The following is a 60,948-nucleotide window of genomic DNA, read 5'->3' as shown; positions in this document are numbered from 1 at the left end:
TTCTTATCAACCTAGCACAAAATGCCCTCTTACTTTCCCCTTTAGAATGTACTTTAGAGACCACTGCATATATATCTGCTTTGTTTATATCAATGTTTTTTATCAACATGTGCTATCAATAACAGCACATTCTCTCTTCTTTTTTTTTTTTATTTTATGACCACATCCAGGGCATTGGAAAGTTCCTGGATTAGTCCAACATTGTCTGGTTGGACATTTAATTTGAATGTATTTAATTGTGTATTAAATTAGCATATTTCTATATGCTTGATTATATGTAATAAGACAGTTTTGGAAAATCTATTATTTTGCCTATTACTTATTTTACTATATTTTTTTAAGATTGACAAGAGAAATCTGATTACACTTGAAAGTTATGCTTTTCACTGGTATATGACTTGTAAATATACTTTATCAATTTGTCTCATAATTTCTTATTGACTTTGCTGCTACTTGGAGAATATAAGGGCACATAAAACAATTTGACCAGTTTTTGGCATACAGATAGATATGAACAAATAATTATTTTTTTATTTCTATCTTCTCTTACTTGAAGTGAGAGTAGAGAATACTTAAGATTTATATCACAAAAATTCTATGTATTCTAAATTTCAGGTATGACTTGGAGCTTCCTGTGTTCATTTTCTAAATCCCTGGTTCTAATCTTTAAATCTGAAATGTAAAAGAATGTTCTTATTTCTGGAAAATATACTCCTTCTATATTTCCTTCATGTTAGATTCAGTGAGTCCATGAGTCTTAAGAAAACATATTGAAAGATTTAGAAAAAACAATGACAAGCAGGGTCAATTTAACTTTGGACAACACAGTATACTTTAAAGGTTATAAATTTTAATAATAGAAGATGAATTTACTTAAGAACAACTAGAAAATTTTGCAAAATAAAAATAAATAATCTTAGTCAAGGCAAAAGATTAAAATAAATCTCATGATGGCTTAAGGACAGTTGCTAAAAGGCATCCAAGTACAGCATTTACCAAATCATTCAGGTCTTTTTTTGAATCCTAGTTGAGTGCAGTCTTCATCAAAGTAGAAATAGATTTTGCTCAGCTTCTTAGAAGTTACATTAGAGCTGCAACCTTCCCCTTTGGGTGATGGACTCAGGCTATGAGCCATCTGAGTAGCTAACACAAGGCACAGACTTACATCATTCTAGTTGAGCCCTTGAGGCTGACTCTCCACTGACAGAGGTGTCACTCCCTAATGTAGTGAATTTCCATCCACCTACTTTAATATTAGTGTGTTCCCAGGGGTAAGACCATAACTGGGCCAGATCAACACGCAGAAATATAGATCACAGTATTAACCACTTACAATGTTTCCTGCACTATGATCTATACCTCAATTACAGAATGGCCACAAGTTATATCACCCAATAAAGTCATATGCTACTTAACATGCAGTGCTTTGTCTCCTTCCTGCTGGAAAATTTATCTTTAAAGTTTAAGTAGTTTAGGAGATGGGATTAAGATGGTGGAATAGAAGCACTGGGCTCAAATTCTCTCATAAAAACAACAAAATTTACAAACAGATGCTGAGCAATCTTCAACCAAATGGACAGGAAACTTTCAAAAATGTATCCTACTCTGGAAGACAAAGAGGAGGACACATCAAGAGGTAGGAGGGGCAATTATGCAATATGAGCAACCTCATACCTCCTAGGTTGGAAGCCCTAGAGACTGAAAAGTAACTGTTTCATGGAGACTCACCTACACAAGTGAGAATTCTGAGCCCCACATCAAACTCCCAAGTGTGGGGATCTGGCACTGGGAGAAAGAGCCCCCAGGGCATCTGGCTTTGAAGGCCAGAGGGGCTTGTGGGCAGGAGCTCCATGGGACTGGGGGAAATGAAGATGCAATTCTTAAAAGGTGCATACAGACATTCACATGCACTGGGTCCCAGGCAAAGCAAAGTCTCCATAGGAATCTGTGTCAAATCTGACTGCAATTCTTGGAGGTCCTACTGGGAAAGCAGGGGTGAATGTGGCTTGTTGTAGGGGAAGGTAACTGGAAGCAAAGCTCTTAGGAATATTCAGCAGCATGCCTTTCTCTGGAAGTGACCATTTTTGGAAAATCTGACCCCACCCATCAGTGCTGAGAAGCCCCAGGCCAAACAACAATCCAGGTGGGATCACAGGCCCACCCATCAGTAAACTAGCTGCTTAAAGACCCTCTAGGCACATGACCACCTCTAATCTCACCAAAGACAGGGCCCCACCCACCATAGGATAGGAATAACTAACACCTACCAGTGGGCAGGCATCATTCCCTCCCATCAGGAAGCCTACAGCAAGCCCCCATACCAACTTCAGCTGCAAGGGGCACAGATACCAGAAGTAAGAAAGCCTATGACTCTATTATCTGTAAATAGGTCACCACACAAAAAACCATAAAAATGAAAAGACATACAACTATAACTCAGATTAGGGAGAAAGAAAAAAAAAAACCCACAAAATCAGCTAGGTGATCAGGAGAGTCTCAGCATCCAGGAGAAAGACTTTAGACTGTTGATGCTGAAGATGATACAAGACATTGGAAGTAAACTGAAGGCAAAGATGGATAACTTACAGGAAACACTGAGCAAAGAGGCACAAGATGTAAAACTTAAACAAGAAGAGATGCAAAATACAATAACTGAAATAAAAAATTCACTAGAAGCAGCTAACAGTAGAATACAGGAGGCAGAAGAATGAATAAGCGAGGAGGAGGACAGATTAGTGGAAATTATGGATGTAAAAAAAGATTGAAAACAAATGAAGAGAGTCTCAGAGAACTCTGGGACAATGTTAAATTCACCAACATCTGTATTATAGGGGTGCCAGAAGGAGAAGAGAGAGAAAAGTAGACAGAAAAAATATTCAAAGATATAATAGACAAAAACTTCCCCAACATGGGAAAGGAACCCCTCACTCAAATCCAGGAAGCACAATGAGTACCATATAAAATAAACCCAAGGAGGGATAACTTGAGATGCATATGAATCAAACTGACCAAAATTAAAGACAAAGAGAAAATACTGAAAGAAGCTAGGGAAAAGAAACAAATAACATACAATGGCATCCCAATAAGGTTATCAGCAGATTTTTCAGCAGAAAATGCTGCAGGCCGGAAGGAAGTGGCAAGATATGCTTAACATGATGAAAGGAAAAAACCTCCAACCAAGATTACTTTACCCAGCAAGGCTCTCATTCAGATATGAAGGATAAATCAAGTTTTACAGATGAGCAAAAGCTAAGAGAATTCAGCACCACTAAACCAGCCTTACTACAAATACTAAAGGAACTTCTCTAGGAAGAAAATAAAAGGCAGCAACAGGAAACAAAAATGCCACAAATGACAAGGCTCACTATATATACAGTAAAGGTATATATACAGTAAAGGTACAAAATCATCCATGCACAACTATGCCACCAAAATCAGAAATTGTGAGAAAAGGAGGGTACAAATTCAGGACACTGGAGATGCATTTGCAATTAAAAGACCAACAACTTAAAACAATCTCATATATATAGACTGTTATATCAAAACTTCAGAATAACTGCAAACCAAAAATCTAAATCTGATACACAAACAAATAAGAAAAATCAACTCAAATACAACACTAAAGAGAGTCATCAAACCAAAAGAGGAGAGAACAAGAGAAGAAGGGATGAAAAAAGAGCAACAAAAACTAATCCAAAGCAATTAATAAAATGACAATAAGAACATACATATCAATAATTACCTTAAATGTTAATGGACTAAATGCTACAACCAAGAGACACTGACTGGCTGAATGGATTCAAAAACAAGATCCATATATATGCTGTCTTCAAGAGACCCACTTCATTTCTAGGGAGACATACCAATTGAAAGGAAGAGGATGGAGGAAAATATTCCACACAAACAGGAATCAAAAGAAAGCTGGAGTAGCAATACTCAAAACAGACAGGATAGACTTTAAAATGAATAATATTTTAAGGGACAAGGAAGGTCACTACCCAATGATCAAAGGATCCATCCAAGAAGAAGATATAACAATTTTAAATATCTACACAGCCAACCTAGGTTCAGCACAATATATAAGGCAACTGCTACAACATTAAAAGGAGAAATTGACAATAACACAATCATAGTGGAGGACTTTAACACCCCACTGACAGCAATGGACAGATCATCCAGACAGAAAATCAATAAGGAAACACAGCCCCTGAATGAAGCATCAGACCAGATGTACTTAATAGATATTTATAGGACATTCCATCCAAAATCAACAGAATACATAATCCTCAAGTGCATATGGAACATTCTCTAAGATTGATCACATCCTGGGCTACAAATCAAACCTTGGTAACTTTAAGAAATTTGAGGTGGGGCAGAGCAAGATGGTGAAGGAGTAAGAGGTCACACACACATTCTCTCACAAACACATAAAAAAACACATCTACATGTAAAACTACTCACACAAAACATCAACTGAATGCTGGCAGAACTTACACCTCCGAAAAGGGCAAGAAACTTTTGACATAACTGAGTAGAACAAAAGAAAAAAGAGAAAAGGAATAAGGACAGGACAAGCATTCCCAAGAGGGAGCTGCGAAGGAGAAAAGGAACCCACTTCCTGGGTAGCCACCTAACTGAGGAAAGATTGGCTGAGTCAGCAGAACCTCTAAGTTGCCGAGAAAAGGGTAGCACCAGGACTGAGAACAGCAAAGCAGAGTGAGAGCCACACAGATCATCTGAACCACTGGCCCAGACACCACAGCCTGAAATGCTGGTGCTGAGACTCAGGCTGCAGAGGATCTAGCAGTGGGATCTCCATTTACAATACCTCATATGTGGGCTAATTGAGAGGGGTTGATTCATCCATGGTCTATAGGTGGCAGGAATAAACCACTGAAGTTATCACTGACTCTAGAGGTGGTCATAGCCTGCTGCCAACAGGGGTCCCTGAACAGGCACCACCTGTGGGTCTAATCACCTCAGAGGAGGGCAGTGCAATCAAACACAAGCTGTTGTTGCTCTCACTCCACTGGGAATTCAGGCACACTGCTGTTGCTACTGACAAATGTTCTGGTCACTTTCAAGATCTGCCTAGAGCTTATTACCACTTCCCAGTGCCCTGCAACTAGGAGTAGCCTGTGCCACCTTCCTGCAGGTCCTTGCTGCTATTGAGAGCCCAATGACCAGGCACTGACTACTGGCCCTACCCATTGCCTCCTTCTCCCTGAAATCACACTGAGAACCCTGGAAACGACAGCCTGCTCACACTGAAGAAAGAGACAGAAAATATTCAAATTCTCACACCAAAAATAAATAGTAACCCCCCCAAAAAAATACAAAGGGGTATTCTTGTATAGAAGTAGCCTTAGAAGACTACAGTTTGGCTTCCAAGCTCACAGAAAAAGAAAAACACAAGCAAGATAAAGAAGCACAGAAACCATTTCCAGTTAAAGGAACAGGAGAATTTTCCTAAAGCAGAAACAATGAAACAGACCTCTGCAGTCTGACAGACACTGAGTTCAAAAGCAAGGTATTGAAAATACTGAAGATTAAGAAAGGATATTAACAGTAATATATATTCCTGTAGAATGGAGCTAGAAAATATAAGGAGGAGCCAAGAAAAACAAGAAAATTCATTTGCAGAGATACAAACTGAGCTTAAGGCAATAAAGAGAAGAATGAAAAATGCAGAGGAATGAATCAGTAATGTGAAAGATAAAATAATGGAAATCACCCAGTCAGGACAGCAGACAGAAAACCAAATGAAAAAACATAAAAGTAATATAAGAGACCTATGGGATAATATAAAGCAGGCCAATCTACACATAATAGGACATGAAGAAGGAAAACAAGAAGAAAAGAGGATTGAAAATATATTTGAAGAAATTATGGCTGAAAACTTCCCAAATCTAAAGCACACTGATATCAAGATACCAGAAGTACAGAGGGCCCCTGACAAACTGAACCCAAACAGGCCCACACCAAGACATATTATTAAAAAAGTGGTAAAAGTTAAAGATAAAGAGAGGATTCTAAAAGCAGCAAAAGAAAAGCAAAGTGTTAATTATAAGGGAACCCCAATAAGTCTATCACCTGATTTCTCTACAGAAACACTACAGGCCAGAAGGGAGTGGCAAGATATATTTAAAGAGATGAAAGGAAAAAATTTGCAACCTAGAATACTCTATGCAGCAAGAATATCATTTAAAATAGAAGGGGAAATAAAGAATTTCTCCAACAAACAAAAGCTAAAAGAGTACAGCAATATGAAACCCATTATAAAAGAAATACTGAAAGAGCGTCTCTAAATTAAAAAAAAAAGAGAGAGGAAAAAAGAGAAGAAAAAGAATTAGGATGGAGGAAATGACAATTGGAAATCAATCACTTAAATAAGCCAGCATGCAGATGTATATATGAAGATGTTACAAAAAAAGACATCAAAATCATACAAACTGAGGAAGCAAAGTAAGAAAATATAAATTCTTTTTTTTTATTTTAATGATGTGTCTGAGCCTATATGACTATCAGGCAAAAGTAAGCAGATATAGGAAGGGCTTAACATGGTTCAAAAACAGTGCAAACACAAATCAAAACCAAACATTACATTCACAAAAACTGAAAAGAAAGGTACTCAAGCATAAAATAAATGGAAACCATCCAACCCAAAAAAGAAAAGAAGAAAAGAGAAACATAGAATCAACTGGAAAACGAGGTTTAAAATGGCAATAAATACATATCTATCAATAATCACCTTAAATGTCAATGGAATGAATGCTCCAATCAAAAGGCACAGAGTGGAAGATTGGGTAAAAAAGCAAAAACCTTCCATCTGCTGCCTTCAAGAGACTCACCTTAGAGCAAAGGACACGTGGGGATGGGAAAAGATATTTCATGCCAATGGACAAAACAGGAAAGCAGGAGTTGCAATACTCATATCAGACAAAATAGACTTTAAAATGAAGGCCATAAAAAAAGAAAAAAGACACAATTTAATGGTTAAAGGATCCATTCAAGAAGAGGATATTACAATTCTCAATATATATGCCCCTAATATAGGAGCACTCAGATACCTAAAACATAGATATAAAAAGAGAAATTGATGGGAATATAATCATAGTAGGAAATTTTTTAACACCTCACTCTCATCAACGAAGAGAACCTCTAGAAAGAAATTCAATAAGGTAACATAGATCCTAAAGGACACATTAGAAAAGTAAGACTTAATTGACATTTTCAGGACATTACATCCAAAAAAAATCAGCACAGACATTCTTTTCAAGTGTACACGGAACATTCTCAAGAATTGATCACATACTGGGGCACAAAGCTAACCTCAACAAATTTAAGTGTATAGAAATTATTTCAAGTATCTTCTCTGACCACAATGGCATGAAAGTAGAAATCAACCACAGGAAAAGAAGTGAGAAAATACTTACTACATGGAGACTAAACAAAATGCTACTAAAAAATCAATCGTCCAATGAGGAAATCAAGAGGGAAATTAAAAAAATACATTGAGACAAATGATAATGAAGACACATCCACTCAAAATCTATGGGATGTTTCAAAAGCAGTGCTCAAAGGGAAATTAATAGCAATACAGGCCTTCCTCAAAAAAAAAAAAAGAAATCCTAAATCAACAACTTAACCCACCAACTAAATGAATTAGAAAAAAAGAGCAAACAAAACCTAAAATCGGCAGAAGGAAGGAAATCAAAAAGATCAAAGGGTCAATCAGTAAAATAGAGGTTTAAAAAACAATTAAAAATCAATCAAACCAAGAGATGGTTCTTTGAAAAGGTAGTTCAAATTGACAAACCTCTGGCTAGACTCACCAAGAAGAGGAGAGAAAAAACCCAAATAAACAAAATAAGAAATGAAAAAGGAGAAGTCACAATTGATAGTACAGAAATACAAAAAAAATGAGAGAATACTATGAACAATTTTATGCTAACAAATTTGACAACCAGCAAGAAAGGGACAACTTTCTAGAGACTTAGAGCCTGCCAAAACTGAATCAAGAATAAATAGATCAACTGAACAGACTGATCACTAGAAATGAAATTGAATATGTCATAAAAACACTCCCTACAAATAAAAGTCCAGTACCAGATGGCTTCACAGGTGAATTCTATCAAACATACAATGAGAAAATTATACCCAACCTCCTTAAAATTTTTCAAAACGCTGAAGAAGAGAGTCACTCACAAAGACATTCTAGGATGCAACTATCACCGTAATTCCAAAACCAGACAAAGATACCACCAAAAAAGAAAACTATAGGCCAATATCCTTGATGAATATAGATGCAAAAATTCTCAACAAAATTTTAGAAATCCAATCCAACAACATATAAAAAAGATCACACACCACGACCTGGTGGGATTCATCCCAGGTGCACAAGGATGGTTCAACATATGCAAATCAATCAATATCATAAACCGCATGAACAAAAGAAAAGTCAAAAACCACATGATCATCTCAGTAGATGCAGAGAAAGCATTTGACAAAGTCTAACATTCATTCACAATAAAAACTCTTACCAAAGTAGGTATAGAGGTAAGATATTTTAACATAGCAAAAGCCACTGATGACAAACCCACAGCAAATATAATATTCAATGGAGAAAAGCTGAAAGGCCTTCCCACTAAAATCTGGAACAAGACAAGGATGCCCATTCTCACCACTATTATTCACCATAGTACTAAAAGTCCTACCACAGCAATCAGACAAATGAAAGAAATGAAAGGAATCCAAGTAGGAAGAGAAGAGGTAAAAATCTCACTGTATGCAGATGATGTAATACTATAAAGAAAACCCGAAGGACTCAACCCAAAAAATACTGGAACTGATCAACGAATTCAGCAAAGTAGCAGGATTTAAGATTAACATTCAGAAATCAGACACATTTCTGTATACTAACAATGAAAAATTTAAAAAGGAATATAATAACTTTTAAAATTGTACACCAAAAAATCAAATACCGGGGAATACACCTGACCAAGGAGGTAAAGGACTTATATGCAAAGAACTATAAAACAATAATTGAGGAAATTAAAGAAGATGTAAAGAAATGGAAAGATATTCCATGCTCCTGGGTTGGAAAATTAATATTGCAAAAATGGCCATTCTGAAATAGAGTTTTAACTAAAGAGCAACCCCCCCTTAGCTAAGAAGGCAGCTGCAAGCCTTTCCAGCTATGCTCATCACTATACCACCCTTCTTGTAATAATGTAACAACTGTGTGCCCTATGTCCAAGCCAGCAGCCCTGCTAACCATGTACCCAACATTGCTTATCAGTTCTTCTTCTGTAACCTTGCTTGCTCAGTTTCTTAGGGAGGAACAATGTCTTCTTGGGGAAGGGGAGAGACCCAGGATGCTTACATGGGAAAATCAAGACCTTGTAGTATATAAAAGTTACTGAGAACAACGATCTGGTGCTCAGACTCTGGAGGTGACTCCTCTGAGCCTGCACCAGTGCTGAATAAACCTTGCTTTTCCAAATCTCCGAGTGCTGTTTGTCTCCTTCCACTGCCACGGTTTTTGCAGTTTCTGCAACAATTCTACCCAAAGAAATCTATAGATTCATTGCAATCCCTATTGAAATACAAATGACACATTTCAGAGAACTAGAACAAACAATACAAAAATTTATATGGACCCACAAAAGACCCATAATTGCCAAAGCAATTCTGAAGAGCAAAAACCAAGCAGGAAGCATAACTCTCCTTGACTTCAGGCAATATTACAAAGCCCAGGTTATGAAGGCAGTGTGGTACTGGTACCAAAACAGACATACAGAAAAATAGAACAGAATAGAGAACAAAGAAATAAACCCAGACACCTATGGTCAATTAATCTTTGACAAAGGAGGCAAGAACATAAAATGGGAAGAAGACAGTCTTTTCAGCAAGCATTGCTGGGAAACCTGGACAGCTACATGCAGGTCAATGAAACTAGGACACACCCTTACACCATGCACAAAAATAAACTCAAAATAGCTGAAATATAAGACAAGACACCATCAAACTCCTGGAGGAGAACATAGGCAAAACATTTTCCGACATTAACTTTATGAATATTTTCTCAGGTCAATCTCCCAAAGCAACAGAAATTAGAGCAAAAATAAACTAAAGAGGCCTAATCAAACTGACAATCTTTTGCACAGCAAAGGAAACCAAAAAAAAAAAAAAACAAACAAAAAAACAAAAACAAAACCAAAACCCCCCCCCCCAAAAAAAGGCAACTTAAAAATGGGAGAAAATAGTTTCAAATGATGAAACTAAGGGCTTAATCTCTAAAATATACAAACAACTCATACAACTCAACAACAAAAAAGGCAACAACCTAACTGAAAAATGGGCAAAAGACCTGAATAGACATTTTTCCAAGGAACATGTACGGATGGCCAACAAGCACATTTTAAAAATGCTCAACATTCCTGATTATTAGAGAAATACAAATTAAAACTACCATGAGATACCACCTCACACCAGTCAGAATGGCCATCATTAATAAGTCTACAAATACCAAATGCTGGAGGGGGTGTGGAGAAAATCTTGGTGGGAATGTAAACTGGTACAACTACTAAGGAGAACAGTATGGAGATACCTTAGAAATCTATACATAGAAATACCATATGACCCAGCAATCCAAATCTTGGGCATATATCCAGACAAAACCTTCCTTGAAAAATACACATGCACCCGCATGTTCATTGCAGCACTATTCACAATAGCCAGGACATGGAAACAACCCAAACGTCCATTGAAAGATGATTGGATTATGAGGATGTGGTATATATACACAATGTAATACTACTGAGCCATAAAAAAGAACAAAATAATGCCATTTTCAGTAACCTGGATGGAATTAGAGACTCTCACACTGAATGAAGTAAGTCAGAAAGAAAAAGACAAATACCATATAATATCACTTATATCTGAAATCTAATAAACAGCAAAAATGAAGCTTTCCACAGAAAAGAAAATCATGGACTTGCAGAATAGACTTGTGGTTGCCAAGGGAGAGGTGGTGGGAGTGGGGTGGTTGGGGAGCTTGGGATTAAAAGATGCAGACTATTGACTTAGGAATGGATTAGCAATGAGAATCATCAGTGTAGCACTGGGAACTATGTCTAGTCACTCAGTGAGGGAGCATGATAATGTGGCAAAATAGAATGTGTACATGTGTATGTAACTGGGTCACCAGGCTGTACAGTAGAAAAAATTGTATTAGGGAAATAACTATTAAAAATAATAATAATAATAAAAGAAAATTGATCCCAGCAAGCATCTTTTCCAACCACAATGCTATACAACTGGAAATAAATGAAAAAAACAAAACAAAACCTCAAAAACCACAAACACATGGAGACAAACAACATGCTACTAAACAACTAATGGATCACTGAAGAAATCAAAGAGGAAATTAAAAAAATACCTAGAAGCAAATGACAAAAAAGATATGACACTCCAAAACCTATGGGATGCAGCCAAAGCCAATCTAAGAGGAAAGTTTATAGCAATACAAGCCTATCTCAGGAAACAAACAAATGAACAAACAAAAAACCCTCAAATAAACAAGATAATTTCACATTTAAAGCAGGTTGAGAGAGAACAGACAAGACCTAAAGTTAGCAGAAGGAAAGAAATAAAAATCAGAGCCAAAATCAATGAAATAGAAAGAAAATGATAGAAAGTATCAATGAAATGAAAAGCTGGTTCTTTGAAAAGATGAACAATATTGATAAACTCTTAGCCAGATTTATCAAGAACAAAGATAGGACTCAAATCAATAAAATTAGAAAAGAAAAAGGAGAAGTAACAACAGACATCACAGAAATATAAAGGATCATAAGAGACTACTATATGCAACTATACACCAATGAAACAGAAAACCTAGAAGAAATGGACAAATTCTTAGAAAAGTACCATCTTCCAAGACTAAACCAAGATGAAATAGAAAGGATGAATGGACCCATCACAAGAACTGAAATTGAAACTGTGATTAAAAAACTTCCAACAAACAAAAGTCCAGGACCAGATGGCTTCACAGGTGAATTCTATCTAACATTTAGAGAAGAGCTAACACCTATCCTTCTGAAACTATTCCAAAAAATTTCAGAGGAAGGGATACTCCCAGACTCATTCTACAAGGCCACCATCACCCTGATACCAAAACCAGAGACACCACAAAAAAAAAGAAAACTACAGGCCAATTTCACTGATGAACATTGATGCAAAAATCCTCAACAAAATACTAGCAAACCAAATCCAACAATACATTAAAAGGATTGTACATCATGATCAAGTGGAATTTATCCCAGGGATGCAAGGGTGCTTTGGTATCCACAAATCCATCAGTGTGATACACCACATTTACAAACTGAAGAATAAAAACCATATGATCGTCTCAACAGACATGGAAAAAGCCTTTGAGAAAATCCAACACACATTTCTGATAAAAACCCTTCAGAAAATGGGCATGATGGGAACCTACCTCAACATGATAAAGGCCATATACAACAAACTCACAGCGAACATCATTCTCAATGGTGAAAAGCTCAAAGAATTCCCACTGAGATCAGGAACAAGACAAGGATGTCCACTCTTGCCACTACTCTTCAACATAGTTTTGGAAGTCTTAGCCGCAGCAATCAGAGAAGTAAAAGAGAACAAAGAAATCCCAATTGGAAAGGAAGAAATAAAACTATCCCTATTTGCAGGTGACATGATACTGTACCTAGAGAACCCTAAAGACTCTAGCAGAAAACTGTTGGATCTCATCCATGAATTTGGCAAAGTCGCAGGATACAAATTAATACACAGAAATCGACAGCATTGCTACACACTAACAATGAATGAGCAGAAAGAGAAATTAGAGAAGCAATCCTGTTTATCATCACATTCAAAAGAATAAAATACCTAGGAGTAAACCTACTTAAAGATACAAAAGACCTGTACTCTGAAAACCATAAGACGCTGAGGAAAGAAATCAAAGATGAAACAAATAGATGGAAAGACATATCATGCTCTTGGATTGGAAGAGTTAATATTATCAAAATGACTATGCTAACTAAGGCAATATACAGCTTCAATGTAATCCCTATCAAATTACCAAGGACATTTTTCACAGAACTTGAACAAAATAGTTCAAAGTTTGTTTGGAAGCACAAAAGACCCAGAATAGCCAAAGATATCCTGAAAAAGCAAAATGGAGCTGGAGGAATCAGGCTCCAGGACCTCAGACTATACTACAAAGCAACGATCCTGAAAACCATATATGGTACTGGCACAAAGACCGAAATATAGATCAGTGGAACAGGATACAAAGCCCTGAATTAAACCCACGCACCTACAGCCAACTAATCTAGGACAAAGGAGGACAGCTTGTTCAATAAGTGGTGCTGGGAAAACTGGACAGCCACATGGAAAAGAATGAAATTAGAACACTCCCTAACACCATACACAAAAATAAATTCCAAATGGATTAAAGACCTAGATATAAGACCAGACACTCTAAAACTCTTAGAGGAAAACATAGGCCAAACACTCTCTGACATAAATGACAGCAACATCTTCTCAGATCCACCTCTTAGAGAGTAATGACAGTAAAAAGAAAAATAAACAAATGGGACCTAATCAAACTTCAAAGTTTCTGCACAGCAAAGGAAGCCCTAAACAACATGAAAAGACAACGCACAGAATGGGAGAAAATATTTGCGAGTGAATCAACTGACAAGGTATTAATCTCAAAATTTACAAACCCTTTCTGCAGCTCCATTCCAAAAAAACAAACAACCCCATCAAAAATTGGGCAGAAGATCTAAACAGACAGTTCTCTGAAGAAGACATATGGATGGCCACAAAACGCATGAAAAGTTGTTCAACATCACTCAATATTAGAGAAATGCAAATCAAAACCACTATGAGGTACCACCTTACACCAGCCAGAATGGCCATCATCAAGAAGTCTACAAATAAGAAGTGCTGGACAGGGTGTGGAGAAAAAGGAACCCTACTGCACTGTTGGTGGGATTGTAAATTGGTGCAACCACTGTGGAAAACAGTATGGAGACTCCTCAGAAAACTAAAACTAGAACTGTCATTTGATCCAGCAATCCCACTCCTGGGCATCTATCCAGAGAAAACCATGACTCGCAGAGACACATGCACTCCGATGTTCAGTGCAGCACTATTTGCAATAGCCAAGACATGGAAACAACCTAAATATCCATCGACAGAAGAGTGGATCAAGAATATGTGGTACATATTCACAATGGAATATGACTCATCCATTAAAAGGAACAAAATATCAGCATTTTTAGCAACATGGATGGACCTTGACATTATCATGCTAAGGGATGTCAGCCATACAATGAGACACCAAAATCAAATGCTCTCACTAACCTGTAGAATCTGAAAAAAGAACATACTGAACTTCTTTGCAGAACAGATGCTGATGCACAGACGCTGAAATATGTATGTTCTCCAGAGGAGACAGTTTGTGGGTTGGGGGATGTGCTTGGGTTACGGGATGGAAATCCTGTGAAATTGGAGTGTTATGATCATTATACAACTTCAGGTGTGATAAATTCATTTGAGTTATAAAAAAAGATAAATATAAATGTAAAATAAAAAAGAAATTAAAAGGTTAAGAATCTCAGAGGAGGTAGAAATTACTTCTAGTAAATGTAGTAATTTTTTTTCTTACTGAGTAGTATTTTTACACTTTGAATCTGATTTATAGGCTTAATATTCAAAAGACTAAATTGTGACCCAAATCCAAAGAGTGTTTCTCAAAAGCACACCACTATTCTTCTCCCATATTAATTGCTTGTTTGGAAGAATTTATCTACTCATACATTATGATTAAAGGCATTGGCTTTGGAGCTTCCTCATGGTATATCAAGTTGTCACTGCTGTGGCTCTGGTTTGATCCCTAACCTAGGAATTTCTGCATGGTGCAATTGCAGCCAAAATACAGAAATAAAATAAAAATAAAAGCAAAAAAAATTGACTGTCTACTTCCATAACCTCCTCAGTCCCAAAGCTCTTTATATCTGAGCATCAGAGTATCTTGAGCAGATACTTGCACAGCTAGAGCATGGACCTACTTTGTTGGATATATTTTTGGATATATTTCTCCCTTCATTTCTGCTGAAATATGATTTCCATAACAAGAGATTCATAAATTACTATTCATTTTATTTTTTTCCTTTTCAAATTACAGATTTTTCATATATTTGTCTCTTTATTACTATTATTTCCCCAAAGATCCTAATCTTTTTTCTCTAGAAATTTTTCTAGGGAAGAAAACTGTCCAGAAGTTTTCTTTCCTTGAATTTGTTCCAAGTATTCTGATAAACTAATCTATAATGAGCTTACATTCTATTTCATTTAAAACAGTTATGATAAAAAGTCATAAGTTGTATCTCCACATATAAATGGAATAATTATTATTTTTCTGATAGAATGGCCCATGAGATTTCTCAAAACTCACATTATTGCCCAGATTGTGATTTACTCTCAATTGGTATCTAGTTTTCCAGATTTTTTTGTTGTTGTTGTGATATTTTCTTTGCAAATATTTCATTCATTACTTCCGGAACTTTGTGGAAGTTTCCTAATTTTCTGAGATAAAGCTGGGGAGGGGCAGAGACATGCCTTTAATTAAGAAAGAATACGTCTTAGGAATAAGCTATTTAAATGACTAAAAGCCTGAAGAATTCTACTGATACCTGTGAGAACACTCAGTTTTGGTTCTTCCAGGCAATTAAAATCCCAGTATTTCTCTTGTTATACACCATTTCTCCTGTTAGGTATATATAGAGATTAACAGCCATAAATATGAATGTTATCCTAAATCCTCAACCAGGGAAAGACAATTTTTAATTGCCTTACTGTAAATGATTGAGAATACTAAATTCAAGTAACTAATTTCAGTGTTAATTTTTTTTACCACTGAATAGTGGGCTTGGTCAAGTTAGTTTCCACTATTTAGGCCAGTTTTTACAGTCATACAAACAGCAGCTTTGTTTTTCTTTGAAGAAATTTTTGCAGCAGGTGAAAATGTCCAACTATATTTGCATAGTAAATGTTTATGCTCTATATGTTTTATATTCTAGGTATTCATGTCAGAATGTTCTGTAGAAATCCAAATGATTCAGGTGATTGGGAACCTGCATGGTAATATAGAAATTGTGGCCACTTGAAATTATTTGTAGATCTACTGCTTAGCCATCCATTACTGTGTGTTCTATGGTCACACATAGACGCAAGGTATCTGCAGTTACCTTCAGTAAAAGAAGCATTTGGGCCAAGGAAAAACACAAGAAGTGAGTTCTTAAAACAATTGACAAAGGATAATCACTGAAAACGCATATGATATATTTAAACACAGCTAATGTCTTCAATATCCTATATTTTCATTGAATGAAGTCTGAATTGAGGAATTTAGGCTAGGAAAACACGGAAACTAACCAGGATGTACAAAATGTATTTGGTTTTATTATTAAAAGATTACAGATTTTGGGAGGTCCCATATTGGTGTAGTGGAAATAAATCCAACTAGGACCCATGGAGTTGCAGGTTCAATCCCTTGCCTTGCTCAGTGGGTTAAGGATCTGGCATTGCTGTGAGCTGTGGTATATGTTGCAGATGTGGCCCAGATCTGGCATTGCTGTGTCTGTGGCGTCAGCCAGCAGCTACAGCTCTGATTAGATCCCTAGCCTGGGAACCTCCATATGCTGCAGGTAAAGCCCTAAATAGACAAAAGCAAAAAACAAAAACAAAAACTTACAGATATTTATCAATAAATTTGCCAAATAACAGAAAAAATGTAATATATAACATAAAAGATACTGGATTTATAATCTTGGTTCATGGGCTATTATACTTTGTGTGATATGTTAATATGTAGTAAGTAATTTGGTATATAATAGTAAAAGTAAGCAATAATAATTATTTTAGACATTTAAATTAGAGATTTTTAAATTGTGTATCATAATAAGTTTGTTAGAATATAAAGTATTATATGCCTATTCTATTTTGGCAACTTGATATGGGCTTTTATGTGAATATTTTAAAATTATGAGAGCAACAATGTTTGTACACATTGATAAAGAAATTCTTGTTCAATGCAGTACCTTGCTTACTCTAACTTAAAGAGACATAAAACTGCAATTGTAAAGAACAATATTATTTTTATATTTTAATGTATCTTTTTAAAAAGCCATATTCTTAAGAAACTATGTTAAAATATATTTTTAAAAATAGGGATATGTTAACTTAGTGGTTTAAGTTGAAAGCCTAGCAATACTAACAGATTTTATAGTATTATATTTTTGATGATGTAAATGATGGGAAATAATAAAATAGCTAATTTCTACATACAAATATATAACTGTCTAATAGAAGACTTATCCTGGTAAAAGTCAACATTGATGGATATTATGGGTAAGGATGCAAGAGGCTGCAGAAAGTAAGGAGTGAAAAAAAAGATATAGACTATATTATGCTCTGCTGTTCTCTAAGAGGTGTGCCTTATCAATATATAGCTTCACCAATGATAAAACTCCCAAATCAAATAGGAGCAGTTATGTGAATGAGTCATATTTAATGTTTATCACAGCTGGCTTTTAAAGAAAGCATGAATTTTTTTTTCCTGCACATTTCTCACTCTACCAAATACATTTGGACAGAATTGACTTGTCTACATTTGAGGTTTGGTGATTTTGTAATTTTCCTGAGCAGTGACTAACCCAAAAATTTGGGTTTGTTTTTATAGGTGTATGGTTCTATTTTGAGTAATTTTGTCCTTACCATTAGATGTAGGATCTCTTAGGAATCAAAGCATTTATTTTTTCTTTTTGAATTTTTTTTCTTTACTAAGATGTGCTCTGTGCTTATTTGTTATGACTTCCTAAGAAGCCTCTTGAGTAACCCCTGGAAGCCTAAGGGGATTGAGCTTCCAGTACATCCTCACTAAAAAAAATTCTGAAGATTTTTTTTAAAAAAGAATGTAACATGAATTACCACATTAATGTTCTTATGAGTTGTGAGTATCCATTTCTTAAATATAATTTTTCCTTCCTGATTTGAGTCTTCTTTTATTTCATATCCTAATTTTTTTCTCTATTATTCTACCTTATTCTAGTCAAGGTATATTATATTACAAGGAAATAATATACTAGTATACAATAGTAAAGTTAATTCCTAAGGCTTACAATCTTATCCTATGCCCAAATATGGGTTTGTGAGTTATAAGCATAATGTTTTCTTAATCTAGGGCTTTGTCTATAATTCTTATCAAATTGACAAAATCCATATGATTTGTTCTAATGCAATGCTCACAAAGAAGCACTCAAAGACATTAATAATCCTTATCATTTATTAAGCCTTTACAGGTGCTAGGGATAGGTCTAGGTACTTTACTTGCAATAAAGGAACAACCCTAAAAGGAAGGTGTGATTGGTACCCTATTCTAAAAATGAGGACACTGAGGCACAAAGTGGTTTATTAAGTTGCTTGAGGTCACCTAGGTAGTGTGTGATGAGGATGGAATTTCCAACACAGGCAGTGCAGCTCCAGAGCCTGCATGATTCATCACTGCATTCTACTCTATGTTTGGGATGTTTGGGATTTTAAATTGGAATACCCTAAATGAGAGCCTTGTAGCTGTTATTTGGTTTCTGTTGTCAAATCCCTTTATTGCTTGCTAGCTTTTTTCTGGTACTGATGAAAAATCTGAAAAGTTTTTTTAAATTAGAAAAATATGAATAAAGAAAAAGTATTATCAGAGTAGAATAAGCTGGGGCTGCATTAAAAAGTATAGTTAGATGGGAAGGTATTCTAACATCACCTACATCAATCTCTTTATTTTCTAATGAGTAAACTAAGATAGCCTAGTGATTACACATAAAAAAGAACTCAGGTCCATGATTTCTTACACTGACTTTGGGTTTTTCCCCTTGAGTATGCTACTTTCTGAATCTGGGCACTGAAATCCTATTTTTTTGAGCACTCTCAGTATCTAAGAATTTTAAATAAAACCATGTTCCACTATCATCTGCCTCTTTTTTTAGTGTCCATTTTCTCCTCCCTCACTACCTAATTCACCCCAAGTGTTTTGAAAATAAATACTAGCTGCTAATCGGTTAATGCAATAGTTGGTGATAATCATGAGTCAGTTCAATTCAAAAATATATCCTGACACGTGCTATGTACTTACTGTATCTGTGTTAAGTGTTGTCAGACAGGTAAAAATTAAATGAAGAGAACTACAACTCTTTAAAAATCTGATTGTCAAAGAGTCAGAACAAGTAATTGATATAGGGAACAGTGTGCTAAATAATTTTGTTGTTATTTGATACAGCTAATATTCCAGTGTCTTGAACTTTAATGAGGGATTCATTAAGATGAAATAGCCTTTGAGACATGAAAGATTGAGTATATAATAGTGGTTTATCATAGTTTTAATGGCATTATTCCAGAAAAGATGTTATTTCAGGTGCTACCTCAGTTCATATTGTAAAGGTACTCACTGCAAATGCTACCAACTTGGAAGACTGACTATGCAAATTTTGAGTTTATTGTCACCATCAGAGTGTGTTTCTGGAGGGTCATTGCTGTCTTCTGTGCCAAGAACTGACACAGTTTCAGGAAGTTTCCAGTAAATGTATGACTGCCTATTGGCCCTTTGATTATGCTTCGCTATAGAAGATCCACTAAGACATAGAGATATAGCATCTTGCTTGCAGCCCCAATGAAACCATATAAGGAGAAACAGAGCAGAAAATTCAATTTTTTAAGGCCGCATCTGTGGAATATGGAAGTTCCTAGCCTAGGCAAGCTAGGGGTCAAATTGGAGCTGCTGCTGCTGGCCCATGCCATAGCCACAACAACGCAGGATTTGAGTTGAGTCTGTGACACACACCAGAGAGCACAGCAATGCTAGATCCTTAATCCACTGAACAGGGCCATGGACTGAAGTTGCATCCTCCTGGATACTAGTCAGGTCCACTGAGCCACAATGGGAACTCCCAAATGAAGTTTTAATGGGCTCATTGGGAGAAGAACTCAATAGATATTTATTAGGTGTTAATTGTGTGAAAACCACTGTAGAAGAAGGAAGATGTGCTCCATGATATAACAGCTATATTCATAGTCATGTTCACAATCTCATTACAGGTCTGGGTATCCTGAGCTTTCATTTTTGAAATAACATTTATACAAGTTTAAATGGGACATAGTAACAATTTAACAGAATTTTTTCTCCTGGGCCTCACTCAGGAGCCTGAGGAACAGAAAGTATTATTTGTCTTGTTTTCACTCATCTACCTTGTGATGATGTTGGGAAACCTGCTCATTATGGTGACTTTTTTTGCCAGTCCCTCCCTGGGCTTTCCCATGTACTTCTTCCTTGCCTATCTGTCACTCATGGATGTGGTTTATTCCATGATTATTTCCCCAAAACTGATTACAGACTCTCTGCAGTAAAAAGACAATTTCCCTCCCAGTTTGCATGGGAATCTCTTTCTAGAGCACTTGTTTGGTGGTTCTGAGGTCTTCATTCTGGTGGTGATGGCCTATGTTGGCTATGTGGCCATCTTTAAGCCACTGTACTACTTGACTATCATGAATTGACAGGTGTGCATCCTGCTACTGGTGGTGGCTTGGGCTTCATGTTGTATGCACTTGGTGATTTAACTTCTCTTTGTGCACAGCCTCCCCTTTTGTGGCACCAATATCATTGACCACTTCATTTGTGACATGTACCCACTGCTGGTACTTGCCTGTACTGAAACTTCCATTGCAGGTTTCACTGGTATTGGCAATGGTGGAGCAATTTGTGTGGCCATCTTTCTCCTTCTACTAATGTCCTATGGAGTCATCCTGAATTCCTTTAAAGCTCATAGTCAGGAAGGGAGGCACAAAGCCCTGTCTACCTGCAATTCTCATACCATGGTGCTGGTCCTCTTCTTTGTTCCCTGTATTTTCATGTATGTGAGACCTGTTTCTAGATTTCCCATTGATAAATCTGTAACTGTGGTTTATAATGTCATCACTCCTATGTTGAACCCTTTAATACGCACCTTGAGAAACTTGGAGAAGAAAAATTCCATGGAAAAGCTTTGGCATCAAGATTTATCTGTAGGTAGAATAAGAGTATTTCTCCCACACTGAATACAGTTGTTACTAATCCTGAGACAACAAATAGGCAGTAAATTCTATTAATGGATGACTTATTCAAATCAATGGATGCTGTAGAGATGCATTGCTTTAATTTTAAAAAAGCATCAAAGAGTAGAATAAATTGTACATTGAGGATAGAATCAATCTAGTAGAGAAATTCTTCAAGTTCAACAGAGGGCAGAGTTATTCATCCTATTACAAGGAAAATAAACTAAGTTTATCTTATGACTTTATATTTTTTAGTTTATATTAAAATCAGACTTTAGAAGAAAGTAAATTATCTTTTAAAAAGTGGAAAACAAGCTATCTTTGAAATTTTACTTTCCACCCAAATAAATGATATCCACTCTTTAGGTCAATGTTCATGTATTTACAGTTCAGGGTATTTAGAAGGGAGAAGATACTGTGGTTAAAGACACTATCAATAAGCAGTTTTGTTATATGAGATGTAGTTGATGAGGAAAATGGAATATAGATCTTGATTATTAGGATAGAAAACCACACTAATCCAAGTTATAAACATATTTTCAGGCTTTTCTTCACTGGTTGTTATGTGTATTTTTGCCATTCTTCACAAAGTAGACAGAGTCTCTGATTTTGTCTTAATGATTCTTTAGAAATCCTCTTTCCTGATTCTGTTTTTTGTTTTTTTGGGTTTTTTTTTTAACCTAGGCATTGCAAAGGTCTTTTCTCAGTTTGTGGTTCTTCCTTTCTACATTTCTATCATATCACTTGATGAATAGGAACTTCTAAATGTAGTCAAATTTTTTTATGTGGATTGTTAGTTCTTCTATATCTTTCTTAACATTTAATTTTCTACTGTATGATCAGAAAAAATATAAATCTATATTGTGTTCTAAAGATTTCAACATTTCATATGTTCTAATTTCCAATTTTAATTCATCAAACATTAATTTTTGCATACACTTTAAAGTAAATGTGCTATTTTTTTTTCCTAATAGAGGTAGGTGATTGTCTAAGATTCACTTACCAAATTGTCCATCCTTTCACATGTTGAGCTTTCATTTATGTCTGAAATTAGTACTGGCTTATCCATTACTGTCAACTAATCAATTTTCTAAACTTGTAATCACTCATATAATAAATTAGCTTATTAAAAATAAGTGAACAAGTCTGACAGGACAAATCTCTCATTAGTGTTTTTTATGGGGTGATTTGCTTAACTTAAGGCATTTTTTCCATATACATTTTAATTCAGTTTGTGATGTTAAAAAAAAAGCTATTGGAATTTTTATATTGAAATTGCAAAGAGGCAATTGACAATGAATCTTTCTACTCTCTGTACTCAGTTATGTCTTTAGCGCTCTTAAAATTTCAAAATTTTCACAAACATTATTTCATATATTTTAATAACTGTCTTTATATATATTTTGTCCTTTCCCACAGTCTTACTGAACATCAATCTTCAAAAATATTTGTAATTTTATATTATAATCAAATTTATATTTCATTTTAAAACAACAATTTGATTTATTTAGTTTATAGTGAATTATTTTGCCATTGCTATTTTTTTATGAATTGCTTTTCCATATATTTTGTCTAAGGTAATTGACATGTTCAAAATGTTTTACTGATTTAAGAAAGGTTTTATATATTATAGTATAGTATAAAACAAAAAAAATTTCCTATGTAGTGCTTTTAGAGTAAGTGTTATACTTTTTATTTTAATGTTGTCAATCACTATCATTATAGTTCATACCTTTTTACCTAAATTTTACATAAAAAGTAATAAACATTTTCTTCTACTTTACTTATATCTTTGAATTTAAAGCTTTATTTTTTATTACTCATTGAATTTTATACAATGATAATCACAACCAAATTTTATAGCATTTCCATCCCAAACTCCCAGCTCATCCTCCCACCCCACAACCTGTCTCATTTGGAAGCAATAAGTTTTTTGAAGTCTGTGAGTTGGTATCTGTTCTGCAAAAATTCACTGTGTCCTTTTTTTTAGATTATTCATGTAAGTGATAGCATTCAATATTGGTGTGTCACTGTATGACTACCTTCACTTAGCATGAAAATTTCTAGGTCCATCAGTGTTGCTGCAAATGCCATTATTCCTTTCCTTTTAATGGCTGAGTAATATTTCACTGTGTATATGTACCACACTTTTTTTTATCCAATCTTCTATCGATGGACATTTAGGTTATTTCTATGCCTTGGCCATTGTATATATTTCTGAAATGAACATTGGAGTAAATGTGTCTTTTTGAGTCATGGTTTTTCCCTGGATAGATGCCCAGGAGTGGGATTGCTAAATCAAATGATAATTTGATTATTAGTTTTCTGAGGAATCTCTGTACTGTTTTCCACAGTGGTTGCACCAATTTTAATTCCCACCAACAGGGTAATAGGGTTCCTTTTTCTCCACACCCTCTCCTGTACTTATTGCTTGTAGACTTTTTGATAATGGCAATTCTGGCTGGTGTAAAGTGGTACCTCATCATGGATTTGATTTGCATTTCTCTAATAATGAGTGATGTTGAATATCTTTTTATGTGTTTTTTGGCCATCTGTATGTCTTCTTTGGAGAATTGTCTGTTTAGATTTATTTATTTATTTATTTTTTTTTTTGGTATTGAGCTGCAGAAGCTGTTTATAAACTTTGGAGATTAATCCTTCGTCAGTCACTTCATTTGCAAGTATTTTCTCCCATTTTTTTGGTTGTCTTCATTTCATTTCATGTTTCCTTTGCTGTGCAGAAACTTTTAAGTTTAATTAATCACATTTTTTTGTGATTAATTAAACTTTGTTTTGAAGCACAAAAGATCCAAACTAGCCAAAGCCATTCTGAGAAAGAAAAATGGAGCTAGAGCAATCAGGCTCCCTGACTTCTGACTATACTAGAAAGCTTCAGTCATCAGAACCATATGGTACTGGCACAGAGACAAAAATGTAGATCAGTGGATCAGGAAAGAAAGCCCAGAATTAAACCCACACAACTACAGTCAAATATTCTATGACAAAGAATATACAATGGAGAAAATACAGCCCCTTCAGTAAGTGGTGCTGGGAAAACTAGACAGCCACATGTAAAATGATGAAATCAGAACACTCCCTAACACCCTACACAAAAATAAACTCAAAATGAATTAAAGACCTAAATATAAGACCAAATACTATAAAACTCTCAGAGGAAAACCTAGGCCCAACACTCTCCAACATAAACAATGGCAATATCTTCTCAGATCCACCTCCTAGAGTAATGAGAATTTAAAGCTTTAAATACATGTATACATTTATGTACATGGGACATTTTAGAAAAAAAAAAGTGTGTGTGCTTGTGTAAAGAATTTATATCTACATTATAAATGGTTTTGTTACCTTAAAATCAGTATTTTTAACAAATTTACCAAAAACCTAACCTACTACTCTAATTTAATGTGCCATATTTACTATACATAATGTCCAAATACTTGTATATTTATTTCCAGAATATTTTACTTTGATCAATTGACTATTCCTAAGACATTACTCCATTATTTTAGTTCTTGTATGTAGATTTTAAGATCTGATAAGAGGCCTATCACTCAACAGTTTTGTTAAAAGCAACATTTTCTCTTTTGAAAAGATATTTCACACATTAGTGTGAGAATAATTACTAAAGTCATAGAAACTCCTAAGGTTTTGACTGACAACATATTAAATGTCTAAATAATTAGGAAAATAATTGATGTCTTGACCACATTGAATCTTTCTGTATGGGAACTAGAACATAGTATTTTTTTATGTCTTTGATATTCTTCAGTAATTCCTTTGTTTTGATCATATAGTTCTTTCACATTTTCCTTTATTTTCTTATATTTAGTAATTTGGTTTGAGTTTATGAAAATATTATTTCTGCATTCTATTTTATAAATAATTATGACTAGTATTCAAGAAATACACTGACAAATATATATATGTTTAATTTTTAAAATTTAATTTTATTGGAATATTCAGTGTAATTTTGAATTCAATCACTTGACAACTTTATATTTTAATATGATAGATTTTCAGTTAACTCTTGAATTTGCTAGATAAACAATGATTATCATATTAATGACTTTTCCTTCAAATCTCTTTCTTCAAATACTTTATATCATATTTCTCATTATTATACTATTGCATTACTTCATATAGGAAAACATGGGTAACAACTGTGAGAAGGGAAATCTGAATTCATTTTTAGCTTCAATGGGGATAACTGTGGTATTTTCCCATAAAAATTTCATTAAAAATGATCATCCATGGAGTTCACTGGTGGCTCGATGGGTTAATTATCTGGTGTGGTCACTGCTGTGGTGAAGGTTTGCTCCTTGGCCCCAGAACTTCTGCATTCATAGGCATGTCTGTAAAAAGAAAAATCTTGGCTTGAAAAAAATTATCCCCATCTGAATGTCAGGATCCTGATAGGAATGGATATCATTCTTCAAAGTAAAAATTTAATATTATTTACAAAGAATTTTTAAGATTAAAGAGTTTTTCTAATTTTAGCCATCCTAGTGTGTGTGAAGTGGTATAACATTGTGGTTTTGATTTGCATTTTCCTAATGTCTGATGGTGTTGAACTATTTTTCATATGATTTTTGGATATTTCTATGTTTTCCTCAGAGAATGTTGGTTCAAATCCTTTGATAAAGTAAAAGAAATTGAGTTTTCCTTTATCAGATATATGGTTTTTAACTATATTTTCTCATTTTCTGTGTTATCTTCACTTTCTTAACTGTGTCTTTGAAGCACAGCGGTTTTTTTTAACTCAGTGAATTTTATTACATTTATAATTGTAAAAGGATCATCAAAACAAGATTTTATAGCATTTCCATCTGAAACCATCAGCCCATCCCCCCACAAACAGTCTCATTTGGAATCCATAATTTTTTCAAGCCTGTGAGTCAGTATCTGTTTTGCAAAGAGGATGATTGTATCCTTTTTTTTAGATTCCACATATAAGTGATAGCATATGATGTTGGTGTCAAACTGTCTAATTAACTTCACTTAGCATAATATTATCTAGGTCTATCTAAAGTTGCTGCTAATGCCATTGTTTCTCTCCTTTTAATAACTAAGTAATATTCTGTTGTGTATTCATAGCATATTTTCTTTAGCAGTTTTATTTTTAATGGCATTCAATTTGTCTACTTTTCCCTTTGTTGTTTATGTTTTTGGTGTCATTTTTTAAAAAAAATTGCCTAATCTGAGATTATTAATGTTTACTCCTGTATTTTATACCAAGAAGCAATGGTTTTTGCTCTTATATTTTGACTTTTGATACATCTCGAGTTAATTTTATATATGATGTAAGATAGTTTTCTTAGTCTTTTCAGGCTTCTATAACAAAATACCACAGACTGAGTAGTTTATAAACAACAGAAATCTATTTCTTACAGTTTGGGAGGCTGGGACTCTGAGATCCAGGTATAAACAGTGTTTAGTGAGGGATGTCTTCCACATTCAGACTTTGCTTCTACCCTCAGTTGGCAGAAGGTATTTGGGAGCCCTGTGGGATTTCTCTCATAAAAGCAATCACCCCATCTATGATGGCTCCATCTTCATGACCTCCTCATCTTTCACAGGCCCCATTTACTAATACCATCACCTATGTGGATTAAGATTTCAACATATGCATTCTGAGGACACCAAACATTTACATCATAGTAGTGGGAATCTAGTTTTATTCTTTATCTGTGGTTATCTAATTATTCTATCACCATTCATTAAAAAAAATATTCTTTCCCCCATTGACTTTTCTTGGCACCATTGTCAAAAATGAATTGATCAGGAAGTTCCTGTGGTAGCTCAGTGGATTTTGAACCTGACTAGTATCCATAAGGATGCAAGTTCGATCCCTGGTCTCCCTCTGTGAGTTAAGGATTCATCATTGCTGGTAGCTGTGGTGTAGGTTACAGATGTGGCTCAGATCTGGCATTTCTGTGGCTGTGGTGTAGGCCAGCAGCAGCAGCTCTGATTTGACCTCTAGCTTAGGAACTTATATGTGCACAGGTGTGGCCCTAAAAGCAAACCAAAAAAAAATCATAAATATAAAGTTTATCTGGACATGGAAACTGATCCATGTTTCTGACCTGTGCCAATAACTGTATCTTGGTTACTGTGTTTAGCAGGAATAAGGAAATTAGAAAGTTATTTTTCAAGATCATTTTGGCTATTCTCCATCTCTTCAATTAGACATCATAACTCTTTACTCCTAAATACATCAACATGTATATACTATAAGAACAAAGGCATTTTCTTTCATAGATACAAAGAAATATCAAATTTGGTAACAACCATATTATATTATTACCAAATTTATGCTCATATTCAAATGACACCAACTATTCTAATGATGCACTCTACAGGAATTTTTTTCTCATCTAGGATTAGATCCAAGATTATGCACTGAATTTTGTTGCTATATCTCTTTATTTTAACTTGCTCTTCAGTACTTCTGTGGCTGTTTGTTGTATTATTAATATTTGAGGATTATCTCAATTTGCTTCATAGGATATCTTTCAATCTGTCTTTCAATCCAAATTTGATAAATTTCCTTATGATTAAAGTTTTGCATATTTGATAGAGATGGTACATCATACTTCATATTTTCCTCCATCTAATTATTGATTGAGGTAATGGTAAAAATTTCTAGCAACTAGCCTTGATTTGCAACATCTTGGTGACCATTCTTAGTTTGTCACTTCTTATATTGACTGAGGGTTTTTTTGCCACTGTATTTCCTATTAGTTTCTTCCTCTGTACAATGCTGCTTGCATGATTTTGTTATAGGTGTCACTCTCTAGGCCGTACACCAATAAATCTTCATACAAGTATCTGAATCAGAAAATATTTTCTTCAAAATCCAACACAATTTTATTTAGTTAGTTTCTGGTTGTTTGGGAATGATCATGGGTTGAATTGCTATTAGTCTCACTTTCTGGTTTCCTTTTACCATAGCTTTGTATGGAATTTCACTAATTGTTGTTTTATATTCATTTTGAAATCATGCAGTAAGTTTTCTATAAGCAAAGGATTGAATTGGGTGTATTACAAGATTTATAGTTATGTGGATATTTTTAAGCATTGTATTTTTAAATAAGAAAAGAAGGATTGGTGTATCTTTAGTTTTTGCCATTGTTTTGTTGTGACCTTCATCTGCTCTTTTTACCTTCTTTCACTTTACTGTCAAGTCTACAAAGAGCATCTTCCATTTCTATTCATTCTCGACTTTCCCAGAAATTATGCCTTCTTGAAAACATCATTTGAGCTCTTACACAATTTTAAGTTCTTTCTAGGTACATTCTGATTTGCCAGATCACAGACCTTTTTCCTTAATGACTTAAAAGTAGTATGATTTACATTTTTATGTGTGATTATGTAAATGGTCTTTCTTCTTTAGGTTTCTTACCCACCTCTTCCCTACAATCTTTTAGAATTTGTGTGTGTGTGTGTGTGTGCATGTGTCTTTTTGGCATTTCTTGGGCCACTCTTGCAGCATATGGAGGTTTCCAGGCTTGGGGTCTAATCAGAGCTGTAGCCACCGGCCTATGCCAGTGCCACAACAATGCAGGATCTGAGCTGTGTCTGCAACCTGTGCCACAGCTCATAGCAATGCTGGATCCTTAACCCACTGAGCAAGGCCAGGGATCGAACCCACAACCTCATGGTTCCTAGTCGGATTCGTTAACCATGGCACCACAAAGGGAACTCCCTAGAATTTTTTTCACATTCCGCTCAGACCTGGACCTTAAGCTCAAGAGATCTCTCTGCTGGAATTTGATGTTTGCCTCTTTAGACTTAATTTTAAATTTATATATTCTTATTGTCTTGGTTATGTTGCCTGTGTTATTTATGTGTGAACTTATGTGTCAATTCTATTGTATTGTATGTTTTGTTAGAACATCTGTAAGGAGATTCAGATTTAAGGACCTGCAATACCAACATAAAAGACATCTGGATTAAGTTAATATGTTTTCCTTCTTGAGTTAATTTAACAACTAATTATTGAGTCTCTTTCAAATTATAAGTACGTTACCTATTTCTGTCGTTCTTTTTATCATCTATTTATTAAATTATTTTTGGTATATTTTTATAAAAGTATAGTTGATTTAGAGCGTTGTGTCACTTTCCGCTGTATAACACAGTGAAAAAAAGAATATATATATATATTCTTTTTTTTTCTCATACTATCTCCCATCATGTTCTATCCTAAGAGATTGAATATAGCTCCATGTGCTGTACAGTAGGTAATGGATTTGGGGGTTTGTAGGTATAAACTATGAAATTTAGAATGGATAAGTTATATAGTCCTTCTGCAGTTCTTTTTTAAAAAACACTCTTTTGTTTTGGACAAAGTTCTAAGTTGGCATTTTGTATGCACATTTATTTAAGTGGAAACTTTTAGTAAACTTTTGTAAACTTTTAGTAAATTGATTAGCAATAATTTCATTAAGAGTGTCTGCCAAACACAAAGACTTAATCTTGTACTTCATTCAGTGCCATCTTGGATTTGAGAATATCAAATATATACTGATTAATTGAAAATGAATATTCTTATTCACACAAACATGTCTTTGCTATTAATAAATGACATTCTCTTTGTGGTTAGAATATTTTTCCATTTAATTCCACTGTACCAATTGTCCAGGAGAAGCCTCTGAATATATACAATTTGTAAACAATGCAAATAACATATGGAAGGGCTCAGTTCTCTAGAGCATGATTTCTCAGTGAATTTAATCTTGAAAAAGCAGCCTTAGGGACAAACTGTTTTAACATCTCCATGCAGAGATTTTTTGCTCATTGTCAATTAAGTGCCCAGATAAATTTTCTCTTACCTGGAAGATGATTTCTTCTTGGGTATTAATGTTACCATTATGAAGTAAAATAATTGCTGTTAGCTTATCAGGCATGAACCACATTAAAATACTCATATAAATATTTTAAAGTATCAAAGTAAAGACTTTTTTGTTAATTATCCAGGTCTATATTTTATTGACTAAAATATTATTAAAGTTTGGTTAATTAATTTGGTCAGTTAAACATAATAATGCAGTTTAAATTTTTTTCTTGATATATATTTTCAATGGCAGATTTAAAATTTGATGACATCACATCAAATACATACTATTGAAGCCAACTATGGATAAGTCTATAACCCAAACTGAAAAAAAGTTTATAAAACTTTGAGAAGATGGTCATGCTTACTACTGGTAGAGAGATGTATCCTTATGTGACAAAGCCCTCCCAGCTGCAGTGACAAAAGGTGTCCTGATTTTTTTCTGTATGTAGTCACAGCAGTGTTGATATGCTGGTGAGCCTGCCTGATAGTCATCAAACTAAAACTTCATCTTTGAGGACCAAAGATAGAAATGGAGAAGATTGGATTTGGAACAAGGAGGAAATAGAAACCCAGGCATCATATTCACAGAAACTCTTCACTGTTATGGAAGTAGGGCAAAATAGTTACTTAAAATGAATTATGTATCTTTCTTAAGAAGCAGCTCTTGTAATTTGAACTCAAATATTTTATGCCAGAAATTCCAGGAATAATATAGTGCATATACTTTCTCTATTTTTATAAAATACTATTGGAATAAATACAAAGACAATAAGTTTTTCAAATATTTTGTGTTAGAATTGTTTAAATGCAAACTGAAATGGAGACTAAATATAGCATAACATAATATAACATGACATATATATGGTCCTCAAAAATTAGTTTTTAGATTATTTTTTCATAGTTTATGGACTCCACCAATTATTTACTTTGTATTTTAATATCTAGAAGATAATATTAAGCCTTATTATGATAAAGCTTTACAAATTGTAATCTTGTGCATGATATCTTTGTTCTTATTCTGTGTAGATATTTTATTTCTTTTGGAATTTTTTTTTTTTTTTTAGTTTTGGTAAAACATGTGAAACAAATTATTGTGTATCTATAACCATTCTCCATCTCCAGAACTTTTTTCTTTTAAAAAAAAAATTATAGTTGATTAACAATGTTTGGTCAATTACTGCTGTACAGCAAAGTAACCAAGTTATGCATATATACACGTTCTTTTTTTTCAACTTATCCTCCATCATGTTCCATCACAATTGATCAGATATATTTCCTTGGTCTATATAGAAGAATCTCATGCCTTATCTATTCCAAATGCAAGAGCTTGCATCTGCTAACTCCAAACTCCCAGTACATCCCACTCCCTTCCCCTCCCTCTTAGCAACCACTAGTCTCTTCTCAATATGCATGAGTTCATTTCTTTTCTGTAGATAAGTACATCTGTGCCATATATTAGATTCCACATATAAGTAATTCCACACAGTATTTGTCTTTCTTCTCCTGAATTACTTCACTTAGCATGAGAGTCTCTAGTCCCATCCATGTTGCTACAAATGGTATTATTTTGCTCTTTTTTATGGATTAGTAGTATTCCATTGTCTATATGCACCATGTCTTCTTAATCCATTCATCTGTCACTGGACATTTAGGTTGTTTCCATGTCTTGACTATTGTGAGTAATGCTGCTATGAACATAGGACCACATGTATCTGTTTCACTGAATGTTTGTCCAGACATATGCCTAGGAATGGGGTTGCTGGTAGTTCTATATTTAGTTTTCTGAGGTACCTCCATACTGTATTCAATAGTGGTTGTACTGATGTACATTCCTACCAACAGTATAGGTGGAAGGTTCCCTTTTCTCCACATCCTCTCCAGCATTAGTTATGTGTAGACTTACTAATGATGGCCATTCTGACTGGCATGAGGTGGTGTCTCATGGTAGTTTTGCATTTCTGTGGTTACCAAGGTGAAGGGGGAGGGAGTGAGATGGATTGGGAGCTTGGGGTTAATAGATGCAGACTATTGCCTTTGGAATGGATTAGCAATGAGATCCTACTGTGTAGCACTGGGAACTATGTCTAGTCACTTATGATGGAGAATGATAGTTTGAGAAAAAAGAATGTATAAATGTATGTGTAACTGGGTCACCATGCTGTGCAATAGGAAAAAAAATAATGTTTTGGGGTAATAAAAAATAAAAAATTGTAACTAATATTTTGAATTTATTTAGTGCACATTATTTGTCACATAGTTTCTGGAGATCTTTATTTGCATTATCCTATTTAATGCCTAAACCATCCCCTGTGTTAGATAGCATTATATCTCATTATGGAACAATGTTGAGCTAACTTACACAGGTCACACAGTTGGTAAGCTAAGGATCAAATTCCCAACCAGATTTTAGAACACAAGCTCTCAAAAAGTACACTGAAAGAAATTAGGGCCACTCTTATAATATTTTTTTTTTAAAGTACAAGAAAGAGAACCAACAGAAATTATATCTAATATAGTCAATGCACCATCCCTGATGGGTGTTTTTGTATATTTTTCCCTAAAGTCTATTCAACTATGTTTACTTTACAGATAGCATTTTTCCTTTATTACAAATAAATTGACTTGAAAATGCAGTATTTCTTAAAGTTTATCTTTTTAAAATCAAATGAGCTGATTGAGTGTTTATTAAAATTAAAACCTCAAAATTTTTGCTGCATCATTTTAATGGTCACTGCTCAATAATTAAAATCAAAGCTATTGGTTACATGGGAAACAGGTTTTACTGTATAGACAATTAAAAAGAAACATAATTAGGCATGAACTGTGATCAGAGGTTTCAAAATGATCTGGCCTGAAACTCAAAATTTCAGTGTAATATCCTATGCATTGCAGATTGAGTTTCCTGGTATTTCACTCCTTGCGTAACATATAGATTGTTTTTCCGCCTTATGTTGTTGAATTTGGCATAGTATAGATCTACTTATTTTATTTTATTATTTGTCAATGTGGAATAGTTATCAGTATGAGTTTTGAATTCCATTTCAAATAAAATTTAAGAAGCATTTAATGAGCATGCATGATGTGCCCAGTTTTTTCACTGCTGTGGGTGACTTACTCCTCAAGTTTTAGAGCTCATAATGCCTCAGAAAGGCTGCTAGCTAAATATCAGCCTATAAGTTGCCTCCATGCTTAGGCATTACTTACATAGATATATAAATATTTCCTTGGGGATGAGATTGTTTTTGTGGTAGACTTCAGAATGTCAAAATGCACTCAAAAAAAGAAAAAGATATGATACATAAAGTTTAAAAATCCTATTTTTGCGAGAGATATTCTGGAGGAATCAGCTTGTCATTTGGTAGATCATCTCACAGATGTGCCCATTCACATGTACCACCCAGTTGGAATACTGAGGTCTCATCATTCTAGTTGAAGCAAGAAACTTGAGAAAATGACTGCCATACTTGTGAAAGTAGATACCAATGCCCCATTTTTTTAAGAGCTACTCTGTGTGAGGTCCTGTGGAGCAAACATTGTTGAGTAAGTCATCACATTGTTGACAAAAATCTTGCAATCTTCTCAAATTCTTTATTGACCCTTTTGTTTGTAGCCTTTGACACCTTATCAACACCTTCAGGCAAACACCTGGAAAATAGGAACAATGTGACAGAGTTTGTCCTCCTGGGGCTCACACAAAACTTGAGGTGCAAAAAATTCTATTTGTCACATTCTTACTCATCTACATTGTGACCATAGTAGGCAATCTCCTTATTGTCATGACCATAGCAGCCAGCTGGTCACTAGGCTCCCCCATGTACTTTATCTGGCCTATTTATCATTTATAGATACTATCTATTCAATTACCATTGTTCCCAAAATGTTCATTGACTTATTTCACGAGAAAAAGACTATTTCCTCCCATGCTTGTCTGACTCAAGTCTTTATAGATCATTTATTTTCTGGTGCTAAAGTCATTCTCCTGGTGGTGATGACCTAGGACAGATATATAGCTGTCTGTAAACCTCTCCATTAATTGATCATCATGAATTGGTGGGTATGTGTTCTCATGCTGTTGGTGGCATGGACTGGAGGCTTTCTACATTCTTTGGTTCAATTTTTCTTTATTTATTGGCTCCCTTTTTGTGGCCCCAATGTCATTGACAACTTCATCTGTGATATGTACCTATTATTGAAACTTGCTTGCAACAATACCCACCTCATTAGACTTTCTATGATAGCCAATGGGGGGGAATTTGCACTGTCATCTTCTTCATTCTCCTGATTTCTTATGGGGTCATATTACATTCTGTTAGAACTTATGGTTTGAAAGTGAATCACAAAGACTTCTATTCATGTGAATCCCATATAACTGTGGTAATTTTATTCTTTGTTCCCTATATATTCCTGTATGCCAGGCCTACTTCTACGCTTCCTGTTGATAAATTCATGACTGTGGTTTTAACTTTCATCACTCCCATGTTGAACCCTTTAATTTACACCATGAGACATGCAGAAATGAAAAATTCCCTGAGAAAACCTTGGAACAGAATCATGACCTTAGGTGGAAGAGTGGTGCATCTTTCATACAAAACGTGATACTCATTCTTTCACAGAATCAATGAATAATTTTCCTATCAGTTTTGACATTTAGAAAACTATTTCTGTTGCTTTAATTATACTTCATATTCCTGAAACAGCTACATAAATGAATCTTTACCTAAATGAAATATTTTTTAGTTTTTAGAGAAAAGGAGAATCGTGTGGGTTTAATCTCTTATATGTGTAATCATACTGTTCTAAGATTCTTTAGTGGACAGTGATTTTTGGTTTTATTTCAAGTTCTATTTGTGGGATATGCCAACTTCCAAGCACAGAAAAGCATGACCTCATGGAATGTGTTTCATTTTAGTCACAGTGAGATTTTAAAATTCAAAACTCTGATGATTATAAAATATTAATCTAATGTTAAAAATAAATCTCCTAGTCAAATTAATTATTTTAAAATTTTACAGCATATGATCACCACTGAGTGTAAAACCATGAGGAATGAATTTTGTTAAATTTTTCAAGTGATGGTAGCATATGATTGATTTTGTGTATTCTGATAATGTTTTATATTGAAAAATTGAATAAGTCAATCCCATTCTGTTCAACTAGATCAATCAATCAATTCCTCTAATAGTTGAAATACATGTTTAAGTCATTTTGTCATATATAGTCCCAGAGTCTGCCTACTTTAAACTATCTAGGTAGAGTTTTTTTTTTTAAATGCAGTGAATGTTTAAAATTTTTGGTACAGAAGATTTCATGTGCACTTATCTGATTCTCTGTAAACTGTATAACCTTGATAACTGATGAATCAAAAGTGTCTTTCTGTTTCCAATTGCTCTGTGCAGTTTGGGAATAAAATATGATATAAAGTTTACTTTTTAAGGTTTCTGTGTGTTCAATCCACAACATAGAGAAACTAAGGCATTAAATATGCTTTCATACATTTGTCAATTTGTAATTGGAATCACTTAGTGTGCTTAGTGATACTAATACCTCTAACTATTTGACAAATGTTGAATAAATGCCAGACACATATTGAATAAAGTTTCATTTATTCTTAAGCAAAGGTAATAAAAAGTACTCTAGATTTTTTTAACTCAGAAAAGAATCTGATACGGTGAATTAAATCTTCAAAATTATCAGAATTGAAGAAGCTGACATCTGCATACTGGAGTGAATGTGGTTGGGAACAAGGATTCACCACCTATGCTGTGATGCAGAGGAGAGGAAGCTTGATTCAGGGTGAAAGATGTTTGCATGTCCTTATCAGATTCCCTCCCTGCCCTGAATTTCTAATTTTCTTTAAAGTTCTAAAATGTTTCTTCTCACGTTTCCATATTTAACACACTTGGGATAAAAATTTTCAGGTATAGTGTGAGATGGAAGTATTATTTCCTTTATCATAAGAATAAATATTGAATAATCATTGTTTCCCAGCACCCTACAATATCATTATGTTCACATTTAAAAATTCTGTAGATCTGAAAAAAACAAAACAAAACAAAACAAAACACAATTCCCATTGTGGTGCAGTGGAAATGAATCTGACTAGGAACCATGAGGAGGATGCTGGTTCAATCCCTGGCCTCCCTCAGTGGGTTAAAGATCTGGCATTACCATGAGCTCTGGTATAGACCACAGATGCAGCTTGGATCTAGCATTGCTATGGTTGTGGCATAGGCTGGCAGCTGTAGCTTCAATTGGACCTCTAGCCTGGGAACTTCCATATGCCATGGTGTGGCCCTAAAAAAAACCAATAAAATAAAATGAAATAATTAAAATTAAAAACCAAAAATTCCATAAATCTATTATTCTCTCTCTTAACTTTCTATTTTGTTCACTTAATGCACCACTGAGATGATACTCTGATGTTTAAATTGCTGCAGATTGAGATACTAGGGCACTCCCTCTGCCTGAATATCCTTCATCAAAGGCCCGAAGGCCAATTGTCAAAGGGTGTTGGTGAAAGATTTAAGCATCCTTGTAATAAACTGAAATAAACAGTTTTCAAAGTTATTCCTTTTATAAAGCAGAAAAAGTAGCATGTTTCTTCTCTTGCACACCATGAAAGAAAATAACTTACAGGATTAAAATGCTTTGGACTTATCTGAAAAGCCAAAATATTAATTTATCACCTTGCCATTGATATTGTCTTTACCTCTTAATTCCCCACTTCTAAATTCATCGGCAGCATGGAAATGAAGGAAGACAGGATGAATATGATTATATTCATCCTAATGAGATTTACACAGAACCTAAGATACAGATAACTCTATTTTTGGCATTACTTTTTATTTATATTGTTACTGTCACTGGTAACATGGTCATTGTGCTTATTAAGATCTGCAGCAAGATTTTGGACTCCCTGATGTATTTCCTCCTGCCCTTCTCACTTTGATAGATGCTGCCATTCCACTTGCATAATCCCAATACGCTAGCTAATTTGTTCTATTATTCAAATACTGTCTCCTTCAGTGGCTGCATGACACAGCTCATTACTGAACATTTCTTGGGAGCTTCAGAGATTTTCCTGCTTGTGACCAAGGCCTGTGACCACTATGTGGCCATCTGTTGACCTCTGCACTATGTGACCCTCTTGAACCACCACATGCTGCTTCCCATTGGGGGTGTGTTGGGCAGTGAGTTTTCTGCACTGAAATGGACCTATCCTGGTCACTTTCTGCCTTCCATTCTGTGGTTCCAACATCATGGATCACTTCACATGTGACATTCTCCCCCTGATACAATTGCCTACACTGACTCTTTCCTTGTTCATCTCTTGGTTGCCGCCAATAGGGGAGTGACACCTGTGATAAATTTTGTAATGTTATTTGTATTCTATGTGGTCTTGCTGTGCTTCTTGAGGACTCACAACTCTGCAGGAAGGAAAAAGCCTTGATTACCTATAGTTCTCACATCACAGTTGTCTTGTTCCTTGTGCCTGTATTTTAATGTATCTGTGACTTGTAACAACTTATTCCATGAATAAAGTCATAGAGCTATTCTAGACTCTTGTGACTCCTATATTAGACTCTGTCTTCTACATAGTAATGTGTACAGAGGTTAAAAAATGCCACTAGAATGTTATTAAATAAGAATATATTTCCAGATAATTACTGGTCTAATACACAGATTTCATTTCTATTATGGCCTTTATATTTTCATATTTTATTATTATAAAGTCCTTCAATATTGTAAAGTCCTTCTCATATGACACTTAAATACCAGTGCATGGTAAGTATTATCATGGTTATTCCTATTTCACAGATGAAGAAATATGAAGTTTCAAAAAGTTAAATAATCCACCTGATATCAGAGACAGAAAGAGTATTAAGAACTTCATTCCTCTGAATTCCAATTTCATAGTATTTCAACTGTTTACAAAATATCAGAAAAAAGATATTTCATCAGAACCACTTCTCTTTTGTAATAAATTGAAATTTCTTCCTTTCCAATTACATAGTTATGTAATATCTCAGCATGTATAAGCATTTTGTACTGAGAAAGATGTATGGCCTACTGGTATCTAGGATAGTGTGCGATACAATACAGAAGAAGATAATTGTCAGTACACCCTTGACACACCCATGATATACCTAATATTTAAAATTATATTGTATTTATTCTTCTGTTGAGTACAAGTTGTCAGTGATTATAAAAATTAGTTTTAGGCATTCCCATAATGGCTCAGAGGTAATGAACCTGAGTATTATCCATGAGGATGCAAGTTTGGTCCCTGGCCTCACTCAGTGGGTTAAGGATCCAGCGTTGCTGTGAGCTGTGGTGTAAGTCTCAGACATGGTTCAGATCTGGTATTGCTGTGGCTGTAGTTCTTATTCAACCTTTAGCCTCTGTACTTCCATATTTCGTAGGTGTGGCCCTAAAACAACAACACAAAATAGTTTTACTGTGTTTAACCTAATGTGAAAATTTTAAGTGTTCTAACATCATCACAAGAATATTATAAAATTAACATCTAGTATTCTTATTTTACAGAAAAAATGAAGGATCAAAAAGTTTAAATAATTAGATCATATAACATGTAAGACAGCTTTGAGCCCAAATGTTCTTACTCAAGATCCTATGACCTCTTTATCACAGAGAATTCTTTGGCACTGGTATTCAATTGTGGTTTGGAATATAAAAATATTTTGATTATATACTATATAACAAGTTCTACTTTATTATATTAAAAATGAATAGCAATTAAATGCACACATAAAATATGTCCATAAAACAATGTCACTATTAGAAAGTTGACCTTACACTTAGTTCCTTGAATCTGAACCCATTTTTTGAATATTGCTTTAGGAGATCATTTATAAGACATATTTACATATTAAAAATAGGAATCATTACTTCATTGGTGACAAAAGAAAGCATTTCTCAGCTAAACACCTTACCAGCTTATGAATTTATTGTGAATTAATTTTAACTCTTTTGAAAAATTAAATCTGTTACCAAAATACAAAAGTGTATGTATGTCACAGATGCATTTGTAGTAAAGATCCAGCTTCCCAGCATTATATGTTTCATTGAATAAATCAATGGACTCCATGTTATAACATTTAGCCAGCATACACTGGTTATGAAAACATGATTGAGAGTAAGAATACTATGGATCAGGAGACATGGATTTTATTTCTCAATATACCATCATCTTATTCCAACCTTAAATGGATTTCCCTGTTTCTATGAATAGTTTAATTTAGGTAATTTGGAAAGGGTTTCCAAGTTCTGTGATTCTTCCCATGCCAATATTTTGTTGTCATAAATATTGTTATATCTTATTCTATTTCAGTTAGAAGTAAAATTGGAAGAGTTGTGAGACCATCACTCACCTCCCCAAACTTTTCCATCCCTAGTAATCAACTTAGGGGGTGTCCTTATGGGATAATATGTCTTTGGATCAGATGAGTACAATACAAAATCTGCTATTCAGTGCTTTGTTATTCCAAGATGATGTTCCTCTACCTATTAAAATGCATGAAGCTGCCCATAAGAATATTTTGGCAGGTATCTGGTTTTTTGAAATTAGTCCCTGAACCTATCAGATGTCAAAATGTACCTCCAATTGTTTCTGATCAACTGTGAGATAATCCATACATAATTTCTAATTCAATTCTGGTTTACCGTTCAAGTTTGAAAATCTGTGTTTTTGTCTCTCCAGCATTTTAGACTACTTTGTATTTTGGAAACAGACTTTTCTGGTAGAGCTCTAGTAACTCTCACATTGAAAAATGATTTTCATGGACAATCTTCATGTATTTAGACCTAACTCTGTGCTCTTTCCATTTCGTGCTATTCTAGGGCTTGGGGAGCAGAACAAGACAGACAGAGTGGTTTTAGAGCAGTCTCTCTACCAAGCACTGTAGCTATTTAAGTAAAGCTTGAAACAGCACTCAGTGGGCCATTGTGAATGGATTGCAATCTTTTATGAGGTTGGGAATGATGACTTGTCAATTCTCTGATCTGACTCTGGCTTTCATTCCAGAGTTGAGAGACAAGTTCAAGACATTTTCACTTTAGTAAAATATAGATAGATAGTTTCAAATCCTCGTTCACACTGTTTTTGGCCTCTGCCATCACCAATATTATTACAGCACTATAATATTGAAGTGTCTAGTCAAACTAGGTTCAGTTATGTGGTTTCAGTTTTCTTAAACTATTTTTCCTTCATGACATATGTTGCTCATTGTGACTGCATTCTCTAGATCTAATCCAGAGTTATGTAAAATTTATTTTCTTCTTATACAAGCAAGCATATTTTAACATGGTGAGTGAATGTGGTTCTATATGGGGATGCTAACAAATTAGATTGAATTAAATTTATTAAACATAATTTCAAATATTGATATTTATTTCTTTTAGTAAATAATTATAATATGCCACATATTTCGTGGGAACATAAATGTGTAATGCTATTTTTGTTGTAAAACAATAACTTAAAGATATGTTTCCTATCCAGGATTTAGTGCATGGCATTCTTATTTTACCTTGGCAAATGGTATTCTAAGACTGTCTTATATTTCCTTTTTATAAGCTGTGGATATTGATACTTATTTTTTTTTTCTATTCCATAGGGATATTATGAGATTAGATTTAAATGGCTGAAATAAAGGCCTTTTACCATCTCTTAATATAAATGAAGAATGCAATTATTTTCATCATTTTCATGTTAATCTAATTCCAGAGTTGGCACAGAAAAACTACATTGAGGAAGTACTATAAATTTATCTGGTGTGAAGTGCCATTATTATAATAAGTTTCATAATTATCACTTAATGTACATCTGAAAACAATATTTAAAAATTATGATGACCATGAGTGGTAGATCAATTAAAAATATAGCATAATAACAATTTAATATTCAGTGAGTTATCCACCCAAGTGTTTAATTTATACAATGCCAAATATTCAGACTCCCTATTTAAACTCACTATCAAATATCCAAGTTTATATGTGGTCATTTTTTTTTCTCCTCTCATGGTGTTTTGTTTTCATGTAGACTTAAGAATGAGGTTCAAAATTACAAAGGAAGGGTATAAAAATTCTCCTCTGATGTTCAGTTACCTTGAGATAATGGGGTTGTTGGCAAGATCTCTACTAATTTTGGTGAAATACCTCTGAGGTCCAAAAGCCAAGGCTGAGTAAATTCATAGACTTTGCAGACAACCAGGATACATGGTAGCATTGTTAATTTTCCAGAGAAAAGACTTATCAAAAGTACTATTTTAGATCTCAACGAAGACAATTATTGTAGCTGAGCTAGAAGACATTTTTAATCTTACAACTTTACTTTTCTCTTGGTGAACTAGTAACTGACTGAGGCCCTGGCCATAGAGCTATATCAGGCAAGTTCATAGGTGAGATTTTTTTCTAGGAAATCATAAATCATAGTCTATTAGGTTTACATGGATCTTACACATCACATAATCACACTTCACTCTCACAAATCTAAAATTTAAATCTCTGTTCAGCATGTCAAGCATCAAGAAGGATAGAGTCAACTTCAATAATTTAGGGAAAAATATTTTGAAGTATTTTTTCTTAGTGATATGTATTTAATAACTCTATTTAAAACTGATGTTATTCAAAGAGATGAATTATGTCTTAATCATCCATTTCTCCAATGAACATTCTGTGCATATTCTAAATTTACCATAGCTCTTAATAATTGTGCTGAACATATTTGAACATGTATTTTTTCTCTTAGATTTTTTTTCCAAATGCAATAGTTTGCATCTATTAACCCCAAGCTCCTATAACCCAAGCTCCTATAACTCCTCATCTGTAACCCCCTCTCCCTTGGCAACCACAAGTCTGTTCTCCAAGTCCACGATTTTCTTTTCTGTGGAAAGCTTCATTTGTGTGATATATTAGATTCCAGATGTTAAGTGATATCATATGGTAATTGTCTTTCTCTTTCTGTTACTTCACTGGGTCACATGCTGTACAGTAGGAAAAAATGTATTTGGGAAATAACAATTTAGAAAATGAAAAAGTTTTCATTTAGGATTTATTCCTTGAAAGAGTATTGTGAACTCAAAAGAAAAAGGACAAAGTAATTTCTACGTTAATAGTTACTTCGAAGTCACTTTTATTAATTATGTCTGATTCTTACTTTACATATATGGTATTCTTTTCTGATATGTTGAGGAAATCCACCTCAGCATAACGGAATGCAAGGAAGTGATTGTATTTTGTTTTCACATATGTATAGGATTTTCATCTTGGATTATTAAAAAATAAAGCTCTTATTTTTTAAATGGATAATTTTTGTAGAATGCATTTTATTATATTTATGTTTTCTCATCTTTGGGAGAAATGTATGCCCCCAAATTTCCTCATTCAATTAGAAATGCACTAGCCTTTAACCAGAAATTATGAATGATGGATGCTGTGGGAAGATGGGAGAAGAAGGCATGACAATGCATGTAGCAGAAATATAAAGGAGTGGATGATCATTTATATCATTGATAGAGGTGTTGCTGCTATTTGGCAATAAAATATAAAAGGAGGAATACTAAAGACATTTGATAGGGACACTTTTTTAGGAATTTATGTGAACAAACATACATTGCTTAATATATACAGTCAGTTTCCAATAAATATTTGTTGAAATAATGAACTTGCAATAGTACTTAAAGTAAATAATAAATTTTATATGTGTTTGTGTATATATGTATAATGCTTTGCTTATCTTACCTAGGATACTATTTCTGCTCTCCACATTAAATTTCTATTTTTACAACTTTGAAAATAAGGACATCCTTTGCTTGATAGACTCTATTGTATTGAACACCTATTGAAGAGTTTCTTTGTCCAAGTATATGGACATTGTAAATTTATGAAATATGACTACATTAAATTATATGTGGGAGATAATTTTGAAGTATAAAAACACTAAATAACAAATACTGTGATTAACTTGTAAGTAAAAGGACTCAGTAATACTCTTTCCTAGAGGCAATTAATATTTGCATATGTATCCTAAAAGATGTGTCAGAAATTATTAAACTGGTGGTCAGCTTCCTTTCAAATGTTTATTTATGTTTTCTACAAAGCAGAGAATAATAATAAGCAGAGCAGTAGGAGGAGAGTATTTGAATTCCTCCTTTGTTTATGGTCTAGGAAGCAATCTTAGTCTTACCCATGAAGAAGAGCAATTCACTAAGCATTTACTCATGACCTAATAGATTTCAGGCACTGCAGAAATGGTGAATGAGGAAACTCACTTAAATAGCCTATGTGTTCTAGTGGGTAGCAGGGAGAGGGAGTTCCCAATGACATATACATTTCCCTAAAATGCTTGTCTATGATATTTATTGATGGTGTCTTTATTTCTGCAGTAAAAACTGAGAGTTCAAATGTAAATTTTCCTGGAAGAGTAACTCTTACCTGTGTATGGCAACTCTCAGCTGAAAAGATTCATCTGATAATTACAATGTATAAGCTCACAGACACAGAGGAGGACTCAGAAACATGGGACTCTGAGATGCCTTAACAAAGTCACTTGGAGTTGGAACCAAGAGGAAAATCCAGATCTCACTTAAATAACCCAATATTTTCCCAATAAATTACACACAGAATTTCACCCTGTAGTTGTTTTACAGGTGACAGATACTAAGTGTCTGGAGAGATGTAAATGATTATGGAGAAAATAGGAAGGGATTGAAATAAGTACTGAAGTAAAAATGCAAAAGACATGCTTTACTGTTATAGTGACTACTCTATTTTTATGCTAAGACATTCAGAAAATGATACTTTCCTGATTAATAGGTATCATTCTTTACTCCTTTGTAGATAATTCAGGGCCCAGGAAGGTGTTTCTTACTGAGTAGAGCTCAGACTCCCAACAATGTGACTGAATTTGTTCTCTTGGGACTCACAAAGAATACACACTTGCAGAAAATACTTTTCATCATCTTTTTGTTCATTTTCCTATTTTCCTTGCTGGCAAGTCTGTTCATTGTCATTACCATCTTCCTCAGTCCTGCAATCTGGGCTCCCATGTACTTTGTCTTACTTACTTGTCCTTCATGGATGCCTCTTACACATTTGTCACCACCCCCAAAATAATCATTGACCTGCCATACCAGATGAGAACCTTGGGTGGCTTCTTAACTCAGGTTTTGTGGAACATTCCCTGGGAGAATCAGAAATCATCATCCTTATTGTCATGGCCTATGACCACTATATGGCCACCTGCAAGCCTCTGCACTACACACCATAATGTGACATGAACTCTGCCAGCTCCTGGTCATGGTGGCCTGGATTGGGGGGATCCAGCACTATCACTGTGCAGATTCTTTTCTTGCTCAACTTGCCCTTCTGTGGTCCTAAAGTCATTGACCACTTCATGTGTCATCTCTTTCCACTGTTGAAACTTGCCTGCAGCAACACCTACAGGATTAGAATTGTGGTGGCAGCCAACATTGGGGTCATATGTTTACTTATTTTCTTCATGCTCCTCATCTCTGACATAGTCATCCTGAGCGTCTTGAAATCCCACAGCTCTGAAGGATGATGCAAATCCTCTCTATGTGTGGCTCCCAGTTTATAGTATTTGTACTATTTTTTGTGCCTTGTATATTCACCTACATGCATCCTGTGGCCACCTACACTGTGGACAAGTTGGTGACTGTGTTCTTTGCAATCCTCACTCCCAGGTTAAATCCTGTCATTTATACAGTGAGACACATGGAGCTGAAAAATGCCATGAAGATATTATTGAAGAGGAGAGTAAATCAGGTTGTTTACAAAGCCTAGAAAGTGATGATTTATATACACAGGGAGGATACTATACATCATGAAAATATCAAAGGAAATTAATAAATTTGGCAGACTACTGAAAGAATAAAAGTCTTGGAAAATAGCATTTGTTGATTAGTCAATGCTGAGGCTGATAAATTCTAATATACTTTACCAAGGATTCAACATTTTTGTGCATAGATTCAGGATATACAATGTAAAGAACACCTGTAAATCCCTAGTTTGATGATTGGAGAGTACATTTTTCTCTAGTCTCACTGCTGCTTTACTAAGTTCTTCATACATATGCTGCTTGAATGAAATTGGCTTTTCCATTGGACCTTGATTTTCCAAATTCCTTTATTTCTGCTTAGCCTGTGGTAAAGAAAGGAATATGATAGAAATACTTATACATGGGGAAAAAACATATGGGTAGTGAAAGAATTACTGCTGAATTTTTATGGTCAAGATGAATTTACCAGAGTCAAAAAGAGAGACACACATAAAAGGAGGAAAGAAGAATTCAAAGCCTATCTGTAATTCTTTATGGGGCACAAAATCATAAGCCAGAAACTTAAAAATTATTCTTAACTTGGTCATATTTTCTTAAACACCCTATGGCTTGCTGTTTTTTCTTGAATAAAAATGATTTCTCCTCTTTTTTTATTATCAAACTTGAGGAAACATTTGAAGAAAGAAATGTAAATATTCTGTTATCAAATTTCAATATAAAGACATAATTAAGAGTTTTAGCCACAAAATTTGAATCCAGGTTTTACAAATTTCAGTCCTACTTTATTTCAAATATAACATTGTTGTCTTTGGTATGTTTATGTCTTTATATAAGACATGTATCAATAGTCTTAATGATTCACTTTGTCCTTAAAGAACAAGGTGTCATAGATGTTGTATCCTTGTCTCCTCTGTAGTAATGTATTTCAGAAATAGAAGATTCTTCTGTTTTCCAAAAGTTCCTCCACTTTGCTTTCTGAAAGATTTTACCAACCCAGGAGTATGGAACATCTTTCCATTTCATTACATCTTCTTTAATTTCCTTGATTAGTGTTTTATGGTTCTCAGCATATAAGTCTTTCACATCCTTGGTCAGCTGTATTCCAAAGTATTGATTATTTGGTGGTGGAATTTTAAATGGTGTTGTATTATTGCATTCCTTTTCTACTACTTCATTGTTAGTATAAAGAAATGTGACTGATTTCTGAATGTTAATCTTATATCCTGCTACTTTGTTGAATTTGTTGATCATACAGTGACAGTTTTACCTATTCTCTTCCTATTTAGATGCCTTTTATTTATTTCATTTGTGGCTAGGACTTGCAATACTATGTTGAATAGCAGCAGTGAGTGTGCGCATGCCTGTCTTATTCCAGATTTTAGTGGGAAGGCTTCCAGCTTTTCTCCATGGCCATACTACCCAAAGCCATTGACAGATTTAATCAAATTGCTATCAATGTAACCACGACATTTTTCACAGAACTAGGGAAAAATACAGAAATTTATATGGAACCACAAAAGACCCAGAATCCCAAAGCAATCCTGAGAAACAAAAACCAAGCAGGAGGCAAAACTCTCCCAGACCTCAAACAATATTACAAAGCCACAGTCATTAAGACAGTGTGGTCCTGGTACCAAAACAGACATACAGAAGAATACAACAGAATAGGGAATGCAGAAATAAACACATATTCCTATGGTCAATTAATCTTTGACAAAGGAGTCAAGAACATAAAATGGGAAAAAGACAGTCTATTTAGCAAGAATGCTGGGAAAACTTGACAGATACATGCAAGTCAATAAAACTAGAACACACCCTCACACCATGCATAAAAATAAATACAAAATGGCTGAAAGACCTAAATATAAGACAAGACACCATCAAACTCCTGGAAGAGAATATTGTCAAAACATTCTCTTGCATCAGCTTTACAAATGTTTTCTCAGATCAGTCTCCCAATGCAACAGATATAAAAGCAAAAATAAACCAATGTGACCTAATCAAAATGACAAGCTTTTGCACAGCAAAGGAAATCAAAAAGAAAACAAAAAGACAACTTACAGAATGGGAGAAAATAGTTTCAAATTATGCACCTGACAAGGGCTTTATCTCTAGTATACAAAACTTATGCAACTCCACAGTAAAAAAAAAAAAAAAAAACAAAACAAAAAACCCAACCCAATGGAAAAATGGGAAAAAACCTGAATAGACATTTTTTCCAAGTAAGATGGCCAACAAGCATATGAAAAAATGCTCAACATCCCTGATGATTAGAGAAATGCAAATCCAAACTACCATGAGATACCACCTCACACCAGTCAGAATGGCCATCATTAACAAGCCCACAAATACCAAGTGCTGGAGGGGGTGTGGAGAAACAGGAACCCTCCTGCACTTTGGTGGGAATGTAAACTGATACAGCCACTGTGGAGAAGAGTATGGAGGTACCTTAGAAATCTACACATGGAATTACCATATGACCCAGCAATCCCACTCTTGGGCATACGTCCAGACAAAACTTTCCTTTAAAAAGACACATGCACCTGCATGTTCATTGCAACTCTATTCACAATAGCCAAGACATGGAAAAAACCCAAATGTCCATCAACAGATGATTGGATTAGGAAGAAGTGGTATATATACACAATAGAAAACTACTCAGCCATAAAAAAGAATGACATAATGTCATTTGAAGCAACATGGATGGAACTAGAGACTCTTATGCTAAGTGAAATAAGTCAGAAAGAGAAAGACAAATACCATATGATATCACTTATATCTGGAATCTAATATAGAGCACAAATGAAACATTCCACAGAAAAGAAAATCATGGACTTATAGAACAAACTTGTGGTTGCCAGAATGGAGAGGGAGGAAGTGGGATGAATTGGGAGCTTGGGGTTAATGGATGCAAACTATTGCTTTTTGAATGGATTAGCAATGAGATCCTGCTATGTATCACCGAGAACTATGTCTATTTACTTATGATGTAGCATGATAATGGGAGAAAAAAGAATGTATACATGTATGTGTAACTGGGTCACCATGCTGTACAGTAGAAAAAAATTTTATTGGTGAAATAACAATAAAAAAAGAAGGAAAGATTTATATCTGGGCCTGTTTTCACTAACTAAAAGAATACTGGAAAGGATTTTTGCTTTTGTGAAAAAGTCATTATTGTACTAATGTTGGCTTTTTTGTAAAAGTAAACTTCTACAAAAGTTTGCATAATGCAGACTTTAGGAAAGCAGGTGATGACTGTGATGCTCCTCTATGCATGTGGAGAATACTAGGTCCATATATATTATTAAATCACTCTTTGTAAGTCAAAGCTTCTCTGACTATGACACTCCAACTCGTGTTACTACACATAAATATTCAAACTCACTGGTCATCCAGAGCCATTTCTTCCATAATTTGACCATATAATTATGCTAGAGCACTGTACATCTGTCCTTTGGGGTGAGTGTTTATTAAGCTTACACAAAGAGTATCAATTCGTCAGAAATAGAAACATTCCCCAACACTGTCCAGGTTTGGAAGGTAATATAATGATCACTTAATCTATTAAAGATAATCAAGATTGTAGTTGATGGTGTGAGTTCAACCTTGCAACAGCATCTAGACTAAATGACATATAGTTCATTTTTCCTTATGTCTTTTTGATAGGAGTTGAAGTAATCAAGCGATATGAATAGGAAATATATTGAATAAATGCCATTTGTATTCTAACATAAAAGGAGGATTTGAAGCGGGAAACTAAAGGCAACAGTTGAGATTTAGTGACTATAACAAGAGCTCAGTAGAGCAGTGAGATTAATGAGGTACAAACTGTAAATTGTGAACAGGAAACATGGAGGGTATGAGAACTGAAGAATGAAATGGAAGGCAGTTTGGCATTCTCAGAGGATGGACTTTGTTGCCTTGTCAATAATTTGAAGTAATGTTAAGATATCCCTTTGCACCCTTAATCAGGAATTTCCTGAGGACCAGTTGCCACCTAATTATTTTTGATTCTTAAAAAAAAAGGAAATATGTTTCATAAAAATTAATTAGATAAATAATGTTTGTATCTGTTGTATAAGGATATTTTGGTTTAATAGAGACGTTTAATTCAGTGAAAATATTAGTCATTAAATGGGGGGAATGAGCTAGCTATTGTTGAAGGCCAACTGTGAGGCATAGATTTTGATACATTATTTTCATACTTTAACTTATTTTAATGTAGCAGCAATTATTGAGATATATATTTTAATCCATTATACAGGAAGAAAATGAGACTCAAGTTAAGCAATAATATCAAGTCTTTTAAACGCTTGTACCCTCTCCTTTACCCATTTCACAATACTCCTTGATATCATGATGTGAAAAATACCAAAACTCAGATATAATCATTGGCACAGTGTGGACATTGTCATTGAAGGGTTCTTCCCTTATTATTATTTTTTTGATGGGAGTGGGGGTTTCTTCTTCAACTGTCCATTGACCTCCAGGCTACTTGCAGTCTCTTGATTCCTCTTGTTTCATGGAAAGTCATCTAATTATCTCATTTCTGCAGATGTAGTAGCCTTCATGAGCATCATGAAAACTGAAATGTAATGGGATCAAGAAACTCAAATGATTAAATTTTAAAGAAAGTGACACTCAGACATAAGAGGTATTTGGAAAAAAATTAAGTAACTCAATCTCAGGAGACTGATACTCTGTTTTTGCACAAGGACAGTATACTGAAGAGTAAATTAGGCCCTATTTCCATAGGAAATTGCCTTTTATTATCCCATAGTGTTAACATTTACTACTGGAAGAATGACTTCATGGTCAGTTCAGTCTAGGAATTTTTGACTTATTTAATTTATCCAAAAGATATTTTGCAGGGCCTAAAGTGATCCAAAGAGTTATGGGAATGAGATGAACAATTTTGAATGACACTGATGCAAATTTAATTCCAGTGGAATTAAGTAGAACTTAATTAAAAACTAGTAGGTTATAGGTGGATAATAAAAAGTAATCAAATAAAAATATAATTTTGTTAGCAATGGGTTTGATGAAAAACATCTTATAAGAGGGTGGTGCAGGAGATAATTGTGTACAGATTTGTGTAGTTTGAAGCACAGGTTGACTTTCATTTAGGGACAAGTTTAAATAAGTACATTATTCCACCTTACATTTTTAAAAAATAAATATGTTACTCTATCACATGCCTTTGGAATGGGGACAATATCTCCCCAAGTAGTAAAGTTGGTTTCTTAGAATATGCAAAAAATCTTTGTTTTTATATATAAATCACAGATACATACACGTCACATAAACGGGTAGTGTATTTCTGGAATCAATATTTTAAAGGGTAAGATTAAGGGGACCGAATGTCTAAAAAATCATCAGAGGTGGGAAATAGTGAAAAGAAGATTGAGGAATGCCCTATCTCATGTCTGAATGGATAAGAAAGAGCATGGAGTGACCAGACTGTTTGTAAAGGTAATCTAAGAACAGAGGTTGGGCCCATCACCTGGGAATATCACAGTCAATAAAACTGAGAGACACTGCCTTCTAAGGAGACTTCCTGGAGTGTATGTTCAACTCTGTTTATGAACCAGTTGTAACCCATGATGCGTGTGATAAATGTATAACATTGGTATTTTTAACTATTGAAAGTTGAAAAAGATTGGAATTTATAACTTCCAATATTTCTAAATCAAAAACATATTATTTGAGAATACTGTTATGCAGTGAGAAAAATTTAGTCCTTATTTTTTCTGGCTAATGAACATTTTAAAATCCTTTCTAATGACAATTCTCCTATAGTTAGAGGTGTTACTATTTTAACAATAGTTTTAAAATAGGTATAGAATACCAGATTAAATAATAGAAAAATTCAGGCTGGTACTGGGTGGGTGGCAAGAACAAGTCCTCTTGACTTTTCTTCATCTATATATTCAGAAAGATGAGTCATTGTGTGACAATTCTATTGAAGAAGAAAGATTAATTTTTGAACAACAATGAAATAGCTGGGGATTTCCTGTGCATCTAGCATTGTCATGTGTTTGATCCTTGGTTAGAGAAATTCCACATGTGCTGGGTGCCACAGGAAAAGAAGGAGAAGGAGAAAAGAAGAAGGAGAAAAAGAAGGAGAAGAAGAAGGAGAGGAAGGAGAGGAAGGAGAGGAAGGAGAAGGAGAGGAAGAAGAGGAAGAATAAATGAATGGTTAATATCATGATCTGGTTTTGTGTTTGTGGAGCATCAGCTTGTCCTGGCTCCAGTGAAGCTCTGCTTCTGGGAAAATTGCAGGGGTGGATGTGGATTCAGTGGTATGGTGATTAGTGCCTCTGTCAGTAGAGACACAGCCTCAAAGGGATGCAGTTGATACGATGCAAGTCTACACATTTTGAAGTTCTGTGTTTTTGAAAAGGGCACTCTGCCTTTTTTGAGTCCAGGTCTGTTTCTCAAAGGAATACCTTTCTGTAATGATGATTCTTCTAAGATGTGGATTCAAACTACTTACAAATCAAACTCAAATACAGCTAAAAGACAGTAACAGTTTCCCAAATGATTTTATAAGCAGCTTATCTGGCTGCCATTTTTTCTTTTACTTATTTTTTCTTTTTTGGCAAGCTTTCCTATTTAGATGAACTTGGAATCCCTCCACCATCTGCAAGTGTTGTTTTCTATATATGTCCCTGGACACTTAAGAAATATGTTTAAAATTTTTTTTAATCATTTCAAACTCTGGTATATCAAAACAGCTCCCCATTAAGTGATTGGATGATTTGATCCAAGTACAGGTCCTGATATTATTGCCTCCATGCTTGGATTTGCCAAGTTGAAACTCTAATATGTCATGGTTCTTGGATCTTTTGCAGATAAATGTTTCTATATGTACATCCTGGGTGGAGCCAGAACTTTGCTTACCCTGACAGGATCCTAGAGAATTTATTTACACAATCTCTGCCTTACATTTACAGGAACCATCAGGTAACTTGCTTTTAGAGGTCACAGAGGTGACATGAGACTGAGTTTTGGAGATGATTTTCACAACAGTTTTGAGTATTATGGTCTTATTAATTTGAACTACTATTTTGAAATAATTGAAATAACTTAATCACATTCATGCACAATTATATTTGCAATGTGTCAGTAGTTCATATTATTGGTCTCTTTAAACAATTTGTAAACTTAGGATGGAGAACATTGAGCTATGTACTACTTTTAGCTTAATTTACTTTGATCTCTTTTGGCAAATTATCAATATTTTATGTCTACCTTTTGTTTCTATCCAGATCATGAGATTAATAAGTAAAGGAGTATGTTTATGTTTCAGAGGTGTGTCTTAGAAATGTAGGAAAAGGAGTAGCTGATGTATAGGATAGTTTTAAACAGTTTTTTTTTTTGACTTTTTAGGGGAACACCTGTGGCATATAGAAGTTTCCAGGCTAGAGGGAAAATTCAAGCTGCAGCTGTAGGCCTATGCCACAGCCTAAGCAATGCCATGTCTGAGCTGTATCTGTGACCTACGCCACAGCTCATGGAAATGCTTGATCCTTAACCCACTGAATTATGCTAGGGATCAAACCCACATCTTCATGGATCCTAGCTGGTTCATAACCCATTGAGCCACAATGAGAAATCTGTAGTTTTAGACAATCTTAAATTTCCCTTCTTTTATGCCATTATCTGTGTGTATGTGTGATTGTGTGTATTATAAATATATTTCTGCTTTCCTCTTATTCCAGAGGAAATTCCTTAAATTTTATTTCTGTTTAAATCACCTTTGGGAAAGACTCAACTTTACATATTGATTTTCTTTCTATTTTAATCAGCTAGTGATTCTAAATTTTCAAATATGATAAAAAAAATTGGCTTTAAAAAGACATCTTGCTATCTATGAAAAACCACAATTTATTTGTGATTAGTTCTGCTCACAGTTGTTGCTGTTGGTGCTGAAATGATGCTGATTATTTGCTCAAGGAAGTGGTGGTGAAACCAAGAAAGCTGTTCAGAGATTAAGCCCCTCTCTGGAAACATTCCAAGAAAGCATAGATTTTTGTATCTACTATTGCATAATAATTTCCATGCTAAAAATGCACTACTGTAGATAATTCCATTCCCACTAATTTTCAAGGAAAGCACAGTGAGTTAAGAAGACTAATGAACAGAAATAACCCTTTAAAAGCCCTTAATTAGAGACATAGTCTGTTGATGATGCATGGGCTCTGGGCATAGGTTTTCTGAAGAACACAAGGCATTGTTGCTCCTTAAAAATGACAAGCCAGAGGCTCTCTATGAGTACATGGCTCTCACTGTACTGTTATCCAGGATTTTATTGACTAAATAATTTAGCACCATCAGAAATTCAGAATTAATAAACACATGTCAGCTGTAAAGTTATCTTCTTATATTCATATCTGGGCTTTATTAATTAGTAACTGTATAGTCTTAAGCAAAGCAATTATTAGAAAAATAAAGCAATTATCTCAATCATAAAATATGTTTTATCACAACTAGGTATGAGGATTGTGTGAAAACATGTATAAAGTATGAGAAAAATATATGGCACATAGTACAAACTGAATGATGTATTATTAGGTTGATTTGTATGTGTGCATAATTTATATATTTCTGTATAGACATTACATTGAATTTAATTTAACTTTATCTTGAAACTTATAGTGCATTTATTATGTCATCAGTGAAATTCTATGAATGAATAATTGAATTACTTCAAATTAACATGACATGATTGTTCACATTACTGTTTGGTTAACATATTCAAGAATGATAATATTTAAGGTAAGGCTATGGAGAAAATTACTCTTTAATACACTATGGCAATGAAAGGTGCTTCAGAATTTCAAGATAATAATGTTATAGAATTTATCAAATTTAAACATATGCATATTTTTTACTTCATGACGACATAGATTTCCTCATCTTATGTGTCAGTAGGTGACTTGACTACAGTGAAAAGCAAGTTTGCACACCTTTGAACCCCTGGTTTTTCCCACTGTACAAAGCAAACTGAGGAGTGCTCTGGCAGTAAGTGGTGGGCTTGACTACAGTGGGAGGGAGTCATAAAAAATATAAGGATGACACTTATGTGAGACTGTCTTGACTCTCAGACAGAATACTTGAGATGTGAACCAGCAGTCAAGAGAGATTTGCGATGAACTCATAGATTTTAAGACAAAAAGGGCATTGTTATCTATTCTGGTGTATTTTGTTTTAAAATAGTTTAAGTCATGAAAGGGCACAAAGGAAATCTTGCTTAGAAACATGAACATTTAATGAATATCAAAGCTGAGCTGCTGTATTTTAAAAGGACAGGGTTCCTAACATGGATCTTTTGAAGCCCTAGTTTTTCTACACATCAACCACAACTCCCTTTTCTACAGATGAAGGAACTGTGACCAGAGTGGTGAGCAATGTAAAAACACATTCCAGGAGTTAGCCAGACAACCTGGAATGGGACCCAGCTTTCCTGAATTCCAGGAATGTTGTCCTTTCTACTTCATTTAGAGTGTCCAAGATATTTTTTTTAATTTCCTGGGATGGAGATGGGAGAGGTTGCAGTTAATCCATATTGTAAATTAGCAAAAAGTGTTCAGGAAGCTGGATGCTTTGTTTAATAAGAGCGGTAATTCAAAGAATGAATTTGTGGGTATTTATGGAGGGCTTAGAGAATGTGTAGTTTATCTCCCTATTTAAAGCAATGGTCTCTACTATATTCCCATCAAGGGACAAACAGTCTCTACTTAACTATTCCTGGAAGAGGAGAGTTTGCTGTCAAAGTGATTATTTTACCACATCATTTGACTATATTTAGCTGATTGAGGCCATTGATCACTTCTTCAGTGGTATAGTCCAACAGTTAAGAACTTGTGTTTCTTTCTCTTTTTCTTTCTTTCTTTTTTTTTTTTTTTGTTAGAACAACTTGGCAAAATCAAACTCCAGTTTATTATTGGACAACATTGTTTCACACATACATCAAACAGGCAAAAAAATAAATAAAGATCAATTTCATAGACAAAAAGAAGGAAAAAGAAGAAAACTTTCATCTTTGGCTTTTTTAACCATCTCACATGAACCAACAACTTACAGTATAGCTAAATACATACACAAGAAAAGTTACTGAAATGCTTGGAATAAGATTGTTTTGTTGTTTTTGCTTTTTTTTGTAACAGGTTTTTTTTTTTTCCTTTATCCTTTGAGAATATAATGACCATGATCACATCACAAGTAAAGTCAGAAGTAGGACAGAGAATGCTCTGAAATCTGGCTTGGTCATATGAAACCATTAAAAATGTCTGACCCCTAATGATGTGTACATAAATATAAAATGTAAAAAAATGCAAACAAATTTTCCTTTCTAAAGTACTTTAAGAAAAAAAAAATCAGGGCCTTGGAAGTTTGAGTACATTTTTTCCTCCCCTGTTGCAAATAGATGTGGTTTTGGTTGGGTGGTGGAGAGAGCGCTTGTCATCTGTGGGTGGCACAGCCCACTGTCGGCAGGCAGGAGGGACTCTCTACTCCCAAAGGTGACCATGTTTAGGATTCTTCTGAGAAGGGAGGTGGAGTGTGAATAGGTCAGTGTCACCTTTTTTTTAAGTTTAACTTTTCCTTTTTTGCTCTCTCGTCATCCTCATAGGTCTTTAGCTTCTTGCTGTCAACATCGTCATCCTCATCATTGTCAGCTGCCTATTTGCCTGTAGCTGCCTCAGCCTCCTCATCTTCATTTCATCCACTTCCTCACTGTCACCTTCCTCCTCCTCCTCTTGCTTCCCACCTTCTTCCTCTTCCTCTACCTCATTGTCAGCCTCCAACTCCATAATTTTCTCATTAGCTTTCCCAATAGCAGATGCCTTGATCCATTCTCCACCTCCTCCATAACTTCCTTCTTTTAAGTCCTTTGTGGTGATCTCAGAGCTGGTTTCCACACCCACATCTGACATGATGGGGCACACCAGTGATATAATGCTGCTGATTAAAAAGAAAACAAGTTTCCAAGGACTCTGATCATAAGAGAAACAAGAGAGCATGCTATAGGTATTTATTTGATTCAGAAAAACCTGGATTTGCAATATTTACTAGCCATGGAAACTAGGTGTCATTCTTTGTTTACCAATTTTTTTTTTTTACTTTTTTTTGCCTTTTCTAGGGCCGCTTCCCTTGGCATATGGAGGTTCCCAGGCTAGGGGTCTAATCAGAGCTTCAGCCACTGGCCTATGCCAGAGCCACAGCAACATAGGATCCAAGCCTCATCTTCAACCTACACCACAGCTCACAGCAATACCGGATCCTTAACCCACCGAGCAAGCCAGGGATGGAATCTGCAACCTCATTTGTTAACCACTGTGCCATGATGGGAACTCCTGTTTACCCATTTCAGATGTTAGTATATTATCTCTAAAATGAAGAAAATATCTCTTAGAACACTCCATTGCCTGAAATGTAGTAGATACTCATTGAATAGTCACAGTGTATGATAATAATCCAGTTGAGAGGAAGAAATGTAGGTGGAAAGAGTATAGTTTTTAGCAAGTAGAGAGTCCTTGGAATATTACCTATTTGCCTTTTAGACTCTTCAACTAGCACAGCCTAGGGATTCAAAAAGTATATGTGATAAATGAATGAGAAATTATATGAAATGTTCTGAGTTCTTTGTTATTAGATCTGTGTGGTGATAAATTAAAGTCAGCTTTCTAGCTTGAGGTTCCTAAAAGACAGAGACTGAGGGAATGGCTTGTGTGTAGGTAGTTTATTTTGGAAAACAAGAGAGGCAGTAAATGAGAAAATGAAAAAAGAAGGAAAAAAGTGAATCTAAGATTGTGTTCAGCTGAATACCATTCATGCACTGACCCCTATTTATTCTTACTTAATTTATATTAATTCTTTCATATTACAGTGCGTGAGTGATGAAATAATGTCTTCTAAGTTTCTATAGCAGCAAGTTTCAGGAAGTGAAGCAAGAGACACACTGGTGGGAGATGGTCTTGTTGGGGGGACTAGCAGGATCAAGCTGTAGTCAGGGCATAATTGTTAGCAGTTGGTTGCTCTACTGATGGACAGAGGAAATTGTAGGTCAAGAGGGTGTGAGACAGAGGGCAAAAAAAATGCCCAACATGTGCAATAATTACTAATAATATTATTACAAATAATATTTTTTTTTAGATTTTCTATCTCAGAGAGCACCCCTTACATCAGACCATAGTAAATGGAGAATCCAAACAATGTGACATAATTCATCCTTTTGGGCATTATGAAGAATCCAGAGGTGAGGAAAATACACTCTGCTGTATTTCTAATCACGTATTTGTCCACCATCTTGGGAAACCTCCTCATTGTGGTAACCATGGTCACAAGTCAGAGTCTGAGATCACCTATGTATTTTTTCCTTACCTCCTTGTCCCTCATGTATGTTACCTACTCTTCTGTAATTGCCCCCAAGATGATTGTGGACTCCTTCTCTGAAACCACTGCAATCTCTCTGGAAGGTTGTATGGCCCAGCTATTTGCTGAGCACTTCTTTGGTGGGGTGGGGATCATTCTTCTCATTGTGATGGCCTATGACCACTATGTGGCCATCTGCACTACATGACCATCATGAGGCCTCAGGTGTGTTGCCTCTTGCTGGGAGGGGCCTGGGTGGGGGGATCCATACATGCAACTATACAACTTCTCTTCATCTGTCAAACACCCTTCTGTGGACCAAATGTCATTGATTGCTTTATGTGTGATTTGTTTACACTGTTGAAACTGGCCTGCATGGACACCCACCTCCTGGGCATCTTAGTAATCCTCAACAGTGGGGTGATGTGTATGGCCATCATCCTTATCCTCATCACCTCTTATGTGGTCATCCTCTGCTCTCTCAAGTCTTACAGCTTTGAAGGACAGCATAAAGCCCTCTCCACCTGTGGCTCCCACCTCATTGTGGTTGTCTTGTTCTTTGTGCCATGTATTTTCTTGTATGTTATGCCTGTTGCCACTTATCCTATAGACAAGGCAATGGCTGTGTCCTTTACCATTGTTGCACCCATGTTAAACCCCTTGACCTGCACCTTGAGGAATGCAGAGGTGAATAATGCCATGAGGAAACTGTGGATGAAACAAAATACCTTGTGTTATCATTAACTTAGATGCTAAGATCAAATCTTTCCTAAAGGACAATAAGGGCTCACCTTCCCCATTGATTCTAATCCATTGGGACACAGCAGCCAATAACACATATCTGATTAAGATTTCAAATCAAGTTAATACATTAAAATCAGGTTATTGCCTAATTCTTAAGTACATTTTGTACTTCATTCCTTTTCTAGAGGCTCCAGTCTTTCTTTGTCTCTTTTTCTCTCCCTCCTTCAATTTTTACCTGTCATTTGCATAATTTAAGCCTTTCTCATTTCAGGGTTTTTATTTTTCTTATTCTGCTAACTCCTGGAACTTCTTTTCCAGAGTTTTTGCTTGGCTGGCTCCATCTCATTTTCTCCACTTTCAGAAGAACTCTCCTCTTTAGACAAATTTCTCTAACGACTTTCCCTACACATTCCACTCAGTTATACTCTAAGCCTTCGTATGGTTATACCTTTAACATCAATTGTCACAAGATAGACTTTAAAAAATATTTAATTTTATTTTAATACAATGATTTTTATTTTTTCCATTATAGCTGGTTTACAGTGTTCTGTTCATTTTCTACCATACAGCATGGTGACCCAGTTAGACACGTCGGGTCTCTTATGATGGAGCATGATAATGTGAGAAAAAAGAATGTATTTCTTAATTTTTATTTTCTCTGGTTTCCCCTGAAAATCTTGCAGTCATTATAGGGGCAGGGGTTATGTTTATTAATTCGTGCTGTGCCAGTCACTTAGAAGTTGCTAAATACATATTATCGAATGAATAGGAGTCTAAAAGAAACAGTTTTTTAAACAGTATTTGCAAATTCACAAATTGGGTTAAAGTTAAGAGAGAAAAATAAATATAAACTCTTTAGGAGATAGAATTTTCCCAGTTTTCATGCTGCCAATTTTTTTTTGTATGCTTTTGGAAGAAAATACAATTTCAATTTAGTGGTTTACTAGTTAATATGGTCAACAACATTACCAAAATTCCCTACTACTGTTTTTCTTCCTTTAGTGAAGCAGAATAACAGTCACTCTTGTCTATGCACTTTAGAATCTCGTGTATGTATCTTGAAGCTATATATCCTTTATGAAAGAAGAGCAAAAATATATGTTTGTCTTTTAGGGCCACACCCATGGCATATGGAGATTCCCAGGCTATTGGTTGGATCACAGCTGCAGCTGCTGGCCTGTGTCACAGCCACACAAACATGTCTTTGACCTACATCACATCTCATAGCAATGTTGGATCATTAACCCACTGAGTGAGGCCTGCATCCTCATGGATACTAGTCAGATTTTTTTCTACTCCTATATTGTTTTTAACTATCAGATAAATAATTGCTGCTGTTACATCCTAGAGTGGAGATTCTAAATCCAAAGGATGTTTATTTTCTTCCGCATCTTGCTATCACTAGAGAGACACTGATGTTTTTTTACACCTGTATCCCTAACTAGGTATATGGGAAGATGAAGCATTTAGACTGTGTTTCTGTTATGATTTTCTTATTTAAAATTATATATATATATATATATATATATTATAATATACCAGTATCTGTTCCAGTATTTGAAACAGGCATAACATTTAAAACACTGTTTTTAGTTTTAAATAAAAAGCATATGTGCAATGGGAAATTCACATTAATTATCATCAATCATTTTCTTTTTTTTTTCTTTAGTTTTTCTTTTTTTGATTTTTTTATTATAGCTGGTTTACTTCAACAACTGAAGTACATTGATTTTTTGAAGAATATTTGCTGACTTGTATGAATCATTGGATACTCTCACAGGAGTAAGGTAGACAGAGATGAATTAGACAATACTTCTCACTTTTGTCCTAGAGCTGCTTTCTGATGGAGGAGACAATATAAGATGGAAATCCTGTGAAATAAGATTGTTATGATAATTATACAACTACAGATGCAATAAATTCATTTGAATAATAAAAAATAAAAGAAAGGAAGCTGAAATCATAGAGTGATAACTGATATCCAGAAAATTGTAGTTCAGTGGTATGTGTGTGTGACTAGCTCTAGTTAGGTTGATAAGGAGGATACACCAAGACCTGAAAGATGAGATAGAACCATCCTTAAGCACATCAGTGTGAAGAGCATAGAAGGTAAGAAAAGTTCCCATTGTGGCTCAGTGGGTTAAGAATCCAATTAGTATCTGTGAGGATTCAGGTTTGAGACTTGGTCTTGTTCAGTGGATTATGAATCTGGCATTACTGGAAGCTGTGGTTAGGTCTCAGATGTTCAGATCTGGCATTGCTTTGGCTGTGGCATAAGCTTGTAGCTGTAGCTCCAACTCAACCCCAAGTCTTGGAACTTCCATATGTTGTGGGTATGGCCTTAAAATAAAGAAAAAAAAAGGAAAGAGAAAATCGTGTATAGAAACCCAAGTGTAGGACACAGCATGAAGTGGAAAAGGTCAAGATAATCAGTGCTCAGTGGATAAGAGTGAAGCTGGTAGAATGTTAGATGTGAAAGGTACACAACAGGGATCTGATAAAGAATGCTATTATTTTTTTTAACTCTAGGATTCACAACCTATATTGACATCAAAATAACTCCATTACAATAATAACTAAAACTCAAATCATTCATAGTTTACAGATGACAGAGAAAATTTCTGTCAAATATCTTTGCACATAGCTTCCATTTAACTTTGCTATGTGAATAGCAGAGCGTAATGTTTAGTGCTTGCTCACAATATCTAAAAATTGAATTTCTGGATTCACTTAACAACACTTCACCCTGCCTCATGGCAAAAAAGAAGAACAAACCTATGACAATGTAATAACTTTGATCTCTATAAGAACCCTATGATGGATACTTTTTTCTCTTTTAAATATGAAATTAAAGAACTGGGAGGATCATCATGAGATCCATAAATTAAGTATTTTTTATTAGAGTACAGTTGATTTACAAGGTTGTGTCAATTTCTGCTGTACAGTATAGTGACCCAGGCATACA

General features: G+C 34.7%; 3 pseudogenes; all 3 read left to right on the top strand.

Moving 5' to 3' along the window:
- Positions 1-20,244: 20,244 nt before the first annotated feature.
- Positions 20,245-21,189, top strand: LOC106504891 (olfactory receptor 4A16-like; annotated as a pseudogene).
- A 9,202-nt stretch (positions 21,190-30,391) lies between these two features.
- LOC106504902 (olfactory receptor 4A15-like) lies at positions 30,392-34,636 on the top strand (annotated as a pseudogene).
- A 22,427-nt stretch (positions 34,637-57,063) lies between these two features.
- On the top strand, positions 57,064-57,983 carry LOC100152174 (olfactory receptor 4C6-like; annotated as a pseudogene).
- The last annotated feature ends 2,965 nt before the right edge of the window (positions 57,984-60,948 follow it).

Source organism: Sus scrofa, chromosome 10 (genome assembly GCF_054392235.1).
Source record: "Sus scrofa isolate SSC_HxYL_T2T_F1_AM1 chromosome 10, Sscrofa_HxYL_maternal_Yorkshire_Landrace_v2.0, whole genome shotgun sequence".
Classification (NCBI taxonomy): Eukaryota; Metazoa; Chordata; class Mammalia; order Artiodactyla; family Suidae; genus Sus; species Sus scrofa.
The sequence above is the reverse complement of the archived record's forward strand: the minus strand, read 5'-3'. Positions and strand labels throughout refer to the sequence as shown.